The sequence below is a fragment of the Carassius auratus genome, chromosome 22, assembly GCF_003368295.1.
Source record: "Carassius auratus strain Wakin chromosome 22, ASM336829v1, whole genome shotgun sequence".
NCBI classification, from domain to species: domain Eukaryota; kingdom Metazoa; phylum Chordata; class Actinopteri; order Cypriniformes; family Cyprinidae; genus Carassius; species Carassius auratus.
In genome coordinates this window covers 18,058,315-18,119,854 of record NC_039264.1, presented here as the reverse complement: position 1 = coordinate 18,119,854, position 61,540 = coordinate 18,058,315, and the positions used below count along the sequence as shown (strand labels likewise).

General features: G+C 38.7%; 2 protein-coding genes across 5 annotated transcripts; both read left to right on the top strand.

Annotated features, from left to right (window-relative positions):
• Positions 1 to 2,211: 2,211 nt before the first annotated feature.
• Positions 2,212 to 30,073, top strand: LOC113039878 (zinc finger protein 721-like). Of its 4 annotated transcripts, XR_003275095.1 has the most exons (6): positions 2,213 to 2,510; positions 3,301 to 3,515; positions 7,465 to 8,988; positions 20,978 to 22,216; positions 26,812 to 26,921; positions 28,354 to 28,491. XR_003275095.1 is itself a non-coding variant. In XM_026198019.1 (5 exons), exons 2-5 carry the CDS (start codon positions 3,431 to 3,433, stop codon positions 26,541 to 26,543), a joined length of 2,919 nt encoding a protein of 972 aa, XP_026053804.1. In that variant the 5' UTR covers positions 2,212 to 2,510; positions 3,301 to 3,430; the 3' UTR covers positions 26,544 to 26,804. The 4 variants fall into 4 exon arrangements, 3 of the variants coding, with proteins under 3 accessions (XP_026053804.1, XP_026053803.1, XP_026053802.1); XM_026198019.1 differs by lacking the exons at positions 26,812 to 26,921; positions 28,354 to 28,491 and adding an exon at positions 26,473 to 26,804 and having other exon boundaries at positions 2,212 to 2,510; XM_026198018.1 differs by lacking the exon at positions 26,812 to 26,921 and having other exon boundaries at positions 2,218 to 2,510; positions 3,320 to 3,515; positions 28,354 to 30,073.
• Positions 30,074 to 35,934: 5,861 nt separating this feature from the next.
• Positions 35,935 to 43,728, top strand: LOC113039879 (zinc finger protein 239-like). Its single transcript, XM_026198020.1, has 3 exons — positions 35,935 to 36,026; positions 40,667 to 40,903; positions 41,503 to 43,728. The coding sequence occupies exons 1-3, from the start codon at positions 35,996 to 35,998 to the stop codon at positions 42,342 to 42,344; spliced, it is 1,110 nt and encodes a 369-aa protein (XP_026053805.1). The 5' UTR covers positions 35,935 to 35,995; the 3' UTR covers positions 42,345 to 43,728.
• Positions 43,729 to 61,540: the final 17,812 nt, after the last annotated feature.

Genomic DNA, 61,540 nt, shown 5'->3' with positions numbered 1-61,540 from the left:
ATTTTCTAATAATATTACCAAGGGGCAACATATATATTGAAAATAGAAGGGGACCTAGGACGGATCCTTGTGGCACTCCATATTTTACTGATGATAAATGAGATGACACCCCATTTAAGTAAACAAAATGGTAGCGATCGGACAGGTAGGATCTAAACCATCTTAGAGCCTGCCCTTGAATACCTGTATAGTTTTGTAATCTATCTATGAGTTTATCATGATCTATGGTGTCGAACGCAGCACTAAGATCAAGTAAGACTAGAAATGAGATGCAGCCTTGATCTGACGCAAGGAGCAGGTCATTTGTAATTTTAACAAGTGCAGTTTCTGTGGGGCCTGAAACCTGACTGAAATTCTTCATAAAGATTATTTTTTAATGCAGGAAGGTGCTCAATTGAGCAGACACAACCTTTTGCTGAAATTTTAGATATAAATGGAAGATTTGAAATAGGCCTATAATTTGGCAGTACACTAGGATCTAGTTTTGGTTTCTTAATAAGAGGCTTGATAACCGCCAGCTTGAATGGTTTTGGGACGTGACCTAAAGATAACGACGAGTTAATGATATTGAGAAGCGGTTCTTCGGCTACAGGTAACAGCTCTTTCAGTAATTTAGTGGGTACAGGATCTAATAAACATGTTGTTGGTTTAGATACAGTGATAAGTTTATTTAGCTCTTCCTGTCCTATAGTTGTAAAGCACTGCGGTTTATCTTTGGGTGCGATGGATGAAACTGAAGTGTTAGACGCTGTAGAATCTACATTCGCTATTGTATTTCTAATGTTATCTATTTTATCAGTGAAGAAATTCATAAAGTCATTACTATTTAACGTTGGTAAATGGACTGCATTTATATAGCGCTTTCAACAGACCACATGGCCATCCAAAGCACTTTACAAGTTGCCTCACATTGACCCATTAATTCATACACCGACTGCAGTGTCTGCCATTCAAGGCGCTATCCAGCTCGTCGGGACAGCTGGGGTTAGGTGTCTTGCTCAAGGACACCTCGACACTTGGTCAGGTGGAGCCAGGGATTGAACCACCAACCTTCCGGTTTGTAGACAAACTACATGAACCACTGAGCCACTGCCGCCCCGTGGTGGGATATTTGAATCAGGTGGGGTTTGGTAATTTGTTAATTTAGCCACTGTGCTAAATAAAAACCTTGGATTGTTTTGGTTATTTTCAATGAGTTTGTGTATATGCTCTGCCCTAGCAGTTTTTAGAGCCTGACTATAGCTGGACATACTGTTTTTCCATGCAATTCTAAAAACTTCCAAGTTAGTTTTTCTCCATTTGCGTTCAAGACTACGAGTTTCTTTCTTGAGAGAGTGAGTATTACTGTTATACCATGGCACAGTACGTTTTTCTCTAACCTTTTTCAATTTGATGGGGGCAATTTCATGTGTGTTTCAGGTTTATACAGGTTTTTACTGTAGTCACAATGTAATACTGAGTCACATCTAATAAAACACACTGCTAGAAGCATATATATATACCCCAACTTTATTGGTATTTAAATACCAGTCGTATATGTTTATGTTGAACTTTATTCTTGAACAGATTGCACTGTATTAAGCAGTATATAAAAGTGTCTCTGTTGCTCATAAAAATGTTTCTGAAACGTCTGTGTATTTGACAAATATTGCATTTTATTCACTTCATCTGTGACAGAATATGCAAACACCGCATAAGTGTCACAAACAGGAGCTGGAGTGTACGGCTTGAATGCTCTGTTTTCAACTTCACTCCCAGCTGCAAGTGGCTGCTCTCGTTGACCACCATCTGTAGCCCTGCTTCAAGCTGAATACACCTACTGTATATATACACATACATAAAAATTTAAAAATATATATATTTTTTTACATTTCAGAAAGTGAAAAATTAATATATTCTAGATCCATTACATATAAAGTAAACTATATGTATATAAAAAATTGTTTACAGCTCATAAAAGTAAAAAATCCAGTACCTCAAAATATTTGAATATTTCCTAAGATCAATCACAAAAAGGATTTGCAAAACAAAAAGGTCATGTTCTTTAAACCAAAAATCAGCTTTTCCCTAAAGCTTGTCAGCAGATAGGAGCATAAAGTGCTCCAAGATCTCCTGTAGATGGCTGCATTGACTCTGGACTTGGAAAAACACAATAGACCAACACCAGCAGATGTCACAGTTCCCCAAATTATCACTGATGTCAGAAACTTCACACTGGACTTCAAGCAGCTTGCATTTTGTGCCTCTCAAGTCTTCATCCAGACTCCAGAACTTGATTTCCAAATGAAATGCTAAATGTACTTTTAAGTAATGGGGTATTTTTGGAATGGGCCTCTTCCTTGGGGTTTTCTTGCCCACCTCAATCCTCAATTTGTAGTATAAAATTTCCTGATCCACACTCCGGCAAAGAAGGGGGCGATAATACACCAATAAGATGTATGCCAACCGTCGTTATAAAGAAGAAGAATAAGACGAGGACGACAACAGCAGAGTAGAGGGGACAGTTCACGGTATTTCTCATATTTAAACAACCCTCAAACGCTTAATATAGAGTGTAGACAACATACATGAGCTCATTTGTGTATTGTTTTCTTCGGTTCAGTGCTGTTTTTGTGTTTGCTGTCTTAAACACTCAGGGCCGTTTTTCCCTGTAACGATTGATATTAGTGCATAAGAGCGTTTTCTACGATCTTTTTATGATCGTTCGTTAATGTTTCACGTGCATTCCTCAAAAAGCACTTAACACAGTCGCACATAGCCGTGTTTAAAAGGATAGTTCTCCCAAAACTGAACATTTGATGTTTATCTGCTCACCCCGAGGGCATCCAAGATGTAACGTTAGGTGGCTTTGTTTCTTCAGCAGAACACAAACTGAGATTTTTAACACAAACCATTGCAATCTGTCAGCCTTATAATGGCAGTGGAAGGGAATCACGGTTAAAACGTAAAAAAAAAATAAAATAAAATAAAATCACAAAACAATCGGTCTGTGCAAGAAACTGTACGGTATTTATATAATTTATTTATTTATTTATTTTTATCTCCGATTCATGTCCGAACTCTATATTTCTATGCAGATATATTCTTATTAAATACCAGGGCATAATAAAACAAAATTGATAGGACATGTTACTTAATTAGCATTTTAAATTGATGTGCTCTTTGTGTCAATGCTGTTATTTTTACTATAGTAATATAATGATTTACAGATAGACAACATTTAGACTATGGTCAGAGTTCAAAGATAGAAGTTGGAGGGCATCAGCTTCACTTGCCCTGATTGATTGTTGACTTTGGCAGATCTGCTGCTTCCACACAGAAATTCATGATCAGTGAAACAACAATCACAAGGTCAGTGATTTCAACAACAAATGCTGGAACTTTCCCATCCGTTTAAAAGTGCAGACAAGCATCAAACCATCAGGAAGAAATGGAATCTGCAAAGATTAAAGAGGAACATGAGAACATGAGTGATCCAGAACCCTGCAGAATGAAACGCATTGAAGAACAGAGAGGTTGGTGTTTATTCTTCATTCTTCATTCACCAGCTGCGCAAATCAATAGTTATATTGTCAGCTAACATCGATCACGCACACACCTGATTAGGGGTGTCACGATTTTCCAAATCCTCGATTCGATTGCATTTTCGATTCTAAGGTCACGGTTCGATTCGATTCTCGATTTTTACATTTATTCTTTTTAAAGCACAGATTGTCATTTTTCAAACTAGACTTTTATGTAATATAATATCTGACCTTTGTTTGCAATGTACCACATTACACTGTCAAATTTAAAACTTTTATTAACAACATAATGTAACAATAACTTATATCTTTAGTCAATTGAAAACTTAAAAAAACTGCCATCCAGTTTCTCTTTTGTAAGTGCAGACTTCTTCACAAAAGATGACATTCAAGTTCATAACAAAACAAACAAAAACAATAAAAAAATGACTAAACTAACCTTCAAATATTACGATGTATCTATTTAAAAGATTAAAGATAAAACACTTGTTAAACACTTCACTGTCATTCATTTAGATTTATATATATATTAGGGCCGGGACTCCATTAAAAAAATTAATCTAATTAATTAGAGGCTTTGTAATTAATTAATCGAAATTAATCGCATTTTAATCGCATATAAATATTTGACCTGAGAACAGTGAGAAGTAATTTTTTTCACATGGATTTATAGTATACCATTGATTAATGACTGAATACATAAGCTTAAGCAACAAAATATTGTTTATTTTTGTTCAACCAAGTCTAGCAGACCAGTGCAATTTTTGCCATGAAGTGTAGCAATAGCATATTTAGAAACAATTTAGAAATAGTACATTTCAGAAATTCAGGAAGCTTATAGGTGCTGGAACCTTCTGTAAAGTGTTTTTTTTTAAGTAAAACACAATACTGTCAATTACATTCAGAACATTGGAAACACTGACTATTAGAAAACATCTCTCTGTTGCTTCAGAGGCCATAACATACTAAGTCCAACTCTCAATAACCTTGGCCAAAACAATAAAGAGTTCAACATAAACTGTTGCACCAACAAAATAATACATAGTTCAACATAAAGTGTAAAGTCCACGCTAGCTGCTATATGTTTTGCGTTGAGGTGATACTTGACGCTCGATGTGCTGCTGCGGTGATATGCGAAACGCTAGTTGGTACTTCAGTATAATCGGTCCCGCCGAAACTCATCCAGTGAGAAACATTCCGCGGTGCAAAAATAAGTTATTAAAAATGCGGGAATTTTTTTTTCTGTAATTAATTAATCTTAGTTAACGCGTTATTTTTTGTGTAATTAATTAATCTCAATTAACGCGTTAAAGTCCCGGCCCTAATATATATATATTGTGTGTGTGTGTGTGTGTGTGTGCATCATTACAGTCTGTAAAATATGTGTATCTCTTATTACAAGACTGCAATCACTAGCAATCAGAAGAATTCCAGTTAATCAAGTATCTACAAAAGATCTACTCTATAAACAATGCATTAAATTACATTAAAGACAAAAATAAATTAAACAAGCAAAAGAAATGATAACTCGCATGTATCTGGTCCACTGATGAAGTCATGGGTCAAGTCAAGTGAATTATTAATCATTTTCTAACAGGCGTCGAATATTGACTTTAGGAAAAGGGGAATAACCAATGACATTTGAGATAACAACTAAAACAGCAAGCCCCGCCCCACGACTGACAAAAATAAAATTGTTCGTGCGAGCAGAGGTGAGATGAGGGCTTTTATTGCGCGCAGAGTACATGTCAAGCAAATGAGCTCGCGGGCTCCCGTTTCTTCGCATCCGATTCAGTTTTCCTCTCGCGGAAGCCATATAGCGCGCGCGCCAGCATCAGTTGAATGCTCGGTTATTTTTGTCATTGATTTGCCGTCATACAACATGGGGGCGTGGCAGCATCGACGATTCAATTTTTTAATTCGAAGTTTGAGACTGTGACTTAATTTAGATCACACCCCTACACCTGATGGTATTTACTGCTGATTAGATTACCGGCTTTACTGGCTAGATGCGCATTACTCATCGGCCCATATATATCATGTACCCCCAATGTAAAAATATAGTTTACATTGTAGTTGCATTGAAAAAAGAACTCTACAGAAGCCGACATCCTTATAAAGATTAAAAATATCTCCAACTTCGATATTTTGCCACTGATTTAGGATTAAAAAAAGTTACAGTGACAGTAATTTATTACTTTGTATTAGAGGTGCGAGGTCAGTATACATATATTATTATTATAGTATAGTCTACTGCGCGGTTTGGAAAAACCCCCGACCCGCGCATCACTAGACTATACTATATTTTTTTTCAACCTGCGGGTCCTGCTTTTATGAAATTATTTGGCCCGCCCCGCAAATAAAGCAACATTTCCTTACCCGCTTTTTATAATTCAGCTATCACACTGCCCAGCTATTTCAATTCAGCACCGCATTTCACACACACCTGCGCAAATGAGGATTAGCGCATGTAGCAGGTGAAGTCTCCATCCACAAACAGACGTACATCATCTGCAGATATAAGGTATTTCATTGCACTTTAACAAGAAATCGGAACGGCCTATATGTTCGTTATATTTTAAACGAGCACTCACTAACTGAGTTGAATACCACAGTTATGTTAGGATGCATCTCATTCTTGTTTCTATGGCGGTGCGTCGGTCTCATCACGGGGCACGCGATCCGGAGTGCTGTATGACCGATGATCAGTTCAATTTAACTTTACACCAAATATATCAACTTACCTGTTTTGTATAGCCTACTTTATATTTAACATGTTTGTTTATGTCCAATATTAGTGTTCAACTGTTGGACTTCAAATTAAATCTACTATTGATTTTCACCGTTGACTGATTTTGCAGAACATTTAGACTGATAACTTCCATGCACAGATGCAGCAAATTTTTCACAGGACGCGCGATATGACAGCTGCATCTAACTATATATGTACTAGCTGTTTAAATACAGTATTTTTATTTTAAATAGTTATGGTATGACAAAAACAAAGAGTCTCTCTCTTGCTCCACCAATGTGCGATAATATCGTGTATCGTCGATCTAATCTGATTTAAAAAAAAAGACCATATCGCCAAACACTACAACATACATGGTTATTTTTGTTTTGTTTTTAATCCACGCCCCAACCCGCCCAGCAAATAGAGTGACAATTTCTTTACCTGACCCACAGGTTTACGAGACGACCCACGCATCACTAGAGCCCCTTTCACACTGCACGTCGGACCCGGCAAATTGCCGGAACATTGTCGGGTCGTCCTCTGTGTGAAAGCAAACACGTCCCGGGAATTGATTCCGGCATTGAACCTGGGTCGGGCACCTAGTAACTTTGCCGGGTTGAATCCCGGGACGAGCGCTGTGTGAACAAAGGCCAGATCTATAGCTATGTTTTAGTGATGACACGTTATTGCACGACTCTTTTACCGGCTTTTTTGAAGGAAGATCAACGTTCGCGACAAAAAAAAATTTGCAAACCGAATGAAGCAGAGATCAGTTCCTCACTTTCCACGCTGACGCTGAGATCGTTCGCTAGCTTCAGTGAAAGTATAATGTGCCTAACGTTTTCGACTCGTACATTACACGTCACGCCCTGATGTCACGTGTCGTGATGCTCCATTTATTTATCACAAAAATGCATAAAGCAACTCAGTACATTTTAGTCCAAAGGCATACACGTATAACAATAGAAAAACATTGATAAACCCATGTTTTAGTATGGAACACAGATAGATAGATAAACAGTATTAGTATGGTGTTCCTAATAATCCTTTAGGTGTATATGTATGTATGCATATGTGTGTAAAAATTATTGCATCAAAATGATTTTACATCAGGGCTCACTTTTCTGTCCTTACAATTCATAATCCTGTTTTTGAATTATTTTGTTTTACTGAAAATGTAAACCTTTTTTTTTTTTCTTTTTTCAGACCAGATGGAAGAGAACGAGAATAGTGAAGAACTGAATGAAGTGGAGGAGAAACCTCTGAGTCACTCGAAAACTAAAACTAAATTTAAGAAAAGAAGACCTGAGAAATCTTTCACCTGCACTCAGTGTGGAACAAGTTTCAGATACAAAAACGCTCTTGAGATTCACATGAGAATCCACACGGGAGAAAAGCCACACACGTGTGATCAATGTGGAAAGAGTTTCCCATACAAACAAAGTCTTAAGATTCACATGAGAGTTCATAATGGAGAGAGACCATATGCATGTGATAAATGTGGAAAGAGTTTCCCTTACAGTCGAAGTCTTGTGTTTCACATGAGAGTTCATAATGGAGAGAAGCCGTTCACTTGTGATCAGTGTGGAAAGAGTTTCATACATTCATCGAACTTTAAACGACACATGAAGATCCACACTGGAGAAAAGCCCTTCACTTGTGATCAATGCGGTAAAACATTTCTTAGAGCATCACAACTGAAGACACACCTGACAGTTCATATGAAGGAGAAGCCACATTCATGTTCTTCATGTGGAAAGAGTTTTTCACAGCTGGAGGGTTTAAAATCTCATCAGAAATTACATGACGCTGTGAAAGATAATGTGTGCTTTGCATGTGGGAAGACTTTTGCTTCAGTGAATGTTTTAAAACGGCACCAGAGGATTCACACTGGAGAAAAACCTTACAAGTGTTCACACTGTGACAAGATATTTCGTTGGTCAGTAGATCTGCAAAGACATGAGTGGATCCACACTGGAGAGATGCCATACACATGTGATCAGTGCGGGAAGAGTTTCACACGCAAACTAAGTTTTAGAGTTCACATGAGGATCCACACGGGAGAGAAGCCGTACACATGTGATCAGTGTGGAAAGTGTTTCACGTGTTTAACAAACCTTAAAGGACACATGAAAATTCACACTGGAGAAAAGCCACATGCATGTGATCAATGCGGCAAAACATTTCTTGTTTCATCAGCCCTGAAGAAACACCTGACAGTTCATATGAAGGAAAAACCATATTCATGTTCTTCATGTGGAAAACGTTTTTCATGGAGGCAAAGTTTAAAATCCCATCAGAAATTACATAATCCTGTGAGGGATCATGTATGTTTTCATTGTGGGAAGACTTTTGCTTTGGTGAATCTTTTAAAATTGCACCAGAGGTATCACACCGGAGAAAAACCTTACAAGTGTTCACACTGTGACAAGAGATTTAGTTGGTCAGTAGATATGAAAAGACATGAGAGGATCCACACTGGAGAGAAACCGCACACATGTAATCAGTGTGGGAAGAGCTTTACACGCAAACAAAGTCTTAGAGCACACATGAGGATCACACCATCATTGATTTCAACAATAGATGCTGGAATTTCCCCATCAGTTTACAAGTGCAAACAAGCATCAAACCATCAGGAAGAAGAGAAATCTGCAAAGACTGTATTTATTAAAGAGGAAAGTGAGAACATGAGTGATCCAGAACCCTGCAGAATGAAAGACATGGAAGAAGGTTGGTGTTTATTTTTCATTCATGACGCTGAAGAACATTGTTATTAAGTTTCAAGCTGTTTTTCAGATTTAGATACAATTATAAACTATGGACTGTGTAGAACATTTCTTTTATATGGTTTTCAACAAATGGTCAATAAGTGAATTTTGAGAAACTTTAATTTTGAATGTCAAAATCAGATCAATCGGAATGTAATTTTAGGTCTTTCATTTTATATTGTATTTATGGTTTTGCATCAATTAGACCTGAAAATTTGGATATTTCTCAATATATATTTTTTTCCGCAATAAACGGTCAACAAAAAATATCAATTAAAGGAATTTTCCGGAATGGCTGATAGGGTTGTTATGATAAATTATGCAAAAGCTTATTTATGGTTACTGAAAAATTTTCGAATTAATAATTAGGAGTTATTCATAGCTATAGAGATTTTTGTTTCTTACATCCCTTCATGCTGTAGAAAAGAGCCCAAATGATTTCACAATATTCAGAAATTTATTAAATCTAGGAAAATCATTGTGTGGAACATGTAGGCCACAGCTAATGCTAAATATTGTTAATTTAAAACCAGTTTAAGCCGCGGCAAATCTAGACCATGTGAAATTTCAACAGACAATGAAACACCCGTGATATGGCGTAACACTCTCTGGCATCTTTTTAAAAAACATAAATTCAACTTATCAAATAATAATTTTAAAATGTACAAATTAGTGGTGGGCCATTAACGGGAGACTTTTATCGGGCGATTAAAAATATCGCCGTTAATCTATTCTCAAAGTTGGGTTGAGAGCTGGGTATATAGTAGGCGAGCTATGATGAATTTCACCTTGATATTTTAGTGTGGATGTATGCCTAACCAATTTGCACTGTAGGGGGTGAGAATGAGTCTTCAAACCTGTGTGTATGCCTACTGTGAAATTACCACATCAAACGTGAATCTGCTAACATGGATGCAGCTAAGATGCCGCTGGGTTTGCTTCAGGGAATTTTTTTTTAACTTTCTTAAGAAGCTTCCCAATGGAAACCTTGACAAGATGCACGCCTGTTTCACATATAATCCATCTGCAGTGCGTAGTCTGTGTGTGTTACGTATGTGATGCTGAGGCAGCACGGATTCATACTCATTGTGCTTTCACACAGGACGCGTTTGCAGTCCGCTACTCTGTACATGAACGATCGCTGCACTGCGGCACACACACCGCTCCTGGAACACACTGACGGACCGCAACCGCATGAATGCTGGAATCCGTTAACATGGGTGCATAAAAAAATACGCAACGCATATGCACTGCAGACGGAGTATGTGTGATACAGACGTAAGGTTGTTTGCACCTTGTGCAATGTGGAATTAGTTTACAGCTTTCTTGAGCACTTTGTGATGCATTTTGGAAACAGGAGATGAGCCCCAGGTCTAATGCACCACCTGGCTTGAGAAACCCATTCTAAAAGACTTACTTTGTCATTATTTTATTTGGGTAGCACACATTTTGAATGCAGTGGGGAAGGTGCCTGTTAGACGTGTTTATAATGTGTGTGAGTGCTCGTAAAAGTGTAGGAGAGATTGCTTGGAGGAGGTCTGAGGGGATTGGGTGGCTGGGGAGGAGAAGTTTTTATACTTTGGCCCTTCCCCTACTCCTACCTCTCCAAGCAAAAGAGAATCAAAGCGCCCCAACCCCGTCAAGTGAATGTGTGAAACAAAGATGTAGGGGAAAGGGAAGGGGTAAAGAGTAGAAATGGGATACGGCCTGAGAGTGTATTGGCTGGTTTCCACTGCATGTCATGGCATGGTACGGTTTGGTACAGCTCACTTTAAGGGTCTTTTCCCACTGGGTATATTTGTTCCACCTTGGCAGAGGTTCCAAGCGAGCCGTACTGTTACCAAAATGTGATGTGTAAACTCTGCTGATCACTGATTGGCCGGAGAATCATCTCTACCTGCACCATTGAACTTGTGATACAAGACACCAGACCTGCTAAATCTGGATAGCCACCGTAGGATTGTACGCAACTTTTTTTTTTTAATGAACGTGACTGTTTTGAACGAGTGCACTTTTTTGAACAGTCAAAAAATGGTGGATTCGTGGTCTGTTGAGGAAGTTCAGACATTTCTCTCATTTATAGGCGTGGAGCATATCCAATGAGAGCTTGATGGGGCAGCACAGAATGAAAATGTTTTTCTGGAAGTCACTCAGCTCTTGGCCTCAACATGTATAATTCCGCCCACTTAAAGTGGTACTAAACTGCAGTGGAAACGTGAGCCGAGTCATACCACACAGTGGAAACGCACCATGAGTGCAGCTTAAAAAGTATGATTGATTAGAAACAGGTGTGTAAGTGATTAGTTCCTAGGCACAGGGTTTATGGGAAATGAGTCCAGTCTAAATGTTTATAGAGATATCTGGTGGGAGTGGAAGGAGTGTCAGGGACCGGATTCATGACCACAATCTACTCCACTGGACTGCAAAAGTTTGCCGCCTTTTAATTTGGTTAAGAGATCACACTGTGACTAATTGACCTTCTATAAGTCACACATCTTTAGGGCTGCAACAAATTATTATTTTATTCTGACGATAAATAGAGCGATTAAACGACTAATCAATCATTCCAACCACAAATCAATGTTTTGAATGATTTTTCCACTTTTGCAATCAGTTAAAACATTGAGTTATACATTTGAACTAATAAATATAAGAAAATCACTTAAGCTTTTGAAAAATTTGTTTTAATGAAATTTCAGCCAACAAAACAAGTCATTCTCTTTAAGTTTTCTGATTCTGCCAACTTAAAAAGAAATCACACAGAAATTATCTTTAAGCATTGTTTAATCATATTGTTCTCAGAAGAAAAAAAATATATAATCAGCTCCATTACAGACAAAAAAATTGTTTGAATATAAGCAAATCTCCTCGCAGCAGCATTAAGGCCCTGTGTTGACCAAAACGTTTTTAGCCAGCTGAAAACACTAGGTGCTCTGTTGAAAATACACATCTGCGAGCATTGAGGCACCGGTCTGTGTGGGTTCATGAGATTTTGAGGGCATCTTGATGAGTACCATTCCTTGGTCTAAGAACTGAAGTTGGACAGAAGACAGTTCAAGGAGTACTGTGTTGTGTAGTATAGAAAAAAATGCTCGAGTGCTCAGCACTCCCATTTAAAACAATTGAAAAAATATGCTAGGCTCATGAAAAAATGATTTGGTGGAAACAGGGCCTAAGAGGCTTTTAGGGGCATTTACTTCAGGACATGTAGCATAGTAAATTTTTTATCTGCAAACTGTTATTACTAGTATAAATTTACAAAAGAAATTTGGCAGTGACAAATTTTGTGTCTTGCAAACTTTGCTGCTTAAGCTGTTGTGGTGTTCATTCACATCGTTTCTGGATTGTGTAAAGTGTATCGGATGCATTTTAAATAATTGCTAAAAGCTTCATTGGCCAAAAAAGAAACTTTTCACAGTAAAACAAATTTCACAGTTTTTTGATCCTGACACAATATGACCAGCTAACATTAATTAATTAATCATATCAGCAGCAGAACATGTTAAAGTGTGAATGGGTACTAGACAGGTGAAATCACTATCATACGAATTAGAATTTGAGAGCAAACTGATTGCTGTAAAAGGAGGGGAGAAGCACTCCCAATTATTGTGTTTTTGTTAGCAATGTGTTACGGATCACTCGGAGACAGAGGAGTAACAGATGAGTAAGATGTTTATTTAAAGACACAAGCAGAGGAGCAGGTAGTGAGGAGTGGATGAGGGATTGGGATCCATGCCGGGATGGAGGTGAACGCACACACACACGCACCGTGAGGTCTTGGAGGAGTTTTCGGGAGCAATCCTTAGAGAGAAGAAGAAGGAGGAGTAGACTTCGGAGAATATCCTTGGAGAGAAGGTAAAGAGGAGTTAGTCCTTATAGTTAGCGCAGATGAGTGATCTTGTCGCGAACGTGGCCGGACAATGACTGTGTGCGTGTGTGTGGCTTTTATGGTGCTGTGGTGGATGACTGGTGATGAGGATCAGGTGGTGATGGTTCAGCACTCAGGTGAGAGTGTGCACTGTGATTGTGTGGAGGTGGAACCTGGCGTGTTTGTAACAGTACCCCCTCCCCAGGGCCCACTCCTGAGGGCCGGGGACCCCGACGACGTGGTGGGCGTCCTCTTCCTCTGGGAGCAGGTCGGTTGGGGTGCATGGAGTGGAAGGTATCCAGCAAGGCGGGGTCCAGGATGTCGTTGCGTGGGACCCAGGAACGTTCTTCTGGACCGTATCCTTCCCAGTCCACTAAGTATTCCAGCTGACCACCACGCCGCCGGGAGTCCAGGATGTCCTTGACCGAGTAGGCTGCACCGTCATCTAGGAGGAGAGGAGGGGGGCTTCCGTCTCGCCAGGTTCTGTGGAGGGAAGAACAGGAGGATGGTGAGGTTTAAGGAGTGATACATGGAAGTTTGGATGAATCCGGTACTCGGGGGAGTTGAAGCTTGTAGGTGACCGGATTGATCTGCTGGGTGATGGTGAATGGGCCAATGAATCTGGGACTGAGCTTGTGGCAGGGCAGACGCAGGTGGATGTCCCGGGTAGACAGCCAGACCTTTTGACAGGGTTGGTACTGGGGGGCCTCGGAACGGCTAAGTCCTGCGTCTACGGAGCGCCCGTTGCAGTTGGTGATGGGCCGCGTCCCAGACCCTCTCGCTCTCCCGGAACCAATAGTCTACCGCGGGAATATCAGATATCTCTCCAGACCAGGGGAATAGAGGTGGTTGGTAGCCGAGTACGCACTGGAAGAGTGTGAGGCCGTTGGTGGGTTGACAGAGGGAGTTCTGTGCGCACTCGGCTCACCCCAGGAATTGGTTCCAGGAGTTCTGGTGGCCATGACAGAAGGTACGGAGGAAGCGTCCGATCTCCTGGACCTTTCTTTCCGTCTGCCCGTTGGACTGTGGGTGGTAGCCGGAAGACAGGCTGATGGCCACACCTAGGAGGGAGTGAAACGCTCTCCATACCCTGGAGATGAACTGGGGGCCCCGATCCGACACTATGTCCTCTGGAATGCCGAAGTACCTGAAGACATGGTTAAACATCAGTTCTGCCATTTCCATGGCAGTGGGGAGACCCTTCAGAGGAAGAAGACAACAAGTTTTAGAAAATCTATCCACAATTATCAGAATACAGGTATAGTTGTCAGAAGGTGGAAGATCCGTTATGAAATCCACCCCTAGGTGTGACCACGGGCGGGTTGGGAACGGGCAGAGGATGAAGTTTGCCAGATGGTAGATGGTGAGGACTTTTAGACATGGCACAGCTGGTACATCAACTCACGTACCTTCTGACATCCAAGGCCATGTTGGGCCACCAGAAGCGTTCCCGTAGCAACGAGAGGGTTTCATTGACCCCCAGGTGACCAGTGCCAGGTGATGTATGGGTGGAGTGAATGAGAGGAGTGCGCTGTGTCCTAGGGATATATCGGAGACCTGGTGGGCAACCCGGCGGAGTGTTGTTGCGGGCCTTCCCTGGAGGGAGAGTTTCTGCAGACCAGGAGATAGGGGCGACTATGACCTTGTCCGGAAGGATGGGTTCGGGGTCTTCCGAATTCTCTTCGGGTGCATAACATCTGGACAGCCCTGCTGCTGGGATAAGACCGCTCCCACTCCGGTGGTAGAGGCGTCCACTTCCACGACCAATGGTAATTCTGGATCTGGATGCACGAGGAGTGGGGCGGTCGTGAAAGCCTGCTTCAGCGTTTGGAAGGCTTCGGTGACGGCAGGAGTCCATGACAGGGACTTGGGCTTCTGGCGAAGGAGGTTGGTAAGCGGACTGGTGATGGTACTAAAGTTCTTAATGAATTGTCTATAGTAGTTGGCGAAGCCAAGGAATCGCTACAGCTCCTTTATGGTGCTAGGAATGGGCCAGTCCCTGACGGCGCTTACCTTCCCCTCGTCCATCCGGATGCCACTGCGGTTGATGGTGTATCCAAGGAACTGCACTGAGGGTTGATGGAATGTACACTTCTCTGCTTTGAGGTAGAGTTGGTAGTCCCTCAGGCGTTGCAGGACCTCCGCAACGTGGCGTTGATGTTCTGCCTGGCTCCGGGAGTAAATCAAGATGTCATCGATGTAGACTAGGACGAACTGATGGAGGAACTCCCGGAGCACCTCATGTATGAAGTCCTGGAATACGGAGGGGGCGTTAACAAGTCCATACGGCATTACACATTCCACTCGTCCCCCTCACGTATCTGGATGAGGTTATACGTGCTGCGGAGGTCCAACTTGGTGAACACAGTGGCACCACGGAGATGTTCCAGGGCCGCTGGGACGGGGGGAAGAGGATAACGAAACTTCTGAGTAATTTTGTTGAGAGCTCTGTAATCAATACATGGCCGTAACCCTCCATCCTTCTTGGCCACAAAGAAGAAGCTGGAAGCAGCAGGGGAGGTAAATGGGCGGATGTAACCTTGAGCCAGCGCCTCCTTGATGTATTCCTCCATGGCCTTCTCCTCGGGGACGGATAAGGGATAGATCCGTCCCTTTGGCACTGGTTCACCCGGCAGCAGATCTATGGCACAGTCCCATGGCCGGTGTGGAGGCAGCTTGGAGGCCCGCTTTGGGCAGAAAACATCGCTGAAGGGGGCGTAGCACTTGGGAATGGAGATAGATTGATTCTCGACAAGGCTTTCAATGGATGTGGAGTAGACTGGTAGTGGGGACGTTCCACTGGAACAGGACAGCCGGAGATACATGATTGAAAGCAAGCTTCGCCCCACTTCAGGATTTCTCCGGTCCTCCAGGAGATGACGGGGTTGTGCTGCACAAACGATGGGCGCCCTAGGATGACGTCAGCGGTGGAATCCTCCAGAACCAGCAGATGGATATCCTCGCGGTGAAGGAGTCCAGTTTGAAGAGAGATAGGGCCCACGCAGTGGCGTACGTATTTCTTACTTAGCGGCCTGCCTGTGATTGTGTGGATTTGGTAAGCGGTCGGCGTGGCCGTGGTTGGGAGCTTGAGCTAACGGCAGATGAAGTTGCCGGCTGACCCAGAATCAAGGAGGGCGGAAACTGGAAGAGAGACATAAGCCGCAGTAAGTGTCACAACAGTGGTGAGTGGTTTCATCTGATATCGTGAGGGAAGGATGGCACTCACCATGGGACGAGAAGGACGAACGGGGCACCCAGAGCGGTGTAGAGGAATGCGCCTGGCCCTGGTGCTCTTCTAAGCACGACTGCATACGAGTAGCGAAGCAGATGGACAGTTGGATGAATCGCTCAAGGCCGATGGTATCCTCGTATGCAGTGAGATGCAACCGCACTCTGGGATCTAGTCCTTGACGATAGGTAGTGAGCAGGGCCTGTTCGTTCCACCCACTGGAGGCCGCCAGAGTCCTGAACTGCAAGGCATAATCATTGACAGACATAGTTCCTTGTTTTAAGTTATAGAGCCTCTCACCGATCGATGAGTTCCAGGCCGGTTTGCCGAAAACTTCCCGGAAGTGTTCGATGAAGCTAGAATATGACTGGGTTACAGGGTTATTCTGGGTCCAGAGAGAGTCTGCCTGCTGCAATGCCTTGCCTTGTAACTGTGAAATGATAAATACTACCTTAGATCAGTCCGTGGGATATGAGAGCAGTTGCATCTCCAGGACCAGTGAACACTGAAGAAGAAAACCGCTGCATTCCTCCGCCGAACCAGAGTAGAGCGCTGGCAGGGCCATGGGACTGGCGTGCACGGCAGGTGAAGGAGGGATGACGAGGTTTGCGGAAGTGCTCGCTGGTCGTGGTGATGCGGGTACTGACATGAGTGTTCGGCGGAGTGCATCAACCAGTTCCTGGAAGGGGTCCGTGAGGCTCATGCTTGTGTCTCTCGGTTCTGGTCCGGTCATCTGTTACGGATCACTCTGAGACAGAGGAGTAACAGATGAGTAAGATGTTTATTTAAAGACACAAGCAGAGGAGCAGGTAGTGAGAAGTGGATGAGGGATTGGGATCCGTGCCGGGATGGAGGTGAACGCACACACATACGCACCGTGAGGTCTTGGAGGAGTCCTTAGAGAGAAGAAGGAGGAGTAGAATTCGGAGAATATCCTTGGAGAGAAGGTAAAGAGGAGTTAGTCCTTATAGTTAACGCAGATGAGGGATCTTGTCGCGAACGTGACCGGACAATGACTGTGTGCTTGTGTGTGGCTTTTATGGTACTGTGGTGGATGACTGGTGATGAGGATCAGGTGGTGATTGTTCAGTACTCAGGTGAGGGTGTGCGCTGTGATTGTGTGGAGGTGGAACCTGGCATGTTTGTAACACAATGGTTACCTCCAAAGAAACACATACAGTTATCATCTCTTTGCATCAAAATAGCCTCACATGCGAAGAAATTTCTACAAAGAATATTGCACCCGAAAGAACCATTTATCGGATCATCAAGAACTTCAAGGAGAGAGGTTCAGCTGCAGTGAAGAAATCTTCAGGATGTCCCAAAGCCCGATTCGCTAATAATCTCACAGTCTAATATTTGCGCAGGGTGTTATGATCGTGCCAATTTGGCCATATGGGGGTGCTCAAATGTCTGATTTCACATAGAACTACTGGTTTTCTCCCAATAAGTTAATATACAGCATATTAAGGTAATGCTGTGAATAAAAATCTGAAAAGAAAGCAGTTTCGAATAAATATTTTAACTGCATGAATAAATCCAACCACCCCATAGATTTAAGTTAAGTTCCACTTTCCATAACTTGTGACTGACAGAGGAGCATCTTGGTGGCAGTTAGGGCTGGGATAAACGATTATTTTTTAAACGATTAATCTAGCGATAATTTTTTCGATGCATCGATTAATCTAATGATTAATTTTTTCAGACCAATTCGACCAATATCTCCCCATTAATTGACTAGTAATAATTCATACATGTTGATTTACATATCTGAATGAAAAAAACATGAATTCCTTAACATTGCAATATGTTTATTGCTCTTAAAATTACAAAATAAAAGTTGGACTAAGAATGCATTACTTTGCACTTGTATAGAGATAGCATTCAATAAAACCTTGAAGCCTTGAAAACAAATAGCTTACTGAAACAAGCTTACTGAACAAATAGGGCCTAGCTTACTGAAAAAAAGTACTTCTTTCAGATGAAAATAACAACAACTTGATGTCTAGCATTCAATAAAAAAGGTCACCCAAAATACTTGTTTTGAGCAATTGAAGGAATACAGTAACCAATGTAAACTTGAGGGCTTTAAGCTAATACAGAAGAGTGTTTTTCCAAAAAATAAAAATTAAAAAAATTAACAGTGGGAGCCAGCAGCCTGTCATGGAGAAAAAAAAAATCTCTGAATGCTCCACGTGAAACTTTGGCGTTCCGCCCTTTTTCTATCGTGTCTAATGATTTTGGTTAATATGCACGAGGAAGAGAGAGAGAGAGAGCACGAGCAAGATAGCGCTAGTGTAGTTTGAAGACTGTGAGTTCGCGAGCGCGTGTGAAACTTTGGTGTTTCACCCTTTTTCTATCGTTTTTAATGATTTTGATTAATATGCACATGGGAGAGAGAGAGCAAGAAACGCTCGTGTTGTTTGAAGACTGTGAGTGCGTGCGCAGCCGGGGCTCTCTCTCGTACGCGCCCTGTCAGGCGCAACAGTCATTCTATTCTACATCACTCACCGATCAAATAAGGCTTTGACATGCGCCAGAAAAAAAGATCAATGCAGAAAAAACCTGGATTGGTTATATAACGTTGGTCAGAATGTTGATCCGGCCATCGCGTATATTCAGCACACATAAGGTAAACGTTTTGCATAGATTTTTAGAGAGATAAAAACAGGTAGATAAATCGATGCACATTTTTTGCGTCTACGTATTTTTTGCGTCGACGCCATCGATGACCAAAATGTAAAACATTACTTACCCCATTTATATCTGCGAGGTGTCCGTTACCCCTTTTTCCATGTGTATTAATGTAATTATGACTGTCAGAAGTCTGACTTGAGTCTTGGTAATATATTTTGCCCCACCCCGAAAACATATGATTAGACTATCAGTCAAAAATCGGCAACATTTGAAAATTCCAATTCGCCTTTGAAAATCGTTTGTCGGGATTATTTTCTCTGATGAAGCTCCCATCTGACTGTTTGGATAATCTAGAAAATGTATTATTTGGAGAAGAAAAGGTGAACGCTACCATTGAATTTGGTGATGATCAGTGGATTTTCCAATATGATGGAGCACCGTATCACAAAGCAAGAATGAAAAAGAAGTGGCTTGAAGATAATTACATTAAAATTCTAAATACTAAAACTCCCCGGATCTCAATCCTCAATTTCATAGAGAACTTGTGTCAGGATTTGGCCCAGGAGCTAATATCCAGCATGCCAGAGCGAATTCCAGAGGTTATGTAGAACAAGGGTGAACACTGTAAATATTGACTCATTATATATTTTTGCCAATAAAAGCCTTTAATACTTATGATATGCTAACAAATACTGAAGCGGCAAAAACTTTTGGCCATGGCAGTACAAGTTAGATGACTGGCAGAAATTCACCATTTAATTAACTGTATGAAAATGTAACTGACATGATCTGCAAGCAGAGTAGAGCTGAAGATCTTAATTTATATCATTTTACGCGGGCTTGGGCTTGCGCTCCGGTTTGCGAGGTAAATGAGCGGTCACGTGATGTGTTTCGATTAGCGCGAGAAAGATGTGAAAATGAATGCTGAGTAGGTGTAACGGAGGCTTGCCTCTGGCCGTTACGTTTTGGTTGCACCAGCAACTAAAGCAAAGTCTGAACTGTGGAAAAGCTTTGACCATGTTTATAATGAGAATAATGACGCACCATCAGTGAGCGCAGGAAAGTACTGAAGCCATCTACAGTGGATTCAATCATTTTCCAAAAGCATGTAGGCTTAGCCTAATCGCTGAGAGTAAATGTTTTTCAAATGATAACTAAATATTCATTGAGTCTTAAATGCATAATGTGGACAGAGTATTTATGCTAATGTTGCAGAAGACTTATTTTATATCTTTATTCCAACTTCCAAGTGGTCTAGTCTACATTAGTTATGTATAAATTATGTAAAAACATGTATAAATGACTCATTCTTGACTAAAGGCAAAAGAGCTGTGTGCGTGCACACATTTGAATAATGTCGGGCTGTAAGCGGTTTCGGGCTTTAAAAAAGCTGTCAATCAAAATGTACTAGTCAGGCTCGGGCCGAAACCTGTCAGGCTAAGGTCCTGTTGGGCCTAACTTTTAAGGCCCGATTACAGCTCTAAAGCAGAGTGGTCACATTACTGTAATTGAATTATTATGGTTGTTGTTGTTACTATTTTTGTATTCTCTAATAAAGATTTACAGCCAGTTAGTTAGCTCCCGCGGAATATGTGAGAAATGGAATTTCCTCTAGGTTTTAAGTTTTGTGAAACTTTCCCACATCTTCCTAGTTCGTATTCATTTGCATGCCATCATAATTTGCTCTATGCTTTTCTTCTACTGGAAAAGCATTCGGGACGGCTGCATTACACTCTAGTGCCATAGCGGTCACATCATGATATTCAGGGACCGTACATTGTCACATGAGATCAAACGAATACTCGACAACAAGAATATTTGTCTACATTTTTTTCATCGTCGACATGATATGATGAATGGTAGTCTGTGGAATAAGGCGTGACTGACCCTTAATATCAATCTAAAAGTTAGTGTGAAAATTGTAGTATTAATGTTTGTTTTTTATGTTATTACATTAGATACTTGTGTCATTGATATATTTAAATATATCATTTAAATATATTTAATAGTTCACACTACAAAAACACTACACCACATGAGCCTATAATGTTTTAAAAATAACTGGAAGATCAATGTACAGGGAAGTGTCGGGCATATAATCAATTTATAAAATTGCATACAAATGATTTTACATCAGGGCTCACTTTTCTGTCTTTACAATTCATAATCCTGTTTTTGAATTTACTGAAAATTAAAAAAATATATATTTAATTTCAGACCCGATGGAAGAGAAGAGTGAAGAAATGAATGAAGTGGAGGAGAAACCTCATGTTAAACCTGAAGAGAAACCTCTGAGTCACTCAAAAACTGAAACTAAATTTAAGAAAAGAAGACCTGAGAAATCTTTCACCTGCACTCAATGTGGAACTAGTTTCAGATACAAAAATGCTCTTGAGATTCACATGAGAATCCACACGGGAGAAAAGCCACACACGTGTGATCAATGTGGAAAGAGTTTCCCATACAAACAAAGTCTTAAGATTCACATGAGAGTTCATACTGGAGAGAGACCATATGCATGTGATAAATGTGGAAAGAGTTTCCCTTACAGTCGAAGTCTTGTGTTTCACATGAGAGTTCATAATGGAGAGAAGCCGTTCACTTGTGATCAGTGTGGAAAGAGTTTCATAAATTCATCAAACTATAAAAGACACATAAAGATCCACACTGGAGAAAAGCCCTTCACGTGTGATCAGTGTGGCAAAACATTTCTTAGAGCATCACAACTGAAGACACACCTGACAGTTCATATGAAGGAGAAGCCACATTTATGTTCTTCATGTGGAAAGAGTTTTTCACAGCTGGAGGGTTTAAAATCTCATCAGAAATTACATGAAGCTGTGAAAGATTATGTGTGCTTTGCATGTGGGAAGACTTTCGCTTCAGTGAATGTTTTAAAACGGCACCAGAGGATTCACACTGGAGAAAAACCTTACAAGTGTTCACACTGTGACAAGATATTTCGTTGGTCAGTAGATCTGCAAAGACATGAGTGGATCCACACTGGAGAGATGCCATACACATGTGATCAGTGCGGGAAGAGTTTCACACGCAAACTAAGTTTTAGAGTTCACATGAGGATCCACACGGGAGAGAAGCCGTACACATGTGATCAGTGTGGAAAGAGTTTTACGTGTTTATCAAACCTTAAAGGACACATGAAAATTCACACTGGAGAAAAGCCACATGCATGTGATCAATGCGGCAAAACATTTCTTGCTTCATCAGCCCTGAAGAAACACCTGACAGTTCATACTAAGGAGAAGAGTTTTACACACAAACAAAGTCTTGGAGCACCAATAAATGTTGGAATTTCTCCTTCAGTTTACAAGTGCAAACAAGAATCAAACCATCAGGAAGAAGAAAAATTAGCAAGGACTGAATTTATTAAAGAGGAAAGTGAGAACATGAGTGATCCAGAACCAAGCAGAATGAAACACATGGAAGAACAGAGAGGTTGGTGTTTATTCTTCGTTTTTCATTCATTTATGATGCTGAAGAACATTGTTATAAAGCTTCAATCAGTTTTTCATATTTAGTTTTTCAACAAATGGTCAATTAGGAAGGTTTGAAAAAATTTCATTTTGATTGTCAAAGATCAATCTGAATGTAATTTTAGCTCTTTCATTTTATATTGTATTTGCATAATTTTGACCAAAAATATATATCAACATAATTTATCTGGATATTTCTCAATATAATTTTTTGCCAATAAACAGTCGACAAAAATGCAACGAGTAAATTAACTTTACAGAATGGCTGAAAGGGTTGTTTGCAAAAGCTTATTTATAGTTACTGATCAAGTTGTATTTGTAATAAATTATAGGAGTTATTGATAGTTATAGAGATTGTTTCTTACAGTAACTTTGGTAACAGGGTTGTTGAATGCAGTCAGTACTATAAATACTATTACTATATAAATACTATAAAAACAATTTATTCCTATTAGACATATAATAAAGCGTCAGCAATGAAATTATCTTTACCATGAATGTATTGAATATCTAGTTCAAACATCTGTAAAAACAACGCATCAGATGTTGGTTATGGTTTTTCATTTGGGGCAGGAAGACTCATGGGTTATGATCTGTGTAAATAATCAACGGATACGAAACAGAACCCAGATAGACATCAAAATGTTGGAGAGCAAGGTGGAGTAACGTTGCTGATGTTTATTAAATTTTCGTGAAAAAAAAACGGGATGCTCAACACCAGTCTGATCTCGTTGGAGTACAGCTCCAGCACCTGTGTCACTTGCGTCAACAGCAAGCAAGAACGGAGAAGAGGAATCAGGAGCAAAAAGAATGGGAGAATTGATCAGAAGTGCTTTAATCTTTTCAAAACTCATTTGACATGGTTCTGTCCATTTAAATGGTACTTTTGGACTGAGAAAGATCGGTTAAGGGAGAGGCGACAACGGAAAAATTTACACAAAAATTCCTATTATACCCAACCATGCCCAAGAATCGACGCAATTCACGGTGCGTAGTGGGCACAGAAAAATAAGTAATAGCCTCCACCTTAGACTCGACAGGCCGATCTTGACCGCCCCCCAACAATCTTTCCCAGATATGTCACCGTAGCTCGTCCGAACTCGGATTTCGCTAGATTGACTGTAAGATTGGCATCAGACAGATAGCTGAAAAGTACAATAAAGTTGTTTAACATGTTCTGACCAGGACACACTGTAAATAACCAAGTTATCCAGATATGCTTCAATGTTGTGCATACCGTCAATAACACAATTTACTAACCTTTGAAAAGTTGCCAGTGTGTATCATAGAACAAAAGCCATTACAGTGTAATGCAGGAAATGATCCCGTGTTACAAACGCAGAGATTTCTTTTGCGCGATCTGACAGAGGCACCTGTCAGTAACCTTTCAAAAGATTGATTTTAGTGACGACAGCAGCATTTCCAACACGATCCACACAATCCTTCATATGAGGCAGTGGGTAAATATCTGGTTTCGTGACAGAGTTAATGCGTTGAAAGTCGGTACAAAAACCCAACAAACAGGGTGAGCTCCAAGGGCTAAAACTTGGCTCAGTGATGTTATTTTCAGGCATGAAGGTAACTTATTTTTGCGACTGAGCTCGCTTCTCAGGATTCACCCTAAATGCATGCGGTTTTATAGGCATTGAATCGCCAACATCAATATCATGTTCTACCAGCAAAGTACGAGAAGGAACGTCAGAGAACAGATTACCATATGTCTGAATTACATTAATCACGTCAGAACGTTCGATGACAGTCAAGTGAGAAAGAAACGAGTCAAGATTTTGAATTATCTCAGAATTTCTCAACCTTCCCGCCACCAACTCTGTAGAAGGAAAATCAACATCGTCCTCCAGAGTGGTTCTGGACAGCGGCACTGTCAGAGGTATCAGAGAACAATAGACAGGGCAAAAGTTCAGCACTGGACACCATCAGCAGGTAGATCAGCATTGGACAGCGCCTGCTCTTTAATCACCAGAGAATCTGTAGGTGAGACGATTAACACAGCCGACTTCGCTCTAGACAAATCTGGCTGTCACTCAAAGTACGGTTTAAGCATGTTAATATGACACAGACAAGTTTTTTTTCTTTCTGTCGGAGGTCATTATCACATAATCAAGCTCAACAACAATCTCCTTTATCGTCTCCAAATTCAGAAAGAGATTGTTGTCACTGCACCACCCAGCCAGGCGCCTCACCTCGCTCCTGTACTTGTCTAGACTTAATGAAGAGGTTGGAGTTGTGTGTCTGTGTGTAGTTGTGGGTCAGCAGAGTGAAGAAGAGGGGCCTCAGCACACATCCTTGGGGGGCCCCAGTGTTCAGTGTGATGGTGCTGGATGTGTTGCTGCTGACCTGGTACTGCCGGAGGTCTTCCAGTAAGAAAGTCCAACAGCCAGTTGCACAGCAAAGTGTTGAAGCCCCAGCTGGACGAGTTTGTGAATGAGCTGTTGAGGAATGATTATGTTGAATGCTGAACTGAAGTCTATGAACAGCATTTTGACGTATGAGTCTTTTTTTGTCTAGATGTGAGAGTGCTGAGTGGAGGGCAATGGCATACTCAGTTGAACGGTTGGACCGATATGCAAACTGGAAGGGGTCCAGGGAGGTGGGAAGGGCAGACTTGATATGTTGCATGACTAGCTGTTCAAATCACTTCATGAGAATAGGAGTAAGTGCAACTGGATGGTAGTCATTGAAGAAGGATGGAGACAGCTTCAGTTACCCGCTCACATACTTTCGAACACAATTCCAGTTCTTTTCACCTGCATTGGCTTTCCTGCTCATTATAGTTTACATTACAAAATTTTACTTCTTGCATACAAAGCTCTTAATAATTTGTTACTTCTTTATCTTTCAGATGTTCTCCATTAGTATACTCCTTTGGCACAATACTCACGAAAGAACACGATTTAGAAACAAGCTATGTAAAGTCCTTTTATGCAAATTATTTCTTTATCAGATCAGGTATAATATTATGAACATTAAATCATCTTGGAGAGAGTTTCATCATCTTGACTGTTGTAACCGAATGCGACACGCAATTTGAATGCTGAATGGAGGATGACTGACAGCTGCAGTGAAGGGAAGAGTTTACGTTGACTTGACTTAAATATTAATCTGTACTATACATGAAACTGTGTAATGGTTTCAGAACACATGTAATAGTGCACAGAAACTTTATGGTGCTTTATAATGTTTTTGTGTGGCTTAATGATAACACACAATATATGCTGAATATCGGATTTGGATCAGTCTTTTCGGAACAATACTGTGATCCGGCAGAAAATGCCAGAATCGGAGCGATACCGATACTGAATATCTGGTCGTCACAACCCTAGACCTAACGAGGGAAGCATCGATACCGTATCAGAGACCAGGCAGATCATCAACTTTGTCACCGATCTCCCAGCGTCTGATGGTAATACCTGTATCCTTGTGGCCATACATAGATTCTCCAAGGCATGTAGACTGATTCCCCTGAAAGGCTTACCCACAGCCTTTGAAACTGCAGAACTTCTGTTTAATCAAGTATTTTTGTAATTTTGGCATTCCAAAAGACATTGTTTCTGACGGGGCCTCAGTTCATTTCGAGGGTTTGGAAGTCCTTCCTTGCTCTCCTCAACGTCACAGTCAGTCTTACTTCCGGTAACCACCCTCAGCCAAACGGGCAAACGGAGCGTAAGATCCAGGACATCATCCGCTTCCTTAGGTCCTTTTGTCAGAGAAACCAAAATCTATGGAACAGTTACTTAGTCTGGGCCGAATATTCCCAAAATTCCCTCAGACAAACATCTACTAATTTAACTCCGTTTCAATGTATTCTTGGTTACCAACCTCCCGTTTCCATGGTTTGGAGAGCCCTCTAATGTTCTTGCAGTAAATGCCTGGTTTTGTGACCCGTGAATGGGTCTGGAACCAAGCACACCGCCACCTTCAGCAAGCTGTAAACCGCCATCAACGCTTCGCAGATGCTCATCGTAAGGAAACCCCTACCTACCAGCCTGGCCAAAGGGTATGGTTATCCACATGGGACATTCGGTTGTGACAGCCTTGTAGGAAATTAAGCCCGAAGTACATAGGACCATTCCCTATTGAACGACAGATTAACCCTGTCACCTACTGACTACAACTTCCTGTTCAGTACCGGATCCACCCTACCTTTCACGTCTCCTTGTTTGAAACCCCATCACTTACCTGTTTCGGTTCCCTCTGCAGACCCGGTCCCTAACGACGAACCCCCGTTGCCGCCCATCGACGTTGAACCCATCTACACAGTTAATGTGTAGACGCGGACTCTTGTGCTGGCGCGAACCCTGGATGTGGAGGTGTAGTGTCAGGGACCAGGCAGACCCGGTCCCAGCCAATCATCAATGCTCACACTCCCCTGAGTACTAAATTTCTGCACCTGATCTCCATCACCATGGCACTATAAGACACTCACCCACGACCTCACAATCTTGTCTCCAGCTCACCTCGTCTTCGAAGAATCACCAGCAGTAACGTATACTTACCTTTTGGAAGCTAACCTGTGTGTCTTTGTTCTCCTGTCTCCAGAACGCTCATGGCATTATCCGTGATCTGAATTCTCATATGAACCTCGATATCTCCAGAGTGCCCATGTGATTATCTGAGCATTGATCTTCCATTGCAAGAAGAAGAGACAAGTATTGATATTCATCAATTAAATGTGTGGCTTTGACGTCGCGACATTTATCGAACTAACCTGGCTTTCACAGAAACGAACTCCACAGAACCCGCACCAGAAATTACCCTCAACTTACCTCTCACGAACCCTTATCTCAATAAAGACTTTGTGTTGAATTCAACCACCTCTGTCTCCCGAGTACTATCCTGACATACCGCTTTTTCCAGTACTCGCCCGGTACTTTTATTTTTGGTAATTGCCGATACACAGTACTGATACCAATATTTTTATTCCATTTGTACATTTTTTTTAAATATTGGGTACATAAACCAAAAGAGTATGTATAATGTTAGTTGATTATATTAATTTATCAAATAGTCAAACAAAAATTTATTCAGACACCTTTAACATTTCTCACATTATCACAGTATATTCGCTGTAGTTTAGAAAATTATAATGGAATAGAACCAAGAACAAGAGTAAAAATGTGTCAGATCAAATTAAGCTTGATCATGTTAGATAGCTTTGATAGAAAGGTATGTAAAGGATTACAATCAACCAAAAATTATTCAGACAGCTGTATGACAGTATTTACACAACTCTCAATACTTAGTTGGGGAACCCTTAGCCTTGGGCATGGTATCATCCAGGTTCCTGCAAACCTGATCTTCAAATAATCTTCAAATTGCTTCCCAGACTCGGTCTTAATAATTGGTAGCAAATTTTTGTATCAGTTTTACTGGTAGTCCACTGTATGATGAATTTTTGGGTAGAATTTGTCACAGTTTACTTTATTTTGCTATCTTCACTTACATAAATAAACTGTAGTGTCCTGCACCTACTAGCAAAAAAAAAAAAAAAAAATTCTTATAATAATAATTTTTAGCTTGACTTTATATCCTCCTCAATCTCATCTGCGCTGCTGCACGCTCAATCCACTAAGTGTGCTTTGCTTATCAGCTCGCGCATAAGCTATACAGATGTTAATACTGAATGTTTAACATATTCATTGCATACATATACTTCTTAGACATCCTTAATCTCTAGTATCTCCATTCTGCTGTTTGTTGTTCTGTTGTCTGCGTTCCTTTATCACATGCTGTGTGGTATCGCCATTTGATATCGGGACATTTTAACGAGTTTGTGTACAGGAGCTCTGTATCGGGCCCAATATTGGTGCATTCCTAGCTCTAACTACAGAAACACTACACTACCTAAGCTTTAAAAACATAATGATTTAAAAGCAATAAAGGAATGAACAATGTACATAATTCATGCAACGTTTCAGGGATAAATAAATTTGATAAAAAATCATCAAAATTATTAGAATTTTATATAACAGTTGTCTATTTTCTGCCATTAAAACATGGCTCACTTTTCTGTCCTTTCAATTCAGATTCCTGTTTTTGAATAATTTTGTAATGTAAACTTTTTTTTTTCTTGCTTTTCAGACCTGATGGAAGCGAACGAGATGAGTGAAGTGGAGGAGAAACCTCATGTCAAACCTGAGAAATCTTTCACCTGCACTCAGTGTGGAACGAGTTTCAGATACAAAAACGCTCTTGAGATTCACATGAGAATCCACACGGGAGAAAAGCCACACACGTGTGATCAATGTGGAAAAAGTTTCCAATACAAACAAAGTCTTAAGATTCACATGAGAGTTCATACTGGAGAGAGACCATATGCATGTGATAAATGTGGAAAGAGTTTCCATTACAGTCGAAGTCTTGTGTTCCACATGAGTGTTCATACTGGAGAGAAGCAGTTCACTTGTGATCAGTGTGGAAAGAGTTTCATACATTCAACAAACTTTAAACGACACATGAAGATCCACACTGGAGAGAAGCCCTTCGCTTGTGATCAGTGTGGCAAAACATTTCTTAGAGCATCACAATTGAAGACACACCTGACAGTTCATATAAAGAAGCCACATTCATGTTCTTCATGTGGAAAGAGTTTTTCACAGCTGGAGGGTTTAAAATCTCATCAGAAATTACATGACGCTGTGAAAGATAATGTGTGCTTTACATGTGGGAAGACTTTTGCTTTGGTGAATCTATTAAAACGGCACCAGAGGATTCACACTGGAGAAAAACCTTACAAGTGTTCACACTGTGACAAGATATTTTGTTGGTCAGTAGATCTGAAAAGACACGAGACGTTCCACACTGGAGAGATGCCATACACATGTGATCAGTGCGGGAAGAGCTTCATGCGCAAACAAAGTTTTAGAATCCACATGAGGATCCACACGGGAGAGAAGCCGTACACATGTGATCAATGTGGAAAGAGTTTCTCATTAAAGCAAAGTTTTGATGTTCACATTAGAGTCCACAGTGGAGAAAAGCCGTACGCATGTGATCAGTGTGGCAAAACATTTCTTGATTCGTCAACCCTGAAAAAACACCTGACAGTTCATTTGAAAGAGAAGCCTTATTCATGCTCTTTATGTGAAAAAAGTTTTACACGGCTGGATGGTTTAAAATCCCATCAGAAATTACATGACGGGGTGAGAGATTATGTGTGCTTTGCGTGTGGGAAGACTTTTGTTGCAGTGAATCTTTTAAAACGGCACCAGAGGATTCACACTGGAGAAAAACCTTACAAGTGTTCACACTGTGACAAGATATTTCGTTGGTCAGTAGATCTCAAAAGACATGAGCAGATCCACACTGGAGAGAAACCGCACACGTGTGATCAGTGCGGGAAGAGCTTCACACGCAAACAAAGTCTTAGAGCACACATGATGATCCACACGGGAGAGAAGCCGTACACATGTGATCAGTGCGGGAAGAGCTTCACACGCAAACAAAGTTTTGATGCTCACATGAGAAAACACAATGGAGAAAATCGGTACGCATGTGATCAATGTGGTAAAACATTTCTTGTATCATCATCCCTGAAGAGACACCTGACAGTTCATACACAAGAGAAGCCGCTTTCACTTTCTTAATGTGGAAGTTGCAAAGTTTAAAATCACAAACACTGTTGTAAGAGCTCAAATTCGCATTAAGTGTAGGAAGACTTTCTTTGCCAGTCAATTTAAAATGGTACCAAAGGATTCACACTGGAGAAAATTTTTCAAACGGTTCACACTGCACCAAGAGATTCTGAAGCTACACATGAGGATTCATACAATAAAGAAACCAGACTATGGTTATCTGTGCATATAGTTTCACAGTGTTGTCTTCTTAATTCACTCAGAACAATCACAGCTGAAATCACAGTAAGCTCTTCATCTCTATGTGCTGAGCAATACAGTCTCTTCTGTGTAAGGCAGTTTCCTAACAACCACAATAAGTGACATAACATTTTGTTGGTGGCTTGAAAGTATGTAATTATAATGAGACATGATGTCATTATTATGAGATATGATGTTGGGGTTCCTCAATTGGCAGCCTTTGCTAATTTCAAGCAGTGCTATTAAGGTAATGTTGGTGAAAATTAAAATAAAGCATCATTGACAGCTTAGTCTAAAAGTATAAAAAAAGTGGAAACAAAATAAACTATACAAATGTAAATGGACTGAACAAATTAATTTTATTTGCCTGACCACCACAATTCAAAGCCTCCATGTTATGCATGCAGACTAACATTTAACACTATTTCAATACATTGCACAGCAATCTTGACTGCAATTATCTAGAACATTGTGAGAGCCGCAAACAGAAGGTAACACAATTGGTGGCAGCTTACGAGCAATCAGTTGCTGTTCTTCACAAAAACACATCCTTGCAGGTGAATGCATGTGGCTTGGAACCTGGCAAAAACCAAAAAGCCATTCACGGATGCAGCATTAATTAAAAACTGCAATTCACATGAAGGATGTTTTAAATCACGATGACAGAGCAAAAAAATTTAAATGGATGCGGAGCTATTAAAGAAGGTGCCATTATCCGATTGCATGGTAACAAGAAGAGCAGAGGTATTGGTGGGTGAGTGTCTGTCCAGTCTTTTATCAGACATGAAGAAAGCTGAAGTCATGTCACTTTCAACAGACTCGTCTGACTGAACTGACATTGAACCATTGAAAAACTGGATGATTTTGTATCTTCACTCTGGAATAATTGGCAAATGACTTTAGTCCAATTACGCTCACATCAGTTCTTTGCATGTATGGAGCACAGTGTGTAAGGGAGATCCATTGACTCCCTACTGTTTAGATATTGGGCCAGTCGGAGCACTGTGGACACCTCCCTCACTCATATAAATAAAGTTCAACATTATCTAAATAAGCCAAAATGTATGTATTAGAATATTCTTTATGGAGTAATACTGGCCTTTATGATTTAGGTGTTAGTTGTTGGATGATATCATGGATTAAGGAATTATCAAGAGATTGACCTCCACCTGTTTGTATTAATAATGTCATGTGTGACTGCTTGGTTTTAAATACTGGGGTACCGCAGGGATGCGTCCTGTCTCCAATACTGTTTTATTCATACATCAATGAACTGCTTTGTGATGAAGATAACCCCTCCCTCATAAAGTATGCAAATGCAATAAATGAATTGCTCCTCATATTTTGATTATATCGACATGGACATTGTGTCTAGGGGCCATAAAAATACATTGTGCCCAGGTGCATCTGAATTCCTAATCCGGGCCTGGACGGAACTTTTTGAAAATTTCATATCACAATTATAGTGACCAAAGTTATCACGATTATCAGTATTATCAAGGCAGATGAAAACATTAATGACAATGACAAAGAACTGAGAATCTCACTGAAAACCTTTTGAAAAGTTTTATATTTGAAAATTAACAAAAAATTAGCAACTATATGCACTTTTTTTAGAATCAGAAAGAGCTTTAAGATGTCAAGCGATAGAGACACAAAATAAAAATAAGTGATTAAAAATAAATGTGTAAAGGCAATACACGATAGAAAAAATACAATAGACAGTATAATGTATGTACAGATAAATAGGATTGGGTATTATTTGAATTGTATTGATTCCAATGTGATTAAAGAATGATATCAAACATTAATCCTGTGTCTGTTTTTTGCAAACCATTTATTGGAGCTAAATACCATGAACAAAAGCCAACAGGCTACATAAAAACTGGACTCTTTAAGATGTGTTTGTGTGCAAAATAGAACTGCATGGTTGTGGATTGATGTTTTTTTTCCCCTTCCCCAATGGAAGCTGTGTGTTTCTCTCAAAATTCAAAAAAAGAAAAAAAACCTGATTAGACAACTAAAATGATTTGAAGACAAATACATTTTAAAAGCCCCATTTTGCCACCTAATGGTGTAACAATACATTCGATAAATCTTCATTTGAAGTGTCAAATTAGTTTCAAAATGTGATTTCCTCTATTTTAATCGCTAACATACACATCAGAGTTTATATCGGAACTATAAACTTTTATCGCAGTATTTAAGTGATTTGAATGTTTGTAACACAGAAATAATGATACTGTGTTGTTCAGATCTACAGTTTTGTCTCTGACATCCTTTGACAGCTGTTTGGTCTCGCCCATGTAGGTGGGAGAGGTTGGAATGGGAGTTATAGATTTTGTGGACAATTACGGATGTAACACCAATGAGCGGATGGTATTCAACCATCTGTTCCATATTAATGAATCCTGACTCTCTAACACATTTTGCACTCAAAGACCAGAACGTGAGTTAAAGAAAAAAACAAGGACCTTTGTTTAACAACATCTTCCAACATAACTCACCACCCAGGCGCCGCCATGACGGCAACATCCTGGCGTGGATGAGAATTATAACACCTTGGAGACCATTCAGAAGATACAAGAGCGAACTTCAAAGGAAAGACAAACACCCGCCCTTTTCACTCAAGGCGCGATCACACAGAACAGACACACACGCATTCACTATCTATCACTATCCTGTAAATGCATTTTAATGTCTCCCTTTATGTGCTCAAATGTATGTATGTGGCATAGTGGAATATATGAATGTTACTGTGTGTTTAAACAAACTTTATATGCATGTAGTTAGGAACAACCCTGTATTTCTGTATAGCAAATTACAAAAAGATGCCTTGTTTCAGAGGAACGATCTTGCTAAGGAAATTTTTTTAATTTTGTCATCGCCATAAATTAGACCAGTGGGCGGCCTCAGTTTCTTACACTTCATTGGTTCATACGGAAAGATAGGTGTAAACCAACTTTTACATAAAAACAAAGGGAAACCTGTGTTCTTGGCATTCTGCCAGAGAAAGCAGCCGGACTTCAAGAAGTTTTCCGTTTGTTCTTCTTTACTTTTCGTTTTCGTTTTTCTTTATTGTCTTCTGATATTTGACTTCGTTCAATTGTCTTCACGAGCCGAACGAACTTAAGTCTAATCATCTTTTGGCAAACTTTACATTCGCGTTAACCATCGAGCTCGCGCATCATCTGCTTTGGAAAGAACCACGCTGAAGCCGCACCGACGGACAATTTGAACTCAGCTACACACAAGAGCCAGATCAAAGCAAGTACTTTCTAATATCGCAACTAAATTTGCTGTTTAAGGTTGTCTAGGCTATTCCATGTTTGTGAAATTATGCAATGACTTGGGGTCTCTTGCAAAGTTAACTGTTTGAAAATTGTCACGCTGAGATGGTCACTTTCACTTTCTCTCCCTTTCTCTCTCTCTCATTTCTCTCCCTCTCTATCTCATTACTATTCTTGTTCGTTTATCTTGTTTAAATTGTACTGTCGTTTTGCTATAAACTCATATTTACTCCGTGTGAATTGTAGTTATGTAGCTACTCTTTAGTCTGTTTTTATTAAATACCATAATTTGCTTGAATTGAATTGTTTTATTGCTCCTTGAGATCGAAGTCCCTGAATCGTGTGATCTAAGGTACGAGCTTTGTTTTATATGAATTAATTTCAGTAATCTAAGTAGTACAGACACAGAAAATATTGTTTTTTTTTCTGATCAGAAGATTAATATTTCTTGGAGTTTGTAAGAAGGGTATTTTTATTGAATTTTGATAAGGAAGTCTAGCTTCCAGTTTGCAGGACGAACAGATTGTCTAGATTAACTTAAATTAATTCCAGTAAAGGTTACCTTTAAATGATTAAATATTCCCTCTTTGGGTAATTTAATATTTGTAAGCAATAAGCACGTTATATTCATAGACTCATGAATATTCACTTCATTTGAGTTAATTATTCCCCAGAAAGTGATTGTTGCTACATGGAGTACCCCGATTTTGTTTTTCTTCAGCACCAATTAAAAATCACTTCAACAATGTATGGTTCATAAAATAGGACATTTATGCACAGACATTATTATATATTACACACAAACTGACCACCAAACGCAACCTTCAGACGCCATCTATATTTTTTTATCCCAAACGTGACTGAATGTAGTTCAGTTTTGAATGCTGGCACCAACTTTCTTTATAGATGTTCCTCATAAGCTATATGTAGTTATTGCAGTTCTACATTTGGTTTTTACAATTTGTTGAACTATGGATGATTGCTTTTGCTTCACCTTTGTTTGTCAGCGAAAACTTTCAGCTCACTCAGAAGATCAAAATGTTAGCTCTAGCGCATGCTCATGCACTCATTGGCATTAGCTGTGGGCATGATTATGTTGCCTCTATGAGCAAGGATTCATTAAAGCCTAGCAGAAGAGGAGTTTTCAGCTCTGCCTGTTAACTAGGGTGACCATATGAGCCAAAGTACCAAGAAAGTGATTTGAATGCATAAGGAGCCATGCTCTGCTCTCTATAGCTCTTATGAATGTCATAAAAAAAAAAAACATTTTGGTAGTTAAGTTTTGCATTCAGATGCTGATGAAAATAACCACTTCATATGTTTAGTTTTAAAATGTTTCAGTGTAACTTTTATTGTAGTCAATATTTATGGATATAATAGTAAACCTGACAATGACTAGTTATTGTTTTGGGTGGATTGGCGATGCGAAAGCTGAGAATATAGGGTTTCATAAAGTACTGTTCAACGGTTTCAGTCCCTCCTATTCCACCATGGTTTTTCCCTATAACAGATGTAGATTTAGGCATTCATAAAGAAATCAAATGTAAGTCAAAGGAAGTAGCAGTGAGAGATATTGTTAAATATTATCTGGATATGCATTTTTCTGACTAAACATTCATATTTACAGATGGTTCTAAGGATCCAAAGACAGGACACGCTGGGTCAGCAGTATATATTCCAAAGAATGGGGTAATATGTCAGGAAAGAATAACAGATAATTTATCAGTATACACAACAGAGCTGGTTGCAATGTTGTTGGCCTTGGAATGGGTAGAGGGAAATGAGTTAAATAACTCAGTGATTATATCTGATAGTTATTCAGCTTTAGAAAGCATAAAAAATGGGAAATCTATAAGAGATGATATAATTCATAAAATGTGTCTGGTTTTGCATAAGTTAAAAGCAAAGGATTTAAAAATCAGGTTTCTTTGGGTACCTTTGGGTTCTTTGATAAACTTGCAAAATAAACACTGAAACACAATAGTATATTACAAGTTCCATACAGCAAATCTGAAGCTAAAACATTCATTAAAGCATATTCAAGATCAAAATGGCAGGAGTATTGGGTGGATCAAGATAAAGGGAGGCGTTTCTATAATATATACAACCAGAAATGGATATAGGAAGGACAGCATGTAGGAGTAGAAGAGAAGAAAGTATAATTACACGGTTAAGAATAGGACACACTGGGCTCAATTCTTCATTGAAGATAATAGGGAAACATCCAACAGGGAAATGCCAATATTGTAGTCATTTAGAAACTGTAGAACATATTTTATTTCAGTGCAGCCAAGAAAGAAACCAGCTTTTTCAGTCTCTCAGAAGTGTCCATCAGAATAATTTTACAATCCAATGTTTGTTAGGGAAAGCATCCAGAAACATTTATAAATTTGTTGTTAAGTTTCTTAGAGACACAGACTTAGCCAGAAGTATATATATATATGTATATATATTTAAGATCCAATATCTCCTGATTCACACTTCAGCCCAGTCGGTGGCGGTAATGCACCGTTAAGTTGGTTTGCCAACCGCCATAAAAAATAAAAATAAAAAACGTAAGAAGAAGCCTCCGTACCTTTCGGACGCACCCGTTAATCGCGACGACGTCCCCAGTAGCGCATGCAGTCCGCGTCAAGTCTTCTGAGGAGAGGTGAGACGTGCACGGTATTTATTGTATTTCAAACACTTGGTAGAGTTTAAGCAACATGCAGGCTCATTTGTGTGTTGTTTTCATCGGATACTTTTGTCTTTTCTGGCGTCTTTCTACTGAAATGAACATTTAGTGCAGCAGCAGCGAGCATGAAAACAACTATTTAGTTCATGAAGACCTTAGCGATTTTGCATGCTTGTGTATGTTCGTTTGTTTGTTCGTTTCGATGTTTGGACTTTTAATGCCACTGTTACTGAATGCTATTCATATATCAACTTCTGTTAAATGTTATATATATATATATATATAAGTCAATGTTATATATACAGAGTTATGTAAACTTTTTAGATTCGTCAGGGGAATTAAGTTAAACGTTGATGCAGCAACTTAAGCATTTTTATTATTGTTTTAAAGGGGGAGTGAAATGCTATTTCATGCATACTGAGTTTTTTACACTGTTAAAGAGTTGGATTCCCATGCTAAACATGGACAAAGTTTCAAAAATTAAGTTGTACGTTTGAAGGAGTATTTCTGTTCCAAAAATACTCCCTCCGGTTTGTCACAAGTTTCGGAAAGTTTTTTTCGAGTATGGCTCTGTGTGACGTTAGATGGAGCGGAATTTCCTTATATGGGTCCTGAGGACACTTCTGCCGGAAGAGCGCGCGCTCCCGTATAGCATAACACTGAGAGGCTGAGCACAGCCTGATCAGAGCGAGAGCGAGAGCATCGCGAAATGTCCCCAGACAGCAAGCAGTTTCGGCCCAGATCCGGCCCATATCTGGCCCGCATGGATTTCACACGGGCCAGAAGTGGGCCGGATCTGGGCCAACACTATATTGCTGTCTGGGTCAGAAAAGGAGTGTGTTTTTGGTTGCCAGGGCAAGACAACCCTACACAAATTACCAAATAAAAAACAGCATTAAGGGTCCAGTGGATGGAGTTTATTTTTACAGAGCATCAACGGAGTTGTGCAAGTGTTTGTGCTTGTTTTACAAACAAGGCCCAGTTTGATGACGGATTTGCGCATCGTTTATTTCTTAAGGATGATGCAATACCAACGAAAAAGGGTCACGATCGTGTGTTGGAACCACAGGCGGTGAGTAAAACTGCTTAAAATGTCTCTTCCTCCTTGTTAGTGCGTCCGCCTCCCATCGGAGACCCGGGTTCAAGCCCCGCTCGGAGCGAGTCGTTGCTGCTGCTGCTCTCGTTCAGTTTCAGCCTCGGGATCTGATTCTGGATCATAAATAAACGGCTGAATCTGACTGTTAGCCATGGTTTGTTTTGGATGATGGTTTTTTCCTCAAGGTAATGTCACAGCTTCCAAACGCTCTCAACGCAAAAGCCTACTTGCGCTCGTGATTCTTTAGCTCCGCCCACACGTCACGCCTCCAGCCGGTCGTGTTTTTCCGGGAAAAATCGGTACAGACTATCTTTCTCTTATGAATATAATAAAACTAAAGACTTTTTGGAGTTATGAAGGATGCAGTACTACTCTGTAGGTACTCAAGATTAACAGGATATTGAGTGAAAACGAGCATTTCACCCCCCCCCCTTTAACTTTTATTACTCTTTTGAAATTTAGCATTGACTGATCAAATGTATATTTCTATTATATGTTGTTATTAAAAATACACTGTATCAGGAACTTAGAGGGTAGAGAGAAAAGCGAGAGATTGCACCTATTTGTAACTATAATAGAGTATCTCCAGAGTACCTACTCTTAGGTATAAGGGAAAAATATGCAACGTTTGGGAAATAAGGGGGTAATAACCTACAGAATTATAAAGCATTTACAGGTGCTGGTTATATAATTAGATATCACCAATTACATTCAAAAAGTGAAACTTGAATATTATATTAATTCATTACACACAATTGATATATTTCAGAAGTTTATTTCTTTTAATTTTTAATAATTCAACTAAGGAAAATCACAAATCCAGCATCTGAGAAAATTAGAATATTGCTTAAAGGTCCTATGACATGAAATTTTAACTTTCTGAGGTTTTTTAACATTAATATGAGTTCCCCTAGCCTGTATATGGTCCCCAAGTTTCTAGAAATTTTAATCGGTGTAAATCGAGATTTTGCTATCTTTCTCTGCTTTTGAGAAAATGGAAGCTAAACTGGGCTGATCTTGAATCACCTCCTTGTGAGGTTATAAGGAGAAATGTTACCTCCCCTTTCTCTGCTTTTCCCGTCCAAATATTTACATATAATTCAGCACAGATGTTACAAACAGACTTTTATGATATGGATTCGACAGCACTGCCACAAACAGTGAGTAACAGTGTTCATTAATGCCTGATCTGTGATCAGTGATTTCTGATGTGTAGCTAATCATTCAAGTTCACACAGACTTTCTTTCTAAATCGTTTAATACTGTTTATGCATCAGTGAATCAAGCCAGTGACTAAACGATCAACTTCACATTTTTTCTCTTAGTAGCATGAAACAAATGTTATTTAAATTGTGATTTAATTACAGAGCGCGATCAAAGAATGCTCCCTTTATATTGTTCGGAGTGTTGCAATAATGACGAGATCACTGCATTCACGTCATAAACAGACTCTGTGTGTTCAATGCTCATATCTGCAGCCTTTCATGTGATGTGAAAAGATTGAAAAAATAATTCTATAATCAACACTTTTACGATTTGTTAATCATGACAGCTGTAATAGTAAATATATATATATATATATATATATATATATATATATATATGAGAGGGGTTCCACATGTAATACACATTTCATATGCAAAGATGTCAGCCAATCACAACAGTTGTCATTTACTCAGAGTCTCACAGCAGACACGCCCCTTCAAACAGAGCATTCAAGCCAGAGGGCCAATATCAGGATATAAAAATTCTACACCTCAGGAAATATTAAAAAGCATTTAACCTGTTGGCCAGCACCCCCCATTATGGGACTCAAAGCTGAAAGTGCTCTACCAAACTTATAATTGTAACAGTTTCCTGTTTCCATAGAGAAATTCGCTGTACCGTATTAATCTGTCTCTCTCTCTCTGTTTTTTAAACGACGTGAAAGGGGCATTTCAAGATACGCAATGGAGTAGACCAAACTAAACAGGGAGGGAGGGAGGGCAAAACACTCATCCAAACAAATGCTTCATTAAATTGGTGGTATTGCCGGCTTTGGTTGCAATACTCTTATCGCATATGTTGCACTTTGCTGACTCGGCATCCACTTTTATAAAGTGTAGCTACATTTTAGACCTCTTTGGCATTGTAAAACGGAAACGTTTTGAGAAAAAAACAACTACACTTGTGTTGTGTGACTGCGAGTATCTTCAGAAATCCTCCCTGTCACGTCACGTGGAGATGGACAGCAAATCACGGTGAATTTAGGTCCTTACATGCACGTATGCTACAAGCTCACACAGACACAGCTGCTTGGCAAAAAAACGCTTGGCTTTTGGAACCAAAATTTGGCACCGAAAGATAAATACTTTTTTGATACTCATAGTATCGAAGTTTTTCATTCGATACCATAAAGGCATCGAAGTTCGGTCTCCTGTCCTATGAGGGAAACAAGGGATCGCTTTAAATCACATCCCATGAATGTTACACTTAAACTACAGTAACAAAAAGATTAATAACAAGGGATCAATTTAAAGTACAGCACTCAGATGTTAAACATACATGTATACTACATATAACAAGGACAGGTATGTTTGCACAGAAGTTAAGAAAAATGTTGTAGTACATTTTATTTTCTGAGTGGGTACTTTGAAGTACTCTATAGTTACAAATATGTAAATTCTGCTTAATTGCGTGGTACACTGTTGGTTTTAATCTAAAGCGTTATCGCTTATTTCTCACTCTACTTTTCTTAGTAATTTTTTTTACTATTTTCTATATGTCTGTCGATATTTTAATAAGGAAGCATAATAATTTTAGAATTAGCAGTAAAAGAATTAGCATGTGAATTAGCATCAGTTGCTTTTTGATAGACGTACAAATTATTAAATGTACCAATATGGGTCAAAGACCATTTTTTTTTTGCGATCATTTTTTTTAAATTAATAATAAATGTTTAATTTTCTGAGCATAAAATAAATAAATAAAATGTCAAGTGTAACAATAATTTCTTTGTCCCAAGATCCTGTGTCATATTTAGAAGAATAATCAATTTAATCAAATTAAAAGACTCTATTAAAGGACCACAGTGCACCCCTAAAACATTCATTCATTGTCATTGTAAGTCTTTCTACTTTGCTACTATCCTTCAAACCACTAGGTTTGACCCATTCGACAGCAAGAAGTTTGGAAAACTTTCAAAAAGAATCCAATTTAGTCTCTTATTCTTAGATATATTTTAATATGTACAGCTCAGAATAAGTATGTGGTTTTATTTTGACAAATACATCTGTTTCTATGAATGCCGTTGGAACATTATTTCACTCATGTTTGGATATTTGATTTTCACTAAAGTTATTTGAAAAAGCACACTTTTTACTTGTATTTAATATACTTTCTAAAGTCCATTTTGTAAATATAATTTAATTCTGACAGTCATTTTTACCCCTTTAAAGTTTTTTTCTACCCTTTTAAATCAAACAAAGTAACTTTATTATAATAATTTATAATATATAATAATTTATTCTGATTTTGACAGATCAGCATCTCCAACCAAACTGCAATAGTCAACGAAGCCCCGCCTCCTGTAATTCACAGTCAGTGAAGCTCCGCCCACAGCTACTCCCTAATAAATGCTGGACTTTCCCCATCAGCTTACTAGTGCAGATGAGCATCAAATCATCAGGAAGAAGTGAAATCTGCAAAGGGTTTAGGAGGACCGAGAGAACGTGTGATCCAGAACCCCGCAGAATGAAACGCACTGAAGAACAGAGAGGTTGGTGTTTGTTACACAAGAATGTTAAATGTTTTTTAAGCTTTTGAGTTCAAAGGTTTTGAACCATTCTTATAATAAGTAAAAGGGATATTATATCAGATTAAAACATTCTAAAGTTCCGTTTACAATGCGACATTTTTGCATGTGAATGTGGATTTATTTATTTATTTATTTATTTTAATTGGACGAATATTCGAAATTCAAGTTTTTTTGACAGCCCTAGTGCACATACTGTAAAATAAAGTGCAACTGATAATTGTCATCATTGTTCAAAGTTTTAACAGTTCTCAATACAGAAAAATTGAATTTTTGGCTAAAATGTTCTAAAAATAATAATTGGAAAATCAATGTACCTCATAAATGCAACGTTTCAGGATCATATAATTGATTTTTAGATAAGGTGGCCTTAACTACAGATTGCTTACATTTAAATTAATAATTTGATACAATGCACTTATTGTTGTACATATGTTTTTAGGTTGTACTTATATTTTTAAAATACCTGCATGTAATTACAACTGTAAATGATATTTATAATTACAGCGTTGACCCAACACCTTAACCCACACTTAAACCTATCTTTTCTATTTTATTGACAGAAAATGAAAAGCCTCTGAGTCGCTCGGAAACTAAAAATATTTTTTTAAATAAAAGAAGAGCTGAGAAATCATGCACCTGCACTCAGTGTGGGAAGAGTTTCTCATGCAAAAGCCATCTTAATGTTCACATGAGAGTTCACACAGGAGAAAAACCATTCAAGTGTGATCACTGTGGGAATCGATTCACACAAAAAGAAAGCCTTAACTTACACATGAGGATCCACATGGGAGAAAAGCCGTTCAAATGTGACCATTGTGAAAAAAGATTCTTAAACAAGCAATATCTCAAGTATCACAAAAGAGTTCACACTGGAGAGAGGCCATTCATTTGTGATCAGTGTGGGAAGGGCTTCATGCAATCATCACACCTTAAAGGACACATGAAGATCCACACTGGACAGAAACCGTACGTATGTGATCACTGTGAAAAAACATTCTCTGGGAAACCAAATCTTGATGCTCACATGAGAATCCATACTGGAAAGAGGCCGTACGCATGTGATCAATGCGGTAAAACATTTCCTGAGACATCATCCCTGAAGAGACACCTGACAGTTCATATGAAGGAGAAGCCTCATTCATGTTCTTCATGTGGAAAGAGCTTTTCCCTGCTGCAAAATTTAAAATCACATCAGAAATTACATAACGCTGTGAAGGATTATATGTGCTTTGAGTGTGGGAAGACTTTTATTATGGAAAACCGTTTAAAACGGCACCAGAGGATTCACACTGGAGAGAAACCTTACAAGTGTTCACACTGTGACAAGAGATTCAGTCTGTCAGCACATCTGAAATCACACGAGCAGATCCACAATAGAGAGAAGCCACACACATGTGATTAGTGTGGAAGGGGTTTCGCTATGAAAAATCACCTGAAGCTGCACATGAAGACCCATGCAGTAAAGAAACCAGACCACTGTGATCCATGCAGGAAGAGTTGATGTGTGTGTTTGAAGTGCTGGAAGTCATCTACTACAAATGCTCAACTGAAAGCACCAAAACATCACTGTTCAAAAAAACATTTTAAGTGTTCTTACTGCAACAAGAAATTAAATGTGGCAGAAACCCTGAAAGCACATGAAAGGATTCACACTGAAGAGAAACCACATCAGAGACTCGTCAGTGAAAACACAGATCTGCCCAATTCATTTTGTCTTTTGCTTGACTTTTCTATATGCTTTCAGTAAAGTTTGATGAAACAAATTTTAAACAATACTCTCACAGTTACAGCATGAGGAATCAAATCTTATCAAGCATGTAACCTTTTAGATTTTAGTGATCGAATAAAGAGTATAATAGTTTGTAATTAGACTTTCATGTGTGTTCTGTCAATGGAATATTCTGTCTTTGTGCAGAAGATTCTCTCCAGCTGTGTGCTACATCTTTTTTACAATCTCTGAATTATAAAACACTGCATTCTGTCAGCAATGTAACATGCAGAACTGTATAGAGACCTCCGCTTATAACTATACTCTAATTATTATTTTGACTATTATAATGCATTAAATTACTCCGTTACTAAAAAGTAATCAAATAACAGTAACGTGTTACTAAGTAATGCGTTACTGCCCAACACTGTTCATCTCTTCATTCATCATATCTGGTCTTTGGATCAACAACTGTATTTCCCCTACAGGACTTTGTATGCTTTAATTTTCTAAGAGCCTCATTGTAAATTAAAAACCATGTAGGGGATGGCTTTTTCCCATAACACACCCAAGTTATGGAATGCATTACCTCTGTTTATTAGATATGTTGCATAGACTGTTTTAAAAAAACTTCTGAAGACATTGTTAATGGAGATGAGGATTTTGCAATTGTACTGTCTTGATTAAAGCTTAATTTGCTATAAACAGATATACTGTAACCTAAATAGTAATAATGCTTTTGCTTAAGTACAAAGATGTAATCCTGTGATGAATGCTATATGGAAAATGTATTGTGTAACTTCACTAACATTAAGAAAACTGCTTACTTGCATGAAATGTATGTAGTGACTGATTTAGAGTAGAAACATTTATGTATTAGAAATAGTTTTTATGATAAATGGACAATATAGTAGCTAAGGTGTATTTCACAGACGTTTAAGAAGAAAAAAGAAGAGGAAAAGGGCTAAAGCAATGCGAAGTAAACAACTGAAAGCCTCGGCAGAGGAGTTGATGACATCAGAAGAGCCAGCGTTCGACATCTGTGTATAAAAGGCTGAGAGAGAGGCTCGATGGACGGATACTGAGCAAACACAGTATCCCTCGATGCCTGATACCAGCTGATTATACCTTGATTTTGTAACTTTACTATAGTACTTTGATACAACTTTTGTTAACTTTAATAAAACTTGTATTTTTTTTATTGACAAGTTATGGTCTGCAAGAGTTGTAATTTAAGAGCCGTAAGCAAGAACTGAGCAAGTTGTAAGTATTTTTGAAATGCTTATAGTTTTGTCCAGGGTCGACTTTCCTTACCTACCTGAGAATAATAAAGAAATAGGTAAAAGGTGTATAGATAAAGGAGACACCATAAAACATGGTGCCCAACGTGCTTTAATTGTCTAATTACTGGGCAGAATAGAGTAAGCATAGTTAGGCTTACGGTTAAATAGCTGAGGTACTATATTAATTACTACATAAAAGACGACTAAGCAGTGAGAAAGCCCAGAAAGGGCGGAAATAGACGAAACACTGAAAAGACTGCTTAGACAATTTAATCGAAAGAATTGTAGGAGGCGTTGTAATACTAAATGGAAATAAACTAATGATAAGTGGCTCTGGAACAGCTTGGGTAATTTTCAATAAATTAGGTAAACAGGCATTACAGGAGACTGAAAGTATGAGAGCCCAGCTCGGACCGCAACACACAGCGACAGTGAGAATAACCTCTGGCCGTCCACAGTGTAAATATGTAGCGCATACAGTAATGACTGATTACAGAGACGAATTCTGTAGTGCAGAACGCTCCTGGTTAGAGGCCAGAACAATAACAACAGCAGTAATAAAAGAAACACTAAGCAGACGAGAGAATCAAATACATATGACTTTAATGGGAACAGGACAATTTAAACACCCAGTTAATTCAATATTAGAAGGCATACTATCGGGAATTACAGATATGTCAAAGGAAGGTCAATTGACCATAAATGTATTAATGACTAACATAAATCAGGATGAACTGGAAAAAATTATTGAGAAAAGGGAGGACAACAACCAGCCAGGATCCCCTCAGCCGTCGGGAATGTTCCTGCAGGGGACAGAAAAACAACAACAGCATGAGGCAGAGTCTGAAGACGAATCCGAGGTGTCGGAGTTGTATATGACTCAGACAGGTCAGATTTTTCACTGTATTTTGAAGATAGTGAAATTAGCGAAACAGAAAATATTTACAAAGAATCTAGACTGCGGAATTACAGAGGAGAGCAAATGGAATTAAAAAGAGCGACAAACCAAATAGAGAATGATTGGCCAGAAGTTCAGGTAAAAGGGATTTTATTCAAAAAACCTTACCAGTTTGAAACGAGGTAGAACATTAACACGACATTGGGACCAAAAGATTGTTAATGATAGAAGTTTGACTTATGGACAGATGAGATCAGCAAGCCGCTCCCCATCTGCCCAGAGAGTCGCTCGGACAGAAGGATGGTCTAACGGGAAAACAAACATTATTTCAAGAAGGATACAAATATAATAGAAAAATAGTTAAAGAACTGGATAAAGTAGTTCATTCACTGAAATCAGAAATAAAAAATCTGGAAAAAGAAATAGAAATATTAAAATGTATGGAAGTAATAGGACTGGAGGACAGAACCAGTTCACTGGAAATAGACAGACGTCTCAGACAGAAATAAAAAGGAAGCCTGGATGCACAGGGAGGGAGAAAACTTCCACAAAAATGAAAAATGGGAAAATATGACCCCCGCAGAGCAAACTAAAATAATTGAAGACCTTAAGAACAAAAATCTAAATGGAAAAAAAGATTAGGAGGACTAAGGTAATTTAAAAGACAGAAAAACACTCTAAATTGAACGACGAGGAAACATGCAAAACTAAGAAGCAGCGATTCAACTCTGATACAGAATGAAGGTTAGCTGGCCAGTTGAAACAGAAACTGTGTGACCCAAAAGTTAAAGAAGAAAATTTAAAATGTATATATTAATATTCATGGAACAAAGTATTTGATTGACACATGCAGGAATTTCTGTTTCAACTGAGCCTTTAGAGATAAATAGTACAATACAGGTACAAACATATGACGGAAAAGTTTAAACGGAAAAAAATTATTTATTAGCAGCAAAAGATATGAAAAAGTTTTTAAGATTAAAGCTGGTTAATTATGAGCAAGAATTAAGAAGAATCTGAAATGAAATTAAAGGTCCACAATGGGCTAAGGACCAGTTAATGTCAGAGCTAAGTAAAACTTCATATGTACGGAGCAAAAATGACTGCGGCAAAGTAGATGATAGGTTTGCACACGTTATCGAGGGTGGAATTCTTAAACCACAAAGGCAATACCCAATGAATAAAAACGGAATGGCAGAACTAACGTTAACCATAAAAGAGCTTGAAGAACAGGGAGATTTAAAGCAAGTTAAAGGAGCTATTACTTACCGATCCAGTTAGCGGTGAAACCAGAGGGGACATATAGATTTCTTTAAAACTTTGAGGCTTTGAATCATTTAGCAAGACCGGATAAACTTTATAATTAACGCGCAAGATACAGTTGAAAAAAATAAATAAAAATGAGACGGACGATTTTATTCGAAAATAGATTTGGCCGAGGGATTCTACTTGATTCTTCTAGCCGAAGAAAGTCAGGAAAAGACTGCTTTTACTGTAAACAATAAACATTATGTTTGCCGATGTTTGTTGATGGGTTATTAAAACTCGCCTATAACTTTTCAATTTGTAAGGTGTGAAATTCTGAAAGATTTAGACATTGAACTTTATTTAGACAACATATTAATCGTGTCAAATGGAGAACGAGAACACGTAAACCTTGGAACAGAATTGTTGAAATGACTTTGGATTTTGGATTTCAGCAGGTAACAGAGGGGTTACTAAGTCCATGAAAGTCAGAGTAAATCAACTTGAGACCCCAAAAACAGTTAGACAGAGCCAGCAAACAATGGGGTTACTGGGTTATGTTAGAGACTTAATCCCTCGCTTTAGCCAGATGTCTAAACTTATTTATGAGACTATCAAAGGTGGACGCTTGAAATGGACCGAAAAAGCTAAAGAAGCGTTGATAGAAATTAAAACAGCTATATTAAACTCAGGACAGCTGGAAGGAAGAAATGATGAGAAAAATTTAGAAGCTGACTTGGAAACAGACGAAATAGGTTACCAATTAATAGTAAGAGATGGAAAAAAGTAACATTCCTGTTAGAATTATGACTGGAAAGATCCAAGAACTTAAATTTACTGGTGTGAAGAAGCAGCTGGCAGCACTTAGCAAACCATATTCCAAGCTGAAAGGCCTGGCGCGGGGCCAGAAAATATTTATTAACACGAAAACAGCAGTATTAGCTCATCTCTCCAAAAGCAATGTAAAAGATGCCCGTGTGCTTAATAGCCGATGGCAGAGATGGAAAAGTATGCTTCTAGATCCAGATCTGAAAATCAGACAAAAAGAACTTAAAATATGACAGAAAAAGAAAACTGAGCTTTATAAAAATACAGTTGTTTTCACAGATGGCTCAAAAACGGCCGCAGACGAGGAAGCTCACTGGGCTTTCATTCTGAAACAGAGCAACAAGGTCATAGCTTCAAAAGAGGGAGTAGCGCAAGGCACAGGACAGTACGCAGAGCTCATGGCAGTGTTCCAGGCTTTGAAAACACTGAAAAACTTGGATATTTACAGGCCATAATAGTGACGGATTGCAGTTGCAACAGGAATTAATGAGAATTTCTAAGTCTGGAATGAGAACGGTTACACCAAGTCAAAAGGTAAGCAAATTGAACTCGCAACATTCACCGGTGGCGCCAGGGGGGGGTCCCCCCACCCTCTTCCTGATTATATATATTTTTATATATATCCGGGATAAATATAAAAAAAAAAATTCTTCAAACTACGCAGAATAATAATAAATAATTATTCGTACACTGAACGAGAACCGTTTCTGTTGGACGCGTCCGATTCGAGAACCGATGAGCTGATGATACTGCGCATGTGTGATTCAGTGTGAAGCAGACTGACTCACAGCTCGTCTGAACCGAACTGATTCTTTTGGTGATTGATACTGAACTGATTCTGTGCTAGTGTTATAAGCGCGGGTAAACCGAAGGCTTGAATGAAGGGCAGTCATCGCGAATGACATTACATCGAGCGCAAAAAACCGGTGACCTGTTTTTTTTTTTTTTCAACTGGTTTTATTTGATCGAATTGTCCGAAAGAACCGGTTCACTTGAGCACCTGCTCCTTTGCCCCTTAAGTGCCCTTTTGTCAAAGCAAAATTTTCCTCGAATTTTTTTTGTGATAACATTCCCTTTTATGAATGCCGGCTCACGCCCAATCATAATATTAGTACAATTTGTTAATAATAATTTAGCCGTAAATAAAATGACCAACATGATGATCTAATGACCTCATCTGACCGGGACGATTCCTCACGAGCATTTTTTAATTGATAAAGGATATTTTCAACACCGTGGCAGCTGGGAAGTGGTGTTTCATTCTCAGCGAAGTGATTCTGATGTTTATTCACTTAATATTATTTTACAAGAACAATTTGATGTAAGAACATGCAGATATGTTGCTGTGTGTAGCCTGTAGTGTAGAAGAACACTAGCGTGCTGTTTGAGGGAGAAAAGTTTCACAGGCATCGAAGGGTCTGGTCTTTTTTATGTTATTTGAATAAACTATTATATTACAGTACTTATTTATTTTTTAACACAGAGTGCCTTAAACATAATTATCACAACACTGGTAAGGCTTATTCAGATTTTCTCATTCTTTGAATTATCATTATAAAAATAAAAACAATTCAGAAATGAATTAAAATATAATTCTATTTTAAATGTGACACAATTTTTTTTTCTACAATAGCAACAGTTTTACCACAGCAAGACCCAAATAAATGTAAAAAAATATCAATTTAAACAAAAAAAAAAAAATGCATAATATACCTGACATCAAAGTGCAGTGTGATGGATATGAATAACAAATGTAGCCTGTCATTTGTTTACATTGCAAAGGTGTTCGTTTTTAGACAACAACTACAACAGTAATAAAAATATGAATCACTATATTCCAGTGTATCATTTTTTTTATGTTTTGTATCAATTAAGGTGGACTTATTAATTAGGTGCAAGATGGTTAAAATAATAGATTAATGCTGAAATAGTAAATTGAGCCTTGTTCCTAGATGGACAGAGAGTGGAAAGTAATAGATCAAGTGAGGAGATGGAGATAGAGGAAGAAAAAGAGGGAAATGTAGAGGCACAAATGACAGAAAGAGATCAGGGAACAGCAAGCCAGGAGACAGAGGCTGGTGCGAAAGAGGAAAATGTAGAAAACAAGTGTTTTCTATAGTTTTTACTATAACAGCTGTTCTTGATTATTCTGTAGAACAGAGAAGAAAAAGCCATCAGGTTGGGACAATTTAAGACATTTCAGTTTCTAATCCCAGAGCTATTATTATTTTAAACTTAAAATTGTCTTCTCTATTGTTTCTTTTCAAAACTGCATCAAAGCATTTATAAAATATATTGCTGTATTGATATTTTGAGCAGCGCCATTTAAAGCCTTGTTCCATGTGCCCCTTTTATACTTTGAGCACCTGCCCCTCCAAAGGTCTCTGCACGGCCCTGTTCAGAGGGACTGTCAGCCACGTTAAAAAAGTTAACCGCTTAAGTAATTTGTGGATTAATGCATATTGGTGACACAAACCATTTAAAGCGCCAACCCTTTAAAGTTTGAGCATATTGTTTGCAAACTGCAATCGATTAATTAATTAAAAACAAAGTAGTTGATATGCTGTGTTGTTTTTGTTGTTTAGTAGCAGTAATATGCAGTTATTAGCCGTGTCCACTGTATTTTTTGTTGGTTTTCATGAGACCCCCCTTGAAATGACCAGGACCCCCCATTGCCCCCCCCAATCAAAATTGTCTGGAGCCACCACTGGCAACATTATGGCAAGAGATACAAAAAATAATAAGTGATTTTGACGTTACAGTGATACATCAGCCAGGATATTCCTAGGCAGACAAAGGAAATAATGAAGTTGATAAATTAGCGTGCATGAGACAAATAGTAGTGATTAAAGAAACAGAAGGAAACATAATACAGACAATATATAACCAAATTATGCACTCAAGTGTCAATTTAGTTAGCAAAGTTTTGACAGATAATAAAATACATATTTCTAACTGGAGACAGAAATATAGAAACATATGGTTAAATTGTGAACTGTGCATGCGTAAAAGCTATAATAAAACAATACGAAGTGATTTTGGAGGTATTATACCAGACAGAGTTAACCAGGAATGATCTTTGGACATCGCTGGACCTTTGATCTCGAGGTCTAAAGACGGTGATAAATATCTATTGGTGGTAATAGATGGCTTACGAGCCGAATTTTGGGAAAGCCTTTAAAAGAGACAAAAGCAAACGCAATTATTAAAGATTTCAATGAATTACTGGTAGCTTGGGGCCGGCCAGAAAAAAATTAGGGTTGACAACGGCACATATTTTATAGGAAAACAGTTTGAAGACTTTGTAACTGAAAAACATTCAGTTACAATTATTAAATCAGATTTATTATTAAATCTATAAGTTTTGCCCAGAGTCAAACGCAATAGCTGAGAGATCTATAGGGATTCTAAAAAGTTGGAAACGGACCAATTGTAATCATGATAGATGGGATGAATATATGGAAGATTTAATGGTTTATGTTAATCTTGCAGAGATCAAACGTCAAAAGACCAGCCAGAAGACTCTTGCCGAGTAGGAGACCACGTCTGGATCAGGTTAGACAATAAACCAATAAACCGTTTAAAGATTTAATTCCTAAGAATGATAAAATAATTAAAATAGTTGATAAACAATGTTGAATTAGCAGATAATAGCCTCATTGGAGTGAGAGGAATTTGGTCTTGGTTAAAATCCAAGGACAAGAAAATTTAATTCAAAAAGGAAAATTATCAATGGGATTAGGATGAGCTCATTAAATTGGTTGAGATTAATAACCAGAGAGGTGTGATTAGAACTGAAACTAATCTAATGAGAAGATGCGATGCTAATTATATAGCAAAGGATATAATTAGTAGATATAAAGTGGATATAAAGACACGTAGATTGCATAAACCTGTTAAACTGACATGTGATATAGGATCTGTGACCAATCACGGAAAATAGGGACACAAGTCGGTTCTGGGGCATTTTGAGTTATTCACAGATTCTGAAAGTGTAGTCTCCAAGCTTTCCAACGATGTGCAACACATGGAAATCTGATAATATTTGGAGAAGTTGTGGCCATTTGAAGGTAGGCACTCAAAAAAGCTCAAAAGGGTGGAAAATGTCCTCTAAACATTGTGCAGTTCTCACCTGTTCTCATCTGCTGGGAGTGACAATAGGGCTCATTTACATCTCATTTAGATAAGCCATACCCCCTGTAAAGCTCCCACCTGTAAAGCTGCATGGTTGCATAGCAACGACAGACACAACGGGAAAAATCGGACCAAATACTATTAACAATAAAGGAGAATGTGCATTGTAAATGTCAGTAATTTATCTTTTTTGACTTTTATAAAAATGATTTAGAGCCTGAAATATGTGAGTTTTATCTTTTTATTAAACCTTTTTTGTCAAAACTCTATTTGAACTTGTGCAGTGTAGATAATGTTGCAAGACACTCCTTTAAAATCTGGCCATCATTTTTAATGTTATTATTTAATTTTTTTAGTTTATGTAAACAAAAAGTACATATTGATGCTAATTTTATTTGTTATTTGCTGGTTTTCTACATAAAACTTGGTGAATTGATTTCGTTGTGTAGCATTAGGACTTTTTTAACAGGATTCTGTGATAACCGATAGCTAATAACAATAGGTAGATATGGGAAGGTCTAAACATGGACTAAGCATGAGATAATGTGTACGTGTTCTTAGAATGAGCACAAAACGACAAACTTTGATGTTTAAGGAAACTCACCCCATAAGAAACAGAAAAGTATTCTTGCAGATCTCGATGCCTCCAATGAAATAAGTCGTTCGGGCACACTTTCTCTTTGTCGGGGTCTTCTTTGTGGATGTAAGTCCTGGCTACCATGCAGAGAGTTCTCTTTTCTCCTCGTGTAGAATTTACAGTCAAAGTTACGGATTTTACCCATTTCTCTGTCTTTATCCCCATCAAATTTTACTATCGTTATAGCCTCTGATATCTTACGGTCCAACTCGTCTGACGCCAGTCCAATACATTCTTCCTTGTCTTCATCTTCGCTCAGTTATAGATTAGGGATATTATACAGTCTTATTATGCCACTTTCATCGTCGCTCAGATTGTCTTCAGAATCAGTGAGTCAGTTTGCTCAAAAGTTGTGCTGCTGACTTGTGTCACTGGTTTCCGTGACAGGTCACGTATGTGTATGTGTGCTATTTGTGGTAGTTTTGGAGAATAATTGTGGTGGGAAGCACCAGCGATAAGCAAGCCCAAATCTAGGGAGGAATTAAAAAGCAATAATAATAAAAAAAAGAAAGAAAAAAAAAAGAATAATAAACCTCTAACTATGCCAAAAATACAGAGAGATCAATATTACAAAACTCCTGGAGGAATAAAAGCAGCTTTGTGTGTTCTCTGCCAAGAATGTAGAATTAGTTTCCCTAAAGTTGAAGTGAAAAGTAAACTGTTTGTGATTGTTTGAGGACAGGGAATATGTGATTAAATGCGATGTCATCTCGATGACATTAAACACCGTAAACAGCCCGCAGATGTTACACATACACGTATACTACATATAACAAGGGCAGGTATATTTGCACAGAAGTTAAGAAAAATGTTGTAGTACATTTTATTTTATGAGTGGGTACTTTGAAGTACTCTATAGTTACAAATAGGTCAATTCTGCTTAATTGTGTGGTACATTGTGGGTTTTAATCTAATTTCTCACTCACTATTTTTTTTACTACTTTTCTATATATCTGTCAATATTTTAATAAGGAAGCATAATAATTTAAGAATTAGCAGTATAGGAATTAGCATGTGAATTAGCATCAGTTGCTTTTTGATAGACATACAAATTATTAAATGTACCAATATGGGTCAAAGACCAAATGTTTTTTTGCGAGCATTGTTGTTTATTAATAATAAATGCGGAAAAAAAGCAGACTTTTTACTTGTATTTAATATACTTTCTATGTTCATAAAGTCCGTTTTGTAAATGTAATTTAATTCTGACACAGTCATTTTACCCTTTTAAAGTTATTTTTACCCTTTTAAATCAAACATAGAAGCTTTATTATAATAATTTAAAATATAATAATAATTTATTCTGATTTAGACAGACCAGCTTCTCCAACCAAACTGCAATAGTCAATGAAGCCCCGCCTCCTGTAATTCACAGTCAGTGAAGCTCCGCCCACAGCTACTCACTAATAAATGCTGGACTTTCCCCATCAGCTTACTAGTGCAGATGAGCATCAAATCATCAGGAAGAAGTGAAATCTGCAAGGAGTTTAAAGGGGGGGTGAAATGCTCGTTTTCACTCAATATCCTGTTAATCTTGAGTACCTATAGAGTAGTACTGCATCCTTCATAACTCCAAAAAGTCTTTAGTTTTTGGAGGCGTGACGTGTGGGCGGAGCTAAAGAATCACGAGTGTGAGTAAGCTTTTGCGTAGAGAGCGTCTGGAAGCTGTGACATTACTGTGAGGAAAAAAAAAACATCATCCAAAACAAACCATGGCTAACAGTAAGATTCAGCGTATATTTATGATCCAGAATCAGATCCAGAGGCTGAAATTTAACAAGAGCAGCATCAGCAACGACGTCTCTATGTGGTATGTACTGAAACTGTATATATTTGCTTAGCGGTTTTTGAAAATGACTAAGTTCCAATTTATGTCGTCTTTTTTTTTTTTTAGCTGTTAGTTACATGTGGAAAGTGCAGTTTGATGACAACATCGCATGTTGTTTACTTGATGTGCTTACGCGCAGATAGCTAAGTTAACAACACAGAGATATTTTAAGCAGTTTTACTCACCGTCTGCGGTTCCAACACACGATCGTGACCCTTTTTCGTTGGGACTGCATTATCCTTAAGAAATAAACGATGTGCAAATCCGGCGTCAAACTGGGCCTTGTTTGTAAAACAAGCATCTTCGAAATGCAGGGAACAAACAAAAACACTTGCACAACTCTGTTGATGCTCTGTAAAAATAAACTACATCCACTGGTCCCCTAATGCTGTTTTTTTTTGGTAATCTGTGCAGGGTTGTCTTGCCCTGGCAACCAAAAACACACTTTTGTGATATTTCGTGACGCTCTCGCTCTGATCAGTGAATGTCTGAGCTCTTAGTGCTGTGCTATACGGGAGCGCGCGCTCTTCCGGCAGAAGTGCCCTTAGGACCCATATAAGGAAATTCCACTCCATCTAACGTCACACAGAGCCATACTCAAAAAAAAAACTTTCCGAAACTTGTGACAAACAGGAAGGAGTATTTAAAAAAAAAAAAAAAAACATTCTTAAAATAAGTAAAAGGGACATTATATCAGATTAAAACATTCTAAAGTTCGGTTTACAATGCAACATTTTTTGGATTTATTTAATTTTTTTTAATTGGACGAATATTCGAAATTCAAGTTTTTTGCACATACTGTAAAATAAAGTGCAAACAATAATTGCATCATTGATCAATCTTTTAACAGTGCTCAATACGGAAACATGGAATTTATGGCTAAAATGTTCTAAAAATAATAATTGGAAAATCAATGTACCTCATTCATGCAAAGTTTCAGGGTCAAATAATTGATTTTTAGATTAGGTGGCCTTAAAGGAACACTCCACCGTTTTTTGAAATAGGGCTTATTCACATTATTTCCTACATTTAGATAGGTGGGCAAATGCATTTTTTGTGTCAGTGCATGCATTGTTTTAGTTTGACTGGGTCGGCGTTAGCTTAGCTTAGCACAATGAATGGAATCCTTTGTTGCCAGCTAGCATGGCCTGAGTAAAAGTGATCAAAAAAATAAAAAAAAAACACCTAATTACTTCTTGTGGCCTGCGTATTCACAACGAGTACAAATAGCGATCCAGATTAACACTAGGCGATTTCCTAGGCAGATATTGACTTGGGACTATATTATGGGGAAGCACAGGCGAAGCACTGCTGCTTAGGCGAATCACTGCTACTTCGGCGCAGAGAATCACGCAACACATGAAAGCCCAACACATGAAAGCCCATGTTTATTGTTTGATAGCCCCCCATCGTATTTTACTTTTATTGTGTTTTATTAAACGTTGACTGAACATTCGATTGAAATCAACCACGACCAACGCGAGCAGAGCCTGACGGGGTAAAAACATTGATCTGAGAAAACCATACAAACATTTTAAACCATACATAAAGGTTACCTACCAGCTCTTTGTTTGGTGTCTTGTGATGTGTCGTTCTTGAACGACGAATCTTTAATGTGACTAGGGAAGAACAAGTCGTCTCTATGACGGCGACATCACTTTGATTGTTTTTTTTTTGTTTTTTTTACAGTGGATTCTAATCTTCAAAAATGACCGTGTTGTATGATTTATATCTTTTGAGTTCACCCTTCAGATTAGACTATAGAACTGTAGTGTTACTTGTTTAGGATTCAAAATGTTGTTTGCTTTTAATTTATTTCATTATGTCCTTTTTGAGCAAGCATCTTATACATATATTATTAAAAATGGATTAAAAATTAAACTAGGCTATAAATACTTTATTAGATTATTAGATTATTATATAGCCTAGTGTTTATTTACTGATAGACAGTCAAAAAGACAAATTAATCAATATTTTATTTATTAAAAGGTTTTATTTATTTATAAAATAATAACATCACAGAACCTCAAGAAACAGTAACAAAAACACAGTGACAGAAATGTCAGAAATAGCGCATGGGTCTGTCACGTGATTAAGGAATGATTTGAACCCGAAGACTTGTCAGACTCGAGGTGAGTTAATCACAGACTGAAGACCCAGGTCAATAATTAATTAATTAAGTCCAAGATCGCGACGAGCGTTGTTTCTCTGAAGACGCTGCACTTCTTTGAATCCCGAACTTCAGTAGAGTCTATAGACTGATTTGCCATAAAATGAACCAATCACAAGACATCTTATAGGGGGGGCACCTGGGGTGGCCAATCGAATTTCAGGGGGGGCCGGTGCCCCCCCTGGCCACCACGTAGACCCGCCCCTGCTTCTCAGACAGCCAAGAACCAGAACCATACCTATTTGAACCAGAGTTTACAGAAGACGAGCTGCGTGCTTTGGAAATAGAACGACAGGAGGAGGAGGTTGCGTTCGCTCAACAGCCTGAGGACGTGAGGATGAGAGCCAACATGAACTGGTGGTGTGAATGTGGGGGAATATGCCAATCTATGCCGACGGAAATAGAGTGTCTTTGCTGTAGAGAGTGGGACATGTTTTTGCCATTGATGACCAGGCTCAACACGTCAGATCAAGATGAGCGTGCCCGAAGTTGTGTCACATCTACAGAGGATTTCACGGCGCTGATCCATTCTGCAGTACTCGATTTTTTTTCTTCCGGTGTGACAAAGTGAACTGGAAAAAACGCCCCACGCCGAATGGACCAAATGGACAGCTGTCCACAGAGTAAGTGATTATTTTAATCATGACGCATGTATAGATCGACCCATATTATACCTGTATTCACATAGAGTTGATGTTTTCATGTGTTGCGTGATTCTCTGCGCCGAAGTAGCAGTGCTTCGCCTGTGCTTCCCCATAATATAGTCCCAAGTCAATATCTGCCTAGGAAATCGCCTAGTGTTAATCTGGATCGCTATTTGTACTCGTTGTGAATACGCAGGCCACAAGAAGTAATTAGGTGTTTTTTTTTTTTTTCGATCACTTTTACTCCGGCCATGCTAGCTGGCAACAAAGGATTCCATTCATTGTGCTAAGCTAAGCTAACGCCGACCCAGTCAAACTAAAACAATGCATGCACTGACACAAAAATGCATTTGCCCACCTATCTAAATGTAGGAAATAATGTGAATAAGCCCTATTTCAAAAAACGGTGGAGTGTTCCTTTAACTACAGATTGCTTCCATTTAAATTAATAATTTGATACAATGCGCTTATTGTTGTACATATGTTTTTAGGTTGTACTTATATTTTTAAAATACCTGCATGTAATTACAACTGTAAATAATATTTCTAATTACATTTATAATTACAGTGTTAAGTTAACCCATCTCCAACACCTTAACCCACACTTAAACCTATCTTTTCTATTTTATTGACAGAAAATGAAAAGCCTCCGAGTCACTCGGGAATGAAAAATATTTTTTAAAATGCACTCATTGTGGCAAGAGTTTCTCATGAAAAAGCCATCTTAACTTACACATGAGGGTCCACATGGGAGAAAAGCCGTTCAAATGTGACCATTGTGAAAAAAGATTCTTATACAAGCAATATCTTAAGTTTCACAAAAGAGTTCACACTGGAGAGAGGCCATTCATTTGTGATCAGTGTGGGAAGGGCTTCATTAAATCATCATACCTTAAAGGACACACGAAGATCCACACTGGGCAGAAACCATACATATGTGATCACTTTGAAAAAAAAAAAACATTCTCTGGGAAACCAAATCTTGATGTTCACATGAGAATCCACACTGGAGAGAGGCTGTTCTCAGTTCCCCCGAGGCGGCGGTGGCATCCGCTCATAGTTCCCCCGAGGCGGCAGCGTCTGCTCTCGGTTCCCATGAGGTAAAACCTTTCTACCTCTTTCTCAAAGGCCCTCTTCCACTACACGGGCCTGGCCCTCCATCCCTCCCCCTGACCCACCTCTGTTCCGCCTCCCTCCATGATTTCTTGTTTTGGAGTGTCTGGAATCCACTCCTTCAGGGAGGGGTTCTGTCACAGTCTTCTGTCTTTCTGTCACTGTCTTCTGTGAGTGTTGTGTTTGTTTGCTGCCATTTGCTCTCTCTTGTCGTTTTATGACCCCGCACCCCTTGTTACCACATTATTGTTTAGTTGCTTCACCTGTGTTTCTCCCTTGCTCCCGGACTTATTACCTTCACTACGCAAGCCTGTGTTTTTGCATTTCTACTGCTCTTGTCCCTGTGATTTGCTTCTGTTTTAGTTTTTGCCTTGTTGGCCTTTTTTTTCTTATTAAAGTATAATTTCCCTGCATTTGGACCCAGACCCTGTTCTTTCTTTGCCGACCCGTGACAGTCACATGACAAAATAACCAACAACCCAAAGACCCGAAAGATGAACTAATCAATCCCCCACACCATTACACCACCACCAGCAGCTTGCACAGTGGTAACAAGTCATGATGGATCCATGTTCTTATTCTGTTTACGCCAAATTCTGACTCTACCATCTGAATGTCCCAACAGAAATCGAGACTCATCAGACCAGGCAACATTTTTCCAGTCTTCAACTATCCAATTTTGGTGAGCTCGTGCAAATTGTAGCCACTTTTTCCTATTTTTAGTGGAGATGAGTGGTACCCGATGGGGTCTTCTGCTGTTGTAGCCCATCTACTTCAAGGTTGTGCGTGTTGTGGCTTCACAAATGCTTTGCTGCATACCTCGGTTGTAACAAGTGGTTATTTCAGTCAAAGTTGCTCTTCTATCAGCTTGAATCAGTCGGCCCATTCTCCTCTGACCTCTAGCATCAACAAGGCATTTTCCCCACAGGACTGCCGCATACTGGATGTTTTTCCCTTTTCACACCATTCTTTGTAAACCCTAGAAATGGTTGTGCATGAGAATCCCAGTAACTGAGCAGATTGTGAAATACTCAGACCGGCCTGTCTGGCAATAACAGCCACGCTCAAACTTGCTTAAATCACCTTTCTTTCCCATTCTGACATTCAGTTTGGAGTTCAGGAGATTGTCTTGACCAGGACCACACCCCTAAATGCATTGAAGCAACTGCCATGTGATTGGTTGATTAGATAATTGCATTAATGAGAAATTTAACAGGTGTTCCTAATAATCCTTTAGGGGAGTGTATATATATTTCCCCCCTTACCGAATGTCACATCTTGTCAGCAATAACCTGTCCATGGACTTTAATTACTGCAAGTTTAAGTACCAGGATACAATGTTGCCAGATATTGCCATTAAAATAAACATATAAATCAATAAAGTGATGATTTTCATACCACAGACACTAAACATTCCGAATTAAATTGAATTATACATGCAGACATTCAATATTAAGATTTTAACAGCAAAATAGTCGTTCAGATAACAGATTTTATTTTTGAATATGAACAATTTTGACCTCTATGACCTCGTAGCTGGCTACGGGCCTGCCAGCACACACAAGAGTGTCTACCTGCTCGCAGCAGCACTCACCCATCTTGTCCTACGCTATGCTCTGTTGTGTCGCGTCTCACGGGAGCAGCTTTGTAATCCACTGGCACTGGACTTCATAATGCATGTGCAGTGCACAGTGCATCTCTATTACAAAACATTGCATTCTGTCCGCAATGTAACGTGGCAGAAACGTATAGAGACCTCGGCTTGTAGCTATACTCTAATTATTATTTTGACAATTATAACGCATCAAATTACAACATTTCTAATTAAATTACAGTAACGCATTACTAAGTAATACGTTACTCCCCAACACTGTACATCTCTGACTCTTGGTGTTCAGTCATCATACCTATGGTCTTTGAGACAACTGTATTTCCCCCAGAGTACTTTGTTTGCTTTCATTTTCTCAGAGCTTTTTTAATTCCTAATTAATTATTTTTGACCCTAAATGAGACTGATCTTGTCTTGGACAGACTGTGTCTGAAATGTCGGTGCACTCATTTAGCCCATAATGCTCCACAATAACCAGTGTACTGTACAGCTGATGTGTACTAAAAGGCTAGAAAAAAGCACTTCAAGCTCTGTGATACTGTGGAATTCAAGAACTTAACACAAAAAGCACGAAATCACCCTTAGACTTACATTAAAAAGTGAAGTTTTATTATAATGAGAGACTCTAAAAAGTGGTGGCAGAAACTTAATTGGCCTGTTTAGAAGAGCTATCCATAAAACAACCAAAACAAGACCTGAAATTTGAAAAATTAACACACTGTATTATACAGACAATTAATATTTAATGGTCATCATTACTCCAGTCTTACTCCAAGTGTAACAATATACACTATACCATTCAAAAGCTTGGAGTTACTATATATAGAAATTAAAACTTTTTTTTTTAACACACACACACGTGATGGAAAAAAAAAATGAAAAAAAAAGAATAAAATAAATTTTCAGCCCTTTTCAACATCAATTATAACAATAACGTTTTTTTTTTTTTTGAAAATCATAATATTAAAAGGATTCTTGAAGGATCGTTTGACTGGAGTAATGATGCTAAAATTCCAGCTTTGAATGTCAGCTTTGATTGTTCCTAATAAACTGTTTAACTGCACTCACAAGTGGATTTTAAATTATTTTGTGGGATAATTATATATATTCTAAATAAAAATGTATAGCTTTATTTTGTCCTTGCATTCTTTCTTGTTACTTATGACACAGCTGACTGAAATGCTCATTATGCAGGCCTTTGTCTTCTCAGGTGTAAATCACAATGATATTCATGATAGTTCACACCTACTTGCATATGCCCTTTACAAAAAAAAAAAAAACTGTCTTAGAAAATTATAATCAATCTATTGTTTTCTGTGAGTAAACAAGATGATTCAAAATAAAAAAAATATATGCTACATATCTACAATCTTGGGAACAAATATTTTGTATGTGTTTTATGTCTTTAATTCAGTGACTTAAAATTTTTAGTTTTTCACTAATCATGCATAAATGTTGTTTTCTCAAAAACACAATCATGTACATGGTATTAATATATTATTGTAGCCCAGTTTGTTCTGAATACAGTGTTTTCAGACTTTAGCCATGTATACTTTTATAAGCAACTGAAAAAAGCACAAAAGTCAGGGCATGTCAAAACTTATCCAGGCCCCCCAAAACCCCCTTAGACCTCAGAGGGTTAAATCACATTTTCCATATTCATGGCCTACCGATGAATGTGGTTTCTGACAGGGGTCCCCAGTTTGTGTCTAAGTTTTGGACCGAGCTCTGTCAACAGCTGGGAGTGACTGGAAGCCTATCCTCCGGATATCACCCGCAGACTAACGGTAGGGCCATTCAATTCTTGAATCGATTTTGCTTGACAATCCTCATGTGGCTGCGGTTCTCTCAGTTGGTTGTGCATCTTTTTCTTCCACACTTTTTTCTTCAGCTCAACTCTTTGTTAACATCCTTGGATACAACACTCTGAAATTAATGTTTGTGGCTTACCCTCATTGTGAAGGGTGTCAATTATTGTCTTCTAGACAACTGTCATATCAGAAGTCTTCGCAATGATTGTGTAGCCTAGTGAATATAACTGAGAGACCATTTTGAAGGCACAAGAAACCTTTGCAGTTGTTTTGAGTTGATTAGCTGATTGGCATGTCACCATATTGTAATTTGTTGAGATAGTGAATTGGTGGGCTTTTGTTAAAGGTGAGACAAAATCATCACAATTAAAAGAACCAAACATTTAAAGGGTTAGTTCATCGAAAAATGAAAATTATGCTATTAATGTCTCACCCTCATGTCGTTCCAAACCTGTAAGACCTCCGTTCATATTCGGAACACAGTTTGAGATATTTAAGATTTAGTCCGAGAGCTTTCTGTCCCTCCATTGAAAATGTGTGTACAGTATACTGTCCATGTCCAGAAAGTTAATAAAAATATCTTCAAAGTAGTCCATGTGACATCAAAGGGTCAGTTAGAATTTTTTGAAGAATCGAAAATTGCAAAAACTATGACTTTTATCCAGCATTGTCTTCTCTTCCGTGTCTGTG

What these genes read in the sequence shown, in the direction of transcription:
- LOC113039878 (XM_026198018.1), top strand. Translation starts at nt 3,431, where the DNA reads ATGGAATCTGCAAAGATTAAAGAGGAACATGAGAACATGAGTGATCCA. An exon ending in ACGCATTGAAGAACAGAGAG is followed by an intron (nt 3,516 to 7,464) that starts GTTGGTGTTTAT and finishes TTCTTTTTTCAG; the next exon opens with ACCAGATGGAAGAGAACGAG. An exon ending in AATGAAAGACATGGAAGAAG is followed by an intron (nt 8,989 to 20,977) that starts GTTGGTGTTTAT and finishes ATTTAATTTCAG; the next exon opens with ACCCGATGGAAGAGAAGAGT.
- LOC113039879 (XM_026198020.1), top strand. Translation starts at nt 35,996, where the DNA reads ATGCAGTCCGCGTCAAGTCTTCTGAGGAGAG. An exon ending in GTCAAGTCTTCTGAGGAGAG is followed by an intron (nt 36,027 to 40,666) that starts GTGAGACGTGCA and finishes TGATTTTGACAG; the next exon opens with ATCAGCATCTCCAACCAAAC. An exon ending in ACGCACTGAAGAACAGAGAG is followed by an intron (nt 40,904 to 41,502) that starts GTTGGTGTTTGT and finishes TTTTATTGACAG; the next exon opens with AAAATGAAAAGCCTCTGAGT.